The sequence below is a fragment of the Amblyomma maculatum genome, chromosome 2 (assembly GCF_055883805.1).
Source record: "Amblyomma maculatum isolate TAMU_Amacu chromosome 2, ASM5588380v1, whole genome shotgun sequence".
Classification (NCBI taxonomy): domain Eukaryota; kingdom Metazoa; phylum Arthropoda; class Arachnida; order Ixodida; family Ixodidae; genus Amblyomma; species Amblyomma maculatum.
In genome coordinates, this window is record NC_139345.1 from 41,626,664 (window position 1) to 41,687,611 (window position 60,948).

General features: G+C 45.6%; 2 protein-coding genes across 2 annotated transcripts in view; both read right to left on the reverse strand.

Moving 5' to 3' along the window:
* Positions 1-18,579, reverse strand: part of LOC146198501 (semaphorin-2A-like) — a 26,747-nt gene extending 8,168 nt beyond the window's left edge. Inside the window, exons 1-10 of the mRNA XM_084591918.1 lie at positions 18,198-18,579; positions 16,964-17,075; positions 15,659-15,710; positions 13,264-13,326; positions 10,398-10,514; positions 9,271-9,394; positions 5,625-5,783; positions 3,234-3,355; positions 2,028-2,166; positions 622-685 (exon numbers count right to left, since the gene is read on the reverse strand). Of these exons, the coding sequence (XP_084448044.1) occupies positions 622-685; positions 2,028-2,166; positions 3,234-3,355; positions 5,625-5,783; positions 9,271-9,394; positions 10,398-10,514; positions 13,264-13,326; positions 15,659-15,710; positions 16,964-17,075; positions 18,198-18,579 (1,334 nt within the window). The remainder of the gene's footprint in view (positions 1-621; positions 686-2,027; positions 2,167-3,233; positions 3,356-5,624; positions 5,784-9,270; positions 9,395-10,397; positions 10,515-13,263; positions 13,327-15,658; positions 15,711-16,963; positions 17,076-18,197) is intronic.
* Positions 18,580-32,949: 14,370 nt separating this feature from the next.
* Positions 32,950-60,195, reverse strand: LOC146198502 (semaphorin-2A-like). The gene is made up of 13 exons (XM_084591919.1): positions 59,817-60,195; positions 58,615-58,726; positions 57,631-57,682; positions 55,733-55,795; positions 52,564-52,680; positions 51,410-51,533; positions 48,500-48,658; positions 43,479-43,600; positions 42,434-42,572; positions 40,553-40,616; positions 38,451-38,800; positions 33,076-33,205; positions 32,950-32,986 (listed from the first exon to the last, which is right to left on the reverse strand). The coding sequence occupies exons 1-13, from the start codon at positions 60,193-60,195 to the stop codon at positions 32,950-32,952; spliced, it is 1,848 nt and encodes a 615-aa protein (XP_084448045.1).
* Between the last annotated feature and the right edge of the window lie 753 nt (positions 60,196-60,948).

Below are 60,948 nucleotides of genomic sequence, written 5' to 3' on the forward strand. Positions count from 1 at the left end.
GAAAACGGGAATTTTTAGTACTGTCTCTGGATTTTTCCTAATATACAGAGCTTTATTTATTTTCCAAAAACAGAAATAATTATGTGACAACCTACTCTTCATTACACTTTGTTCTCCTAGGCGCATCTTAGGGTGCTGAAGTAGCCCTGCTTTAACGAGTAAGCACTTTATTGAGCGTGTGTATTTTAAGACTGGCGAAACGTATTTCACATAGCTAATAGCTTACCTATTAGCGCTACCAATTCCCTAAGCTGTTTTTCAAGATACTCTACAGATCCTTAACTGATACTTCGTTCCTGATGCCAATAATTAAAAAGTTGGCTGTACAGACCTTTAATTTTGGATAACAAAAATATCTTATACGCAGCCACGCGACTTAACAGCCCTCAGGGGGTTTGGGGTCAGAGTCATATGACGGTCCTAAAAGCTTGGTTACATTTAGCTTTGATACCAGAAAAAACACTAGTTCCAGCACACAAGCTGTCACAAATCGCCGTACCAGACTACAATATGCAGAATCAACCGATCATTTGCATTTCCTCGAAAGTCGCATTTATCGTATGTAAAAGTGCCGCGGCGTTAGGATACTATGTAAGATATCATTGTCTTAATTCTACTTACGTGACGGTGGTGAAAGCCCCAAAGAGCACGCCGGTCTCCAAGTTGGGTACCCAAGAGGACGCATCTGTTGACGACACGTCAGCAAAGAATAAATCTTAGCAAGGAAGATTATTCTGGCTTGGAAATTTATCTCCACTCAAGATGCAGTACAATCCTAGCAGCAATATGAATAAGAAACTGCTAGAAATAAACAAACCAAGCAGGTTATGGTTTGAGGGGTTTAACGTCGCAAAGCGACTCAGGCGATAAAAGACGCCGTAGTGGAGGACTGCGGAGATTTCGACCACCTGGGGTTCTTTAACGTGCACTGGCATCGCACAGCACACGGGCGCCTTGCTTTTCGCCTCCACCGAAAAGCGGCCGCCAAGGCCACGATTCGATCCCGCATCTTTGGGCATAGTAGTCGAGCGCCGTAACCACTGCGCCATCCCGGCGGAGCAAACAAATCAACTAGGCGGTTATCACCGTCCTCGCCTAACACTAGTTTATAAAATACTACCTAATTGCTTCCAGCAAAAAGGACAATACATTTAGGACTGAACGTTCTCCGCACTCAGCATTTCTTGAACACAAAGCTCAGTGCCAAGCTCCCATCCCTGATAGTACACATTGTTAGTACGCGGTTTGGTTATAACCCTATAATAACGTAGAGATTTGTTCCAGTTGGTGCATAGCTTTACAAAATAAGCCATCAGTAAATAGAGCCACAGTAGAAAGAAGCGATGATAAACTTTCCTACAAACGTTCCCATGTACCCTTTCCTCATTTTCCTTAATCTGTTTCCTGCTGGGTAATTTGTGAAGGTTACGCTCCTACAATGTTACATAGTGTTGCAATGTTAAGCTCTTACTCTCATAATGCAATCTCTGGGCAATGGAACAAAATCTGCAAGAGCAGTGATCATGCATTTGATAAGGATGAGCTTTCGCATAAATGTTGCAAACGCCCCTAAGGGAGGCCACATGCGATTCCTTATAGTTTTAATCAGTTAACGAAATTGACAGACCCACGTCACTGTCGAAGTCCCAGTTGACGCTTCCGTGAAGCTCATGACACTGGTGTGAAGAAAAGCTCCCGGACATGGACAGCACTTGATGCTTTTAAGGCTAAATCAGCCGACGAATAAAAACGCCTCGAAACCATTGACATCCTCCAAAGTAACACCTGGTTGGACCTTACAAGCTGTTAACCATCACTTGAACAAGATAATTTACATCCCTGCCACTCTCAGTCACCAAATTGGTTGGCATATAGGCACGCTGTTGACGTATACTGCCACTACACCACAATGCAGGCGGTCCGTAACTTAAAGCTGTGGGCAAGATCGAACGTTTGCGTTCCTAATTAAGAACGTTTTAATCAATCGTCCCTGTTAATTCTGCCCACACATTCTGTTCTGTACTCACGGATTGCATCGAAGGTAAAGTGCTCCTTCCGTGTGTCGTCAGGATATTGCACGAAATCGGTGCAGCGTAGACGGACTTTCATGTATGAAGTCCACAACTGCTCCCTTCGTCCGGTCCCGGGTGCACCACCGAAGTCGTTCTGCCCGCGCGGAGACCGAAAATTAAAATAAATGTTTATGTGCCAAGGCTGTCCCCGCCTTCTTAAAACTCAAAGTTGATTTTAAGCGCCGACGTTTTACGTCAGCCTGAACCTTAAGTTAACCTCACTTCCTTTCCATTCTTTAGTGTCTCTCTCTTTCTCTCGGTTTCTCTCTCAAACATCAGGAGTGCAGAAAATTATTTCTGCTGGTTCTGCATACTGAAATCAAGTCCTATTGCGAAGAGGCGTAGGACTGACGTCCAGACGCACTTCCAAAAATACACATATCCAGAAATTTAGCACATATTCTGGAAAACGTTCTTGAACATATTGTTTCGTATATTGTTTAAATCGCAACAGCAATCAATATGTCCGCACAACTTCTCTCAGAAGACTATTGCTTTTTGCCATAGATTTTAATAACGTGCCCCATCTCTCTTTTGCGGTAGCCTGACTAATTGTTGTGAGCGCAGGATAAACTTCAAAAACAAAATTTATTTTTGCGTCGCAAGCATTGATCCTTCATATCAACGTATTCATAAAAAGTATCTTATAATGGCCTACTGTTGTTGTACTACAAACGCACTAGCTCCCGAAGCTAGTGCGTTTCATAAAAAGGGCTCTGAGAGAGTGGTACCAAACTTTCAAACCACATTTCTTTAACCAATTAATCTTCAGGCGCCATGCAGGTATTGAACCTCCGTTTCAACGCAATTTTGAGTGGATATAATTGGTTGCACACTAAATTCGATATAAGTCATCGGCATTATCAGCTATGCTCTAACTTCATCTTTATCTTTAATTTAACCTCTCCACCCCCCCCCCCCCACACACACACACACACACCTATTTCAGCCCATCTTTCATCCCTAACTGCTTCAACAGGTTGCTATAAATAGGTACTGCATGGAACGTTTATACCGGTCACCAATTGACACACGAATTACTAGGGAATGCCAAAGTCAATTATTCCCTGAAAAATTTCTCTCAACAAGCGCAATTTTATTATTTCTGGTGGCTTCACCATGTTATATGTACCTTAACAATGGCGATGAAGTTGAACGTACCTTGCACACACGAGCAATGGCAGAAACGATCCTGACACCGCACGCCAGTTGCTCCGAGGCTTGTTCGCGAAAGACGAAGTAGGCGTGTGCGCCAAAAGACAGGGTGCCCGCCGAGTGCGGATCTGTGAAGATAACGCAATGGCTTGCACTGACTCCTGTGTGGTGCACTTGCAATGAATAGGCATTTCATGACTAAAGGAAAGAGTGCTCATATTTAATGATGTCATTTATTTTGGTTATCATAGACCAGAAAAAAAAGAGTACCGGAATCAAATTGAACGCTCGTTGTTTCGGGGTACCAGACAGTGACCACAGCAGGGTGCCGCACATCAACATACCCCAGTTCGTTGGACAAGGTAAATAATTGCTTCTTGAGATAAATTTTCGTGCCGATAACTGTTGCCTGGCAAAGTGCGGATTGCATGCACGCAGTCGAATAGACCAAACAATTATTCAATCAATCAATCAATTTTATTTGCGAGAAATATCTGGATGGTCAGCCTTGGCTAAAAGCTGTGCACACAGCTTGACAAAGACCCAGGGCACCAATACATGGCAGTAGCGAATGTAAGAAAAACGAGTAATTTTACACAAAGTAGCATAACATACACATTACAATCGCTTGCAATGAAGAAAAGATAATGTAATATAGGCCCTCAAAGACGCATGGTATGAACAGCCTCTCCCCATTTATGCTACGCCCCCCCCCCCCCCCCCCCCGCGCCTCTCTCCCCACCCGGCTAAAATATAGTAGTGGACACTTACTGGGCCTTTAAGTGTATATGATGATGATGATGGACTGATTTTTTATGGCGCAAGGGCATCTTTGGCCAAAGAGCGCCAAAACACAAGGTGAAGTCACAACTGAATTTGATAAAATGTCCGAGGTGAGGTGTTTAATGAACTTTAAGTGTATATGACACGGCAGCGTTAATGATTCCGCCTGCGGCTGACCTTGCGGATTTCGGTACCCGTACATGCATTCTGAAACTTGTTTCATCATTGATTCCTCACTTTAGGCATTTATTACCGCGCACATCTCACAACCTAGGCCGACGCCGGATTGCCTGCAGGACGAAGCATATAACGCAGGCGTATTAAAAGCATTTCGCTGCACCTTATTGAATAATGAATCATGGTAACGCGATAGCGAGGCCCCGTCCTCCATAAGACCAGCGTCGTCAGTGTTATATGAGAGAGACATCAAGGGAATTGGTCTGGAAAGTTGGTACCGTAGCAGGTGCATGGCCGGACACTGACTGATGAGCGATTCGTGTGGTGTCCCGAGATCGAGAAGCTGCCAAATCTGGCTACTTTTTTTTTTTAGATGGGAATAAAACCCCCGAAAACCTTGTATCCAAGACCAGGCATGCTATCCTTGTAAGCCACGCAGGAACATTCGCATATTGTGGTTAAAACGAGTCTTTATATCTATGCTGGGTGGTCTGTCACAAAGTATGACTGTTCACAAGTGCACGAGGAAGAGTATAGTATAATAGGGGCATAAATTACTGAACTAGGGATTAAACGAATAACAAAATGCACGGACGCCAACTAAGACCTATAAAGAGAGCCGCATGCAGACGGGGGCCATTAACGCTGCCAAGTGGTGCTGTTGAAGGTGGAACTTAAGTGTAGCCCTACATATGAGTACGACATCTAGACATTTTGGATCGGTACTCGCGCCACTCTTGCTGTAGTTGTGGCAGGCCTTCTCTCACTCTCCATTCTCAACACCTAGTGCTGACGCTCTGAGCACATACGAGCGCCGCTGCCTGTCTGAATGAGCATATTAGCTGGCAAATTTCTCGAACATTACACCTTGCATGTCACACATTTGTACGTATACATACGCTTGTCTGAACCACATCCAGAGTCCAAATTATACAGTTTTCCGAGTCAACAAAATTACAAGTAATGAGAGTTTGCAATAAACTGGACTTTACTGGCCTAGAGTCGACTAAACTGAACAAGATTCCACTGGACTGCATTGCACAGAACTGCAGAGTACAGACCAGTACTTGACTGCACTGAATTTGACTATACTAGATCAGACTAAGCTGGGCTGAAATGTTTGGTGTAGATTAAGCGCTACTAGCCTGGACTACAATGAGCTGCCTTTCGCAGGACTTGAACCGATTATATTAGACCAGAATCGGACTAGGGACTGGACTGGACTGAGCTATACTCAGTCCGGACTAGACTGAGCTAGACTGTAATGATTACCGGTCCGTCTTTCACAGCATTTTGCCTAAGTATCAGTGCGAGCAAATTAATTTCTATTTTTACAAATCGCAATTACTTCCTTTTCTAATATGTTTTCCAGCACCGCTCCGGGAATAATAAAAACGAAGGAGCAGAAAGGGGCTGGTGATGTCGTGTACCACTCACCGCTGAGTGTTGCGCCGTCGAAGTCATCGGTCTTGATGAAAGGGTAGCGTATTTTCCTCGTGCCCGGGATCGGTATGGCCGAGCGGTAGATGGAGTGTCTCCCTTGCGCCAGTTGATACAAGCTCACCACAGAAGAAACGCCCGGTACAGGTGCGTCATCTACGTTCGAGAGACGTGGCTGGTACAATAATAGTGTATAGAATATGGCTACGAAAGTGAAATTCGGTAGAGGCACTTAAGACTGCTTGGTTATGATAACGCGAAAGCATGTACCCGGTCCCAACGATCACAGGAGCATTTTCAGATTGCACCCCTACAGCGCCGGTACATAAGTCAATTCTTTGCTTACGCAAGCAATCACACACTGGAACCTCTAAAAACACACAAATTCTTCAAAGCGTCACACATGTCGACCGGGCGTTGTGGCTAAGGGACACACCACTGCGCGCGGAACTAGCGCCATGGCCTCTCATTTGACACCTCCGAGCTACGTGCCGCTCGCTCATCGGACACCCGAGGCTACTCATATCCTCGCATGCCTAGGGCCGCATCTCTCCCTTTTCACTTGAACCCGCTCTCTTGATATTGCTGTCGACGGCCGATGAAAGTGGGAGTCCGCCGACGTGTCTTTCGATCAATGCGGCTGGTGAAGCTTTTGATGTATAATCTTATCAATGCAACACTGCATGCCTCATACTCACCCGGTCTTGTCTCGCGATTCAACTTAGGAATGACGATAAAATTTACGAGAAACATGTGAATACAGCTTTTCCGTCGTGTAGCTAAGCTTGATGCCACTTGCAGGTCGAGTCGATGTGACCTTTTTCAAGAGCTTCACACAGCCCGTCTGCTTTCACCTTCAAAACGCATCGTGTGCGTCATGCTTCGCAGTGGTGTCATGAGTTGCGCTGCCGCTTGCTACATAAGATAAAGAATTGCGCAGCTTTCTCTTCTTCGGAATAGCGATCCCTTTATTCGCCAATACGCAGAGTTGGTCCTTATTTTACCACAAAGCTCCAATCATATGCGGAATTAACAGCTCAACAACAAAACAGGCATTAAAGGCCGACATTGTGATTGGTTTCGAAAGAAACAGGATACGATCAAATGTTTACTTGCATTACACAAATATTCTGCCAGTGGATGGCTGCTAGAAACTCCCTGCTCTCCTGAATAGCGATTTGATTTTTTATCCCGTAAGGCACAGACCTGGGTAACATTATCGTATAGCCAAACACGAATACATCGAACTTGAAAGGGCTGTCGAAATATCTCGATTTATCAATGCTTTGATGCATAAAACGTGACCACATATGGATTCTCTGTAACACGTATGTACGGGTTCTACGCAACCCGAAAGCATACTGCCAGCACATCACTCGTCGTAGGTACATTTACCCGCGAGGCGCAAGTGCACACGTGCGCGCCTAGCAGCCACTCGCACCATACGCCAGAAAAGCGGGCGCACTGAATGCATTGTGCTTTCGTGCTTCTCGCGCCTATCGTCACGCAGCACACCTAGAGTTGGCGCTCACATCAAAGCTGCAGCGGGCGGTGCATAAAAAGAAAGTCCCAGCGGTTCATAAACAGTCAAATTGTGTTACCAGTACACTACAAACTTAATAAATCAATTAGAGTCGGGCACAATTGATTTCTGCTTCGCCTTAAGCGGCGAAGAAGGCCACGTGATAGCCACCGCAAGTCATTTGTCAGCTAGGTTAGATTAACCGCACAAGAATCAGCGCACCGCACGCCGGCTTCTTCGCATTACAGAAGTGTTCATTGAAAACAACATGCAAGACCGAAGGCCACCAGCACGTCGACCTCGTCGCGCGCATTAACCGCTTTACCGCAGCCGGCAAATCCGGAGGATGCTCAAATGAACCGGCTCCACGGGGGCAGTTATCGTGGGAGCGCCATTAAAAAAAAACCGCCCCCTGCGAGGGCGTAGCGCTCAGTTCGATATATCGGAATCTTCCATTAGAACGAGTTTGATAAACGCGAACTTCACTGCGATACTTTTCCATGAGATTTTCAAGGGTATATTCGGCACTTCGACGTAAGCGATGATTTAATGTATCTGGGGTAGACTATTTCTTTAAGAATGGAAGACACTGCAACACAAAAAAGAGAGAGAACATGACGGCATAATGCACTAATTAGCAACTTGATTCTATTCCGATAAATACTAAACAGCCAAATAAAAAACACTACACATTATGAAATATTAGCCGGAAAAAGTGGAATCATTTCTTGTAGGTTTGGGTTATACGAGTTATATAGGTTATAGTGTTTAACATCTTAGAGCGACTCAGGCTATGAGGGACGCCGTAGTGCAGCTCTTCACGACGAATCTTATCACCGGGGATTCTTCGCGGGCACTGACATTGCACAGCAAAGGGGCGCTTTGCTTTTCGCTCCATCGAAAAGCGTTCACTGCGGCCGTGATCAAACCCGCGTCCTCGGGATCAGCAGTCGAGCCACCGCGGCGGGGCATTGTAGCTGCTTTGAAAATGTCTAGGTTTCTTATCGACGTATTGCGCCATCCTGTTATTTATCGTCCAGTGTGATGCGATGTTTTCCCCTCGTTATTTAGTTTACATGTTACATAAATTTGTTTGTACGAACGGATAATTGTAGTTTTGAATCTTGAAAGGAGTCGAAGTGCTACCTATAGAAGTACTTAAAGCGTGAAATCGTCACTCAATTTCGTTTTTTTTTTGTTTTTTTTTTTTTTTGTAAAGGCTTAACTCCATGAGCCCTCAAGCGCGCGTCCTCCTCTCTTGCATGCGCGCCGGCCAGAGGAAGTTGCGCATGCGCGACGTGCCGCCCACAGCCGAGCGCTTTCACGACGCTCGGATCCCACAGTGCCAGATATTAGGCGCGCGCGCTGCTCAGCGCGCCTCTTAATTTCGGCGTGCATTGACCAATCAGCGAGCGCTCTGCGTCTGTGTATTCCGGGGAAGGTCTGGCGTGCCTTCCAAGCATGTTTTGAGCAAAATGGACGATCTCCACCTCAGTGGCAGCGCATCGTCCTGCACTGGCAGCCAAATGAATGAATTCAACAACGAGCTGCTCATCGCCGCCATAGAACGATGGCAGCCGCTATGGCTTGCGAGCCACGCGCTTCATAAGAACGAGCAGGTGACGGCGGCTCTATGAATAGCGGTGGCCACTGAACTTGTGCCGGGGTTCTCGCGCGAAGGTAAGATGCTGAACCTGTTTGTTCGTTATTCATGCGTTTATGTTCGTTATTCATGTCGTTTATATAAAACACTTCTTATGTATGTTCTTGAGTTTTCATCACAGACGCTGTAAAAACGCTCCAGAAGCGGCGGAAAAGCCTCCACGACAAGTTCCGCCGATTATACAGCGCGCGACAGGGTGCGTACCGCGCCATGCGCTTGGAGTTGTGAACCGCTTATCTTGCGCGCCGGGGCGCGGTGCTCACCGCGCAGGCGCGCACGGCGCCCTGCGCGTAGGACGCAGAGGTGTCTATGGAGTCGGGCTTTAAGGCTTTCCTCCGAGTTTTCCGTATGATAACACACAGTGGACTTGCCTCTTGGCCACGAATTTTCATGCAGGTATTTTTTTAGAGCGCCGGCAGAAACGTCACAATTCAAGGAGCGTACAACAGGACACTCACCGAGCCACAGGGAGGACGTGTCCCGAGAAATGAAGTCGGAGCAGCGCCCCTCCGCTTTGCCGGTCCGGTTGTCCTCCAAGACGAACGCCCTCAACCTCGCGGGCACGAACGAAAGGTTTGAAGCCTGCAGGTAATGGAGGACGTCACTTAAGCTACGTGGTGAGTATTCACCCTTCTCCCGCTTGGGAGTCCAAATCTTCATGATTACGGCCAGAAGAGCTTGGAGTGGAATTGGTAGTCGTAAGCGCAGAGGAGGTGGTTTAAAATTCAGAGAGCCTATGAGTGCACAAAGTTAACGTTGATATGACATAGGCGTGATAGAGTTAAGCCATGTCGTATCTGGGCGCAATATCTTCAGCGATGGAGCATAAAGTGGTGCTTCAACGCCGATTGACGGGCTCAGCATGTGTACCAGCTTTCAAATACAGACGCTGCATTTACCTCTTTCCCAAGGTACTCACATCAGGTGGGATAACGAATTATTCTCATAGGGCACAGGTATGGATATTACGCGAAATTTATATGTGACTGTAATAACACGGACATTTCCCTTTTTTGTGCCGTTTGTGATGTTTTGACGCATAGGTAGAGGGAGATGTTGATGCCGACTCAGCAATGCTTCGCTTCAGTGTAACACAGTGGGTTACCATTTGTGTAGAAGCGGTCATACTCGTTGCTATAAATATTGCTATAATGTAATACTTCTCTCCCGTCTCCATACATGCCATGTCGCCAACTTACTTGCGTTAAAGAAACGAATGTTAGTTGGTTTCGCCACTTGCAGGTTGAACTTCAGGTAAACTAAATTAATTTATTTGCTGCTTGACACAAAAAAAAGTGAAATGCGACACAAGAGACGCTTAATTCCATTCTAACATCATTGCTGAATTAGTGTCTTCTTAGCTTTGCCACTACCAGAGCATCATGGCAAGCGATTCTTATTATAAGCTCTTGAAATGACAATAAAGGTCAAATATAAGAGTTCGGAATAAAAACACGAGAAAACGTTCACTCGGAGGTTTATGTCCTCTTCTCAGTTGGGTTTTCGCGATCTTAGCCAATGAGAAGGAGAAGATGAAACATGAATTCTTCCATCTCGCATGGAATCTTTCCTCGGGGATACGCACCTGCACTTGCCAGTCGGTCGGATTCCTGGAGTTGGTGCCGCATATGTAGAGCGTGCTGCCGTCACGGATAGGATGGACTTCGCGGATGTGATTCCGGCAGTCCACGTCCGGACCCAGCTGCGTACAGCAGATTCGAGAAGAGAATGCCGAGCTCATTACTCTCAGTTCGACGTTGTTTGACCAAAATGCCGAGTTTCGCTTGACTTGTTCAGAGTTTGGTTTGAGCCTTCATTTAAAAGATTACGAGGGTCTTTAGCGACTAAAGTAGTGAAAGGCGAAAGCCTGAGAAGTCGCATCATGTCTAGCGTTCCTGCCATCTGCAATCCCACACTTGAACGCGCGCCAAGGAACGTCACGCGACAGCCTCCGCAAAACCGGGACACAGTTTGTCCACGACAGTATGAGCCATTAAATGCTTTCACCTTAATACATGGCGCCAGCCAATTTCTCGTGCATGATTAATGGTAAGCGTCTGTGTTTGCACTACAAGAGGGTATTCCCGGTGATTTGAGAGACGCAGCTCAACGCATAAGCGTTACTACCCGCATGCGAAGAGATCACCTTCCGTTGCCACTGCATTAGATGCCATCTTGATAGCCAGTTTCTTCACGTGCTAAGTTGCCAGTTTTACTCTGCGCTTCAGATATTGCGTTCACCTTCTTCGTATCAAGTGAAAACGTTAAGCTAAGTACCTGAATTTGGCCTCCTTCATCGTAATAAATTCCTGAAGCATCCGTTAAATATTTAGCTGAACACGATAAAACATAGCAAAGGAATGCTACACGAAACTAAACTCAGCTAAACGAATGCTAAATACTGCTTATGCATGTACGTGCATGCTTAGCCAAGCTCTACCCCGCCTTTTATTTTTTGTACTTAAATACGTAGAGCGTTAACCAAACTGACTGAGCACGACGGCACTCGGTCATACTGGATCACGGCAGATCCGAGTCGAGGATATAGCACGCTTCTTGTTACGGTGTTCCCATATGGATGTGCTTCCATTTACCTCTCACCGCACATTGGTAAGATTACCACCGTGCCACTGCTACGCTTCTGTTATCGCCATTCGTACTCATGTAGAACGAGCACTCTCTACCCGACCCGCCTGCATGAGTTGCAAGCGTAAGCTCTTGATAGTGTACCTCTCAGGATTTATGCCCCAACCGCGTATTCAGCGTCTAGGATGCAACAATTAGCAGCCAAAAATTCAATCAGAGCTAAAAACAGGTGAAAAGATGACGTCACCTGTTTTTAGCTCTCATTGAGTTTTTGGCTGGTAGTTGTTGCCTCTTTCATGAACTTTTATCTGTTTTTATCTTTCGCCTCATTGAAGTTTTTGGCACGTTTTTTGTTGGCTTTTTTCGTGCACCTTCACCTTTTCATGATTTTGCCTTGTTTATTGTTGGCTCTTCATTGCCATTTTTCATTTATCATGTTGCATTTTGTTTTTACTTGCTTCTATGCCTTGTTTTTATAGCCTCTTCAGTGTTTGTTGAAACCGCGTTCGTTTTTGTGGGGTGGCCTTCTCGAACTGAGATTGCGATACGGCTACTGAGATTGCGATATGGCTACTGGGACTGCTATACTGCTGCTGGGGTTGCGATTCGGCTTCTGACATTGCGAGAGATTGCGATGCTGCTACTGAGATTGCTATATCTTTCTTGTGAGTGCGCTTGCGTGTCCAGTTCCTTCTGTCAATTATCAATGCACGGATCAAAAGCGTCCAAAAATAAAGTTGAATGTTCAGCGCAGTTGTGTGTGTGTCCCTAGTCCTTTTGTCCTTGTCTGCCAGCGCTGCGACATCATAATGCTTGACAGTGTGCTTCGTCGGCCTCAAGGCCGCAGCTGCTGCCTACTGGCAGATCCTAGCTGCACGAAGGCTGAAATTCGGAACGCTACCCACACTCCACCGCAAGGTGGCGCAGAGCAATCACATCAATTGCTTCATCAGTAGCAGGATGGTGCAAGGCCGCAGTGTTCCTTTTTCAACACTTTAGGCCCGCCCGCCGGAGAAAGCTGCGCAAATGTAAATATTGAGAAGCTCCCCGAAGAAAGCGGGGCAGATTGCGCTCTCTCGATTGCTATGCCCCGCAGCGGTATCGGGCAGACACCAGTTTTAGCGACGTGATATCGGAACTGTGAGCTCAAGTGTTATGTAGCGCGCCAGCTCGTGGAGCTGGGTTAAGTGGTGAGTCTTTTTCAAGCAAGTGTAGCCGTCTATTTTTTTTTAAATACGTCTCTGTATCGTTTTCTTGTTATTGTTTTATAAACACATTTTGTCCGTTGCTTCGAGTTCATCATGCTTCCTCTCCGTGTCAACTACACTGTCGCCCGCCAAGTCGACGGACATCTCGAAGAGTAGAGGTGAAGAAAACAAAGAAGATAATATACTTAACCTGACTTTATTGATTGGACGAACAATAGCGTTCGACATTGTTCTGCTGTAGAGATGCCAGCTGTAAATGGCAAGTAATCGCTTTGTGTTCCCTCTACGGAAACCCCACCTCGCAATGCACACTTTCTTGGGTGCAATTAGAAGCCAGGAAGGCAACAGGGAAGTGCTGGTACGCTTGTGAAGTCGACAGAACGACACGACTTTCCAGTTATTAAGGCAATATCGACACAACGTTTAAGTCGTCAAGCTAACAACGGCGCCACTGATAAACCGATATTAAGCATAAGTATAGCGCAGAAGGTGCTTTCGTAAGCGTGTCATAAAACTCTAAACCGTGAGCAAATCTGCACGATGGGTAGCGATAGCTGTGTCGCGAATGTCAAGGGCAACACACTACACCGCTTATCGGAGATTTCTTTCGGGTGGAATAAAACTTGTCCCGTAGAACTTGCGTCGCTCGGTGTTTACCTGATCTCCTCCTCGTAGTCTGCAGCCGGACATACTTTCCTTTGGAGCCGGGAGGTGCAGCTCCTGCAACATCAAATTTCACGGAAAAGGCGAAAAATTGACCGTTATATCTTGGCATTAGTTATCAACAGCCAGAACTTTGGAGTGAGAGCGATGATAAAAGTTGAAAATCGGGCATCTGAGATGAGACACTAGCGAAAGCGTCTAGGTATAAACTTCTCCAAATGAGATAAAGAATGACCGACGCCGAAAATGCGACCGTTCTACACAATCATTGCTAAAAAAAAATTGCCGTTATGAATATGGCAAGTTTTATAGCCACATTTGAACACTAGCTTCGTAAGCTTTACACGCATAAGCTCTATTAAACCCTAGACTAGTAAAACATTTTGAGACATGCCACTGCTTAACGCATATTTAGATTCCGGAGATGTAGTGGCATCAGTAAGTCCCCTGAAGCAGAGCATGGAGCGATCAGGTAAGCACAGGCTGAATGAATCGAAGCATTCCTACGTTCAGACTCCGGAGTCCAGATGCCGGCGTACAGATGGCGCGACACTGCTTGCCACAAACTGTCCTAAACAGAGTCCTTGAATATTTCAAATTCGTACCTAATCAAACATTCGCTAGTAGAATTCAGAGCTGGAATTGAAGGGCATATTTTTACATACGAGAGGTTGACGGGACCAAAGAGACAGCTTGAAAAAAAAAATGTAACTTCGAAATAAGCGGCTTCTAAATAATGAGAACCTATTCTATAACATTTACCATCGCCACTGCGTAAGACCTTTGCTGAAACTGAATAAAAGAAACAAGTTAAGCGTACACAAGAGAAACTCTGAGAAGCCGAGTAGTTTTATGAGAAGCGAACTACACGGGGCATCGTAAAGAAGTGGGCTGAACGGGATGGGTTGCGATGAAATATTACCGTTGCCACACCGACTAACTCCTAAACGACCACATCTCATCGCCAGTGCATACGACACCAATAAGTATTTTTAGTCATTTTCAGGTCACTGCTATCCACAGCGCAATGAATTCAACAATATGACCATAAAAAGCCAACAATAAACTACCGTCAACTTGACAAAGATACTAAGAAAAATACACGAATAAACGCCGGCTGAAATCCAACCAGCCCCAATATTTATTTTCACACTAGATACTTCTTGATAAATATTCTTAGATTATTCGCTAATAGCGCACATACTCCATTCATGCGACACAATGTCAAGTCAAAAGTTCACTTTTTGTACTTCATTTGTGTAATGAAAGCAAATACATCGTTATTTTTTATTCGAAAAACACACCACAAAATGCAGTGGTAGGGTACTTTCTTAACAGTATTCAGAAAGTCTTAATTGATAGAATTTTAATTGGCACAGTGCTTTATGGCGAACGTCTGACAGGCAGGTTGAGGTAAACTAACAAAGCTATAGGCTGCACTTTAAGCTAACCACGAGGGGCAGCAGATAAGGTGAGAGCGAATAAATCGGCAACTTTAATCGGGGACGTTGTTTTTTTCATTGGTTACTGGAATCTCCCGTGGTACTGTAGGTTTGTAACGAGGGAGTAATTACTCGTCTCTTTGAGACGGATGTCTGTAAGTTGTTACGGAATCTATAGCGATTGCTCTAAATTTGAGGGCGACCGGCATACAACGGCTATCTGAATTAGAATCTAATTAGTATGAAACTGCAACTGAAGCACCGTCAACAATCAGTGTACAACCTCGAGAATTCTTCAACCCTTCTCCGGAAACCGATAATATGACGTTTGAATTGCGGGCATTTTCTTATTTTCACTTTTGAAATAGAACGGGACATGCCTGTCGCGACCGGCACAACAGTAAGTCATGGGAGGAATCTGAGGGACAAGTTTCCTTAACTGCATTGAACTTGACTATTGATACACGGTGTGCCCATATAACAGCCTAAAACACTATGCCTGTATCTTCGATAGGGAAGGTTGCTATTGGCCAGTTGATTCATGAAAAAGGAACAAAACGATTTGGTACACGCACACAAAAGAAGCATTAGAAGCGCCTACTGGCAATGTGGGCTTTTTTTTTCTTTATTTCTTCTCCAGCATTTCGAACCTATAACTTGTTCAGGTCGATCATTACATTTCACTTATGCCAAGCGGAACTGGGATCAGATAGACTTAAGCTACTTAGAGTCCATTTAGAAATAGTTGAACTAATCTGGAAGTGCTATTCTCGCGTGCGTGTACATCCACGAGAAAAAAAGTCCGTCGAGCAGCATTCGGCTCCAAAGTCGGAATGGCTCAGGGAGTGCACTATAATATCGTTAGCCGTAAAGCCGAAGGAAAATCAAAACTTCGGCAGGTCGGCGCGTGGCGCAGGAATCAGCGCGATGTTAAATTGTACACCTACCGTGACAGGCCCCAGGCTGATGTCGTCAAGCTGTAACTTGAACAGGTTCTCCCTGCGAGCAAAATTTCCCTTTGTATGAATCTTCATCACAGAGCAACCACTAAACATCATAGAGGCTTCGTCTGGAGAGACCGCATCCTCTATGTAAAACGGCAAAAGAGGTTTTGAGCTGTGTAATTGGCAAATCAAATAAGAATCCCGAAAAAAATAAAGCTGGTTCTGAACTGTGTATTCAGCTTCACTCGTGGAACAATAGTTTTTTATACCATGGTTAATATGAACCACAGGAACGTTCTGGTCTCCGATGTTGTGAGTAAATTTGAAAAAGTGTGGAGTCTCAAAATTGCTCATTAAGACGGAGTTGTAAGTTTCGCCTCCAAAAATTCCAGCACGCACCGATGACCTTTGTCTGATGCCAGCAGGCAGCAAGGAAAAAAAAATGAGCAGCACGGTTACTTATCACTGAACTCATAACGCGGGCCCAACATAGTCACCTTATGAATCTGCTGGGCCTCGTAGTAGTAACACAATCCCGTAGAGTTACGCATTTCCCTGTGAACGAAAACAATCTCGCAACCTTTTTTTTTTTTTTTTTTAATGTATACCGATGTGACTGCCACGGCTTTCTGAACAGTTTTTCTCGGCTTGTTTCGAAATTTATTTACCTTTCCCTATTTCTTCTTACTGTTAGCATGAATTGTAGTGCGTTTGAACTGCGTTTATACGTGGTTTTTAGCTAGTCATTATCTTTTCATTCTACCATAATTCTGGTAAACTTATTCATATTTGTTTTATTTTTGACCTCAAACGTTTTTTATGCATAATATCTCTCTTTGCTATACTTACTTTTAAAAAGTTAAATTGGTTCACAGGAAGGGAAAGGCGCAGTAACTGTCACACTTGCTCTGTGGACACCCGAACCGCGCCGAAGGGAAGGGAGGAAGGTGGGAATGAAAGTGGAAAGAGAGAAAGAGGAGCCGTAGTGGAGGGCTACGGAGTAATTTCGACCACCTGGGGATCTTTAACGTGCGCTGACATCGCACAGCACACGTTAAAGATCACCAGGTGGTCGAAATTACTCCGTAGCTCTTCCTGCATTTTCCATTTCTTGGCACCTTAATATAAAAAAAAATAAATAAACTGAATGCATGGCAAATACAAAAACCAAAATCAGTAAGAAAGAGTGAATCTAACCACTAAGAAAATGCTGATCTACTGAACCAAACAAAGTTAAAGTGAAATTCAGGGTCGTTGGCCGCCACACCCGCCCTATAGACAACCGCGACACATACAGTCGTCACATACATGGCTCCAACGAACAGGTAGCCTCGAGTTTCGTCCAGGTAAGCCGAACGGTAGTACAGCTTTCCACGGGTGAACCTCTTGACCTGATGATTGACTGATACAGGCGCTGTACCTGCAAAGAGGCATATCCGATACACTGATACATCTTCCAAGGAACACGAATGAAACGCGCAGCGTACACGTGTGCATGCAGACCGAGCATCAGAAGCAAGAGAGTATCAAAGCTTCTCGTAAGCCAGCCGGACGCAACCTTCTCGGCGAGATCATTGGTAGAAGGTTGCGCGAAGGTTGGAGCTCCTTGTTTGCCAGCTTTGCTTATACTAGCAGGCCTACAGTGCGCATGGCTGTACGTTTCAATACCGGGGATCCGAGCCACCACGTTCGCAGTAAGCTGCAAGTGTACAGGCTTCGACCTCGGCTCCGCAAGAGATTCTTATGCGCCAAAAGCTTGCGATCTAATCGAAAATAATGGGCATAGTTATGAGGCTTCGCTTGAGTATAAATTACTTGTGCGAAGCGGACACTTTCAGCGTTAAACACCACGGGCCTTTCTTGGCGTGTAGCATATCACAGATAGACAGCGCCCGCTCACTACACAAACACGTATATCTCTAGTGAAACTAAGGTTGCAGTGAAAGAAATAAAACATGTTTAGCAGAATCCATCAGAGTAGATTAAATTTGTAGCAAGGATCACGTTACTCTTCAGCATGCAGTTTAGAGAAAATTCGTCTTGGTCCAAAGATCGACCCGGGGCCTCTGCTTGTCCGAGTCGGTCGTCATACCAACTGAGCTATCAAGAGCGTTAAGAAGATAGTATAGTAGGACCAGAGCGTTTTTATCCCAGCTCGAAACGAGGATGATAAATTGATAGATTCCTGGCTGTCGGTTAAACCACCTCGCATTGCATACGATTATACTAGCCGTCCTAGCAAAGGTCCTTGAACAACATGCGCCTAGTCATTATAAGTTAAAGGCGCCAAAACAACACGCACACACACAGCTTTAACTTATAATAAATAGACACCAACTAGCCCAACAATAAGTTCTCTTATGCACCTAGTGCCTACTACATGCCGTATAAACTGAGTAAATCCCTTCCCCAGGCAAAATTTTAAATACTCCACACAATCATCTCTGCCGATGATACGCATACTGAGACGTAGGAACAGGCTTGTAAACATTTCGTGAGCTTAAAATGCTGTCTACAGGAAAACGTCAATATCCGCTCATACCAGCTGATGGCGTAGCGACGGATGCGAAAATGCGACGGGCTGGAGGGGTTGCGTCTCTCGGCATTGCGATTATGATGGGCGAGAATTTCGTTTCGTCTTGGTTGCGCACCACAAAGGGAGGGTAGGTGGCAATGGCGGGCTCAGCCGGGATCTCAGGTGAAGGCAAGAGAGCCAGTGTCAGCAAAATAACCAGGATGCTGGCGGCGAACAAGGCTGCCAATCCGAAGACTATATACACCAGAAAATTACTCTCAAATTTGCCATGTTCCGTGTCCAGCAAAGAATGACGCTGAAGAAGCAGCTGTTTCTTTGCGAAGTGGTCTTCTGAAGGCGCCCAGGCGTGAGCCGGAAGCACCACTTGTCCTTGCTCGGTGGGTATCATGGCGTGGATCGGAGAGCGTGTACGAGGAGGAGACAGCAAGCGCGGGCCTTGTGGTCGCCGGAGCTGGACTTCGTTGCGAGGAAGCCGTGGTTTTTTGACGTTACCTTTTTCGCCTGACTCGCATCACGTGCCACGCTCTGGCTTTGCGGTTCGTGCAGAAGGAGCCCTTCCTTTTCTTTCATTCCCACCAAAGGCAACGCGACGCTGCTGCCCGTGCATAACGTTTTGAGCACCTCGGCTCTAACAATCACCAAGCGGCCTAAAACGTACTTCCAACAAAATTGGCTGCCCCTTGCAAGAGAGACGGGGACGAATATAATAGCTGATTGGAAAGTGGCAGAATTAGAATACAGAACTTCGTTTTAGTTGCGCATTTAAGAATGTCTTGTGTTACCCTCGTTGCTAAATTTGGAGTAGAAACATACGGGAAAACCCCATACATTTAGGCACACCTCTATTTTGCTTATCTTCCCTTCTCTGGGAGACCCTGCTAAGCAGAGCGTAAGTATACCTTCTTGACTTATCCTGAGAAAAACGAGAGAAAGAAGATGGATACACCAGAAGGGTAAAGCGTGGCTAGGAGGTCGTGCCACCGTCGTGCAACGCCACGGAGGTACTTTGCTAAATCATTTTTACTTCACTCACACAAAATACTCTTATAACAATTAAACCTATAGAACAATGATCAGAAAAAATGTAATTTTAACATTTCATTTTCTTTAGAGTTGTAAAAACTGAGTGATATAATGGCTGATAAAGATGTACCTGCGATAGTTTCGTATCGTTTTATCTGCTGTACGCGTACCGTGTTTTCTACTACACGCAGCATCTACAGCGAGATTTGTTTTCTGTTCGGACTAGGGTTGATAGTATTTTTTTGTACGTTCGTCAATCGATTGCGCGCCAACAACTTGATTCTCGGAGCTGTCGGCAGTTTAGCGGCCTGTTCCCGGGGCCCAAGTGCAGGCCCCAAACCACCAGAGAAGCCAACGCTCGCTCTAGATAGTCATGGGCCGTGCAAGAGAGGACTTACCTTCGCTGAAAAGCTAAAGAACAAAACCATCTGCTTTCGTATGACATCGCATCAGTTGATTTGTCTAGTAGGTGCAGTACGTACGCAGCAACGTTATTTCTATTAACGTTGGTACGCAGCGCGCTGCAGCTCAATCCGCGCCATGCGATCTACCGCTTTCTGATGCACCTATTTTCAGCGCAATGCCACCATCGTGAGCAAAACATGATTCTGAAAGGGATCAGGCATTTCGTTTCATCTGTGAATACTGTTTGTTGTTGTTGTTTTTTTTTTCACTTCTAATGGGCATATATCTCCCCACCTGTGTTTTTTACCGCCTATATTTTTACAAATTTTCACGTCACCACCTTGACGGACCTTCTAACTCACACACTGGTCTAAATTTGTCAAGTGAACTAGGAAATTATAAAAGAACGTCTCAGTATCATTTCACGCACCACTCCGCACTGCTATCTGCGACGAAAGCAGCTTCTGTGGTCCCCGTTTTGCCATCTTTGCCAGGTTGGTACGCCGTTTTTGCGCTAGATCTGGCCCTAAGCTTTGGTGGAAATAGTGGCTACCATGCGCGAAGTATCATCATGGTTGCGAACACGATTAGCAAAAGAGTGGCGAGGGTTTAGATGAAAATGCCGCCGTCGCTTTCGCTCTAGTTTTGATTGCATTAACTCTTTGGGATCATCATTACCATCATCATCATCAGCCTGATTATACCCACTGCAGGGCGAAGGCCTCTCCCATATTTCTCCACTTAACCCGGTTCTGTGCTAGCTGCATCCACTTGACCCCTGCGAACTTCTTAATCTCATCCGCCAACCTAACTTTCTGCCGCCCCCTGCTGCGTTTTCCTTCCCTTGGAATCCAATTTGTTATCCCCAAACTCTTTGGGATACACAGTATCAAAGGACACGGAACAATAGTTGAGGGGAGCTTCAATTAGCAAGCCGATTCAACGTTTCGATAAAGAGACGTCTTCATCTGGGCAGTCCGATCATCACTGGCGGGGATTAAATGCGAGTTTGCTTCCAAAGAAGAAAGTCCAGGGAGTGGGAAAAAGGAGCAGGGAAAGTAGTGAAAGAATGTTTTCTTCGGTATGTATTTCTGGCTCTGGAACCGGTGATCCCGTGGCCTGATAACGAAAATAAAACTCGACAGCTGCAGGAAATTGCACCGCATCACGAGTGTTATGTGCTGGCAGCCCTTCATCTGATCTCTCGGTTCTCTCAAGGTTTTCGCTGCTACCTAACCCACTGCGGCTTGGTCCACTGCCTGTCTTGGCGTCTTGCTAGTTGCGAACTGGTGAGGCCGTTTCGCGAGTGAGGGATTTGGCCAGGTTTCCCCTTTTTGTTTAGGATTCATGTCTAGCTATGGTTACGACCATGCCAATGTATGTCTTCCCCGGGCTCAGATCCGGTAAATTGGTTCGCCAGTTTGCCGGCTCATAGCATACCGCTAAATTTTTTTTTTCTGGCAATGGTGTCAAGCATATCCCTGTGGCACTAATTCCTGTAGAAGATGGCGTAATTAAAATCAAAAATCCTTGTCTGATGTAAGATCAACCGAACGCTGCAACTAGCCGATACCTGCAGATTTCGAAGGTGCGAGCATTTGGTAGAAGAGGAGTATTATGCAAATCTGATGACTTGGTTTGCGTTTCAGACTTGTTGCATTGCACTTCATTTGCCTCATTGCCTGTGAAGGTATTTATTCCGGAGCAGCTTGCATACGTGAAAGGAATAAACTGCGAGGTTGATTCCTCCGCTACGCCAGCAGAGATTTTTGAAGATCGTTATGAGATGTTCAAACATCGTTGCGCTTAAGAAAAACCTGCGTAGAAAACTATACGAGACACAGGAGCGCAACCGATGTTGGTATTCTTTCAGTTTCGCTGTAGCAGAGAGGCTGGGGGCTCACGCGTACCAACAGAGTCATTTATTGCCACATTTGCAGGGTCCTCTTGCCCATGTGAAATTAAAGTTTGGCCGATTAAAACCGTGTTCACCGTTTGCATCCTCGTCCATTACAATTTTTTTTTAAATTGCTGACGTTTTGGGCATAGTGCCAAAGCTTGCAAGTTTGAAACGCGCTGCCGCGTTTGCAGCGGTGATCATGCATCGGATCACTGCACTTCCTAGACTAATAACAGCTGCCTTTGCCAATGCAGTCACACAGCTGATGATCCCACTTGTCCAAAGAGGGCTGATGACAAGAGTGTCTTAGGCATCATTCAACACGACAGGTGCTCGCGCGCAGATGCTTATGCCCTGGTAGCGAAAAGACAGAGTGTATACGCAAATGTTGTCCGCACCTCAATGTTGAAGGAAATATAACAAAGTCGGTTGTTGCTGCTGTCGAGAAGTCTGTTGCTGGGGTACTTGATCACTTGATTAATACATTCAGCGATGCTTTGCAACAAATAATTTCCACGCAGGCTGCATCATCGACTACAGCTACTCTAACCCCGTCTACCTATTCCTATTTCCTATTCAACAATAGATCAAATTGAACCTACCACCTTTTCTGCGTTGACGCCTGTGGATGTAAATGATACTGACCCAATCTCGATTTCTGATGCATGAGAGTCAGACGTTGAGATGGCCTGCCCATCTCACAGGCATCGTGCTTCCACCTCTTATAATAAATCAGATCATCCGCATGTCAAATCTGAGAAAAATTCACAAGGAAGCACAAAGAAATCAGATGTGTTGAAAGATGCTCTTGCTGCCTCATTTTTGAAGCAATAATCATGGCGGGAATCACCGTAGTCTAGTGGAATTCTCTCTATCTTATCATCTTTCCACGGCCTACAGCACCTTATTCTTAAACTTACCCCTGATATTATCTTACTGCAAGAAATTTGGCTCTCTTCTAATAGTTCTTTCACAGTAAACGTTACCGTGTTGTTCGAGCTGATCGTCTACATGGCAGGGGCGGAGGTTTGTTAACATTGATTTCAATGAATCTAGTTTATCGCGCTAAAGTGATTCATAATTTTTTGGGGCTTGATTGTGAAATACTAGCCGTTGATTTGATTGTTGCGCAGTGTGTCCCTGTCATAATTCGAAATATCTACTTTCCCACAGGTGTCCGCAGGACAGACAGTTTAGAAGCTTTGCTACGTACTAATTCAACGTAGTTTTGGCTGGGGACTTCAATTCCTATCATGTCATATGGGGTTTCAGAATTGACTACAGTGGGCAGTAAGTTTGGTCTTGGATGTCAAGAAATGATGTACATTGTTATAATACTTGCGCCTTTACTTATATGAGAGCAAATTCCCATTCAGTTATTGATGTAACATTAGCTACAAATAGACACCGCCGGGGTGGCGCAGTGGTTACAGTGATCGACTACTCTGCCCAAGGACGTGGGATCGAATCCCGGCCCACAGTACCTATCACGATAAAGTCACAGATACATTCCTTAGACGGAATACAGCGGAGGTATTACCATTCCTACACACAAAAATCGGCGATTAAATCGCCGATTTTTCGAAGGTTTTGAGCATGTGCCTCATTGCAAACGGATGGGTCAGCTCAAAGGTCTTAGTATATAATCATACTCTATCAACTATGGTAATATTGTAATTAGTTGTAGCCAATATGCTGGCATAAATAAAGTGTTATAGCGACACATTAAGGGTATTATTAGGGTATTATAAGCTTTTTCGCAAGGACGCCAACGATATTTTTGACGTGCTTTTTCGCTTTGCTCACCGTAATTCAGTTATTTGTTTCGCTTTCTTTTTTTTTATGTTTATTATATGTTTGTGCTGTCATTAATATCTGCTGACGTAGCTCTCGGAGTAAATATAACGTCCTTCTTGGATGACGTTGTCGTATACGCTACAGTAGGGACTCTCGTGATGATCTACTATGGCTTGAAACATGGAAGAGCGCGCAATCATCGGTGATTAGTAATTTTGACGCTACCAGCCGCAAAATCAGATGGAGCGTCCACTGAGCGAGCAAATGCACAAAAGATATAAGTGAAGTAGCGCAGTGAAGTAGGAGGTATATCCATCCACTTACGAGAGGTCTTTGAGCGGGACCGGTGAGAATAATTAGGAGCTAGCGTGTCCAGCTTAAATTACAGCAGGTTGTGAAAAGAACAAATGTTTGATTCTTTGAGACAAATAATATGCTAATGTTTGCTTGTTTAAGAGGCGAAGTTCATTTATTTCTTTATTTATTTATTTATTTATTTATTTATTTATTTATTTATTTATTTATTTATTTATTTATTTATTTATTTATTTATTTATTTATTTATTTATTTATTTATTTATTTATTTATTTATTTATTTATTAAATACTGCGGACAAGTCCCATGTCCAAGCAGGAGAGGGAGGGTACATAAGTGAAAGTATATCAGACATCAGCAAGAGCAACTAGTTATACAATCTATGCAATAATGTCGAATAATGCAGCAAGTACATGACGCAATGAGGCAAAATAACAAAATACACAGCACCAAACAGCTACAGTACATCAATCAAAGAGGGTGAAAGAATTGGGAACTGGGGGGTATGGCATTCCATTCAAATACTGTTCGTGGAAAAAAAAAGAGTTTTTATATGTGTCGGTGCGCACAAAAATGGGTGCTAGACAGAAGCTGTGCCTATGGCGTGAGGGTCGCGTGGAATCTTTGGCGATGTAGTTTTAGTCGGATACCTCGTCGAGAGAAATATAGTGACTGCAAGAATCTGAGACGTGCTTTCTTTCTTCTTTCTACCAGTGGTTCCAATTCTGCAAACTGCAACATAGCGTACGGAGAGTCTAGGCACCTATACCGATTCAAGATGAAGCGAGCCGTAAGGCGTTGTATTTTTTCGAGTTTTTGGACGTCATCTGTTGTATAGGGGTCCCATGCGATGCAAACATATTCGAGGCTCGGCCTTACTATGGATTTATATGCTTTCAACCTCAATGCACTAGTACAACTGGCCATACGAGACTTGAGAAAACAAAGCTTCCTACGGGCGGAGGAACATATATTGTCTATGTGATTTGTCCATTTCATGCGGGGGGATATTGTGACACCTAGATACTTATACTCATTTACCTCTGATTGCATTATTATTAGTATGGTATTCAAACTTTAATTTGTAATTTTTTTTTACTTTTATGGATAGCAACAGTTTTATCGAAATTGATAACCATTTCCTATTTGTCGCACCAATTAGCTAGTAGCTGTAGGTTAGAGTTCAAAACGAACTGATCATCAATTGTTTTGATTTATTTAAAAAGGATATAGTCATCAGCAAACAACTTAACGCACACAGACGGTTCTAAAGCTTTAACGAGATCATTTATGTAAATATTGAATAGTACTGGACCCAAGACTGATCCCTGAGGCACACCTGAGTAGACCTCTAAGAAGCGAGAATTGACTGCATCGATGTCAACAAATTGCTTCCGGTTTGATAAGTATGATGTATTCCAGTTAATTACTTGGGGCGGGACGCCTATCGTTTTCATTTTTGTTATCAGCCTATTATGGGGAACTCTATCGAAGGCCTTAGAATACTCAAAAAAGATCATGTCCACCTGACCCCCCTCCCCCCAAGTACTTTAGCAAGTACATTTATAGGGAGCACCAGTTGGGTTGTAGTTGAAAATCCTCGTCGGAAGCCATGTTGAGCATTAGTTAGAATCCATGATTGCTCTAAGAAGTTGTTCAGGTATGTCGTAAGTACGTGTTCGAGTAATTTGCAGCAAGAAGAAATTAATGAAATTGGGCGGTAATTACTAAGTTCCATTCGGCTGCCACTTTTAAAAATCGGAACCACGCGGGATATTTTTCATTCATCTGGCGCACCACCAGATTCAAGAGACTTGTTAAATATGATTACCAAGAACTGCGCTATTATTTGCGCGTACGTTTTGAGAAAAGACGTGGGAATGTTATCTAAACCGGCTGATTTCTTCGGGTCTAAGCGCAATACCAGTTCTAGGATCCTTCCCTGCTAAGTTATAGTCGTGTGAGAGTCAGTGGGGGATCGGTTGCCGAACGCCTCATTAGGTTTAGTAAATACGCTTTGGAAATACGTACTGAAAGGATCTGCGGTCTGATTTTTGTCTTTAACAGGAGAGTCATTTACTACTATTTTGTCAAATTTTCGATCTGCTTTGTTCGAGAGAAACTGCCAAAATTTACTGGGATTTTCAGTAACAAAACGGGTAACCGTCTGGTTAAAGTAGCGCTCTCTAAATGTACGGTTGAAAGTGTAGCTTTTAGGCTGCTAATGATGGAAGTGGTGAGGGCTGCTTTTTCTTTTCTGCAGCGTTTTAGTTCACGTTTGATGTGGATTATTTCTCTTGTTTCCACGGGTTCATCCTGTCTACCCTCTTTTTCTTGTCTGGAACGAAGTTATGAAGACAATAGTGGCATAGGGACCTAAACTTCGCACAAAGTGTGTTAACATCCCCAGTGTCAAACGACTGTAGCAGGTCTTCTGAATAGGAAGCAATACTTGGATGATACGCTAAGGTATAGTTTTTTTACTGTTACAAACTTGAAAGCAATCTTCTCAACGCTGCGCGGGAGGGAACAACTGAAAACTACTAGTTTATGGTCAGATATTCCATGATGCACTTCAGTGGCATAATTTGTTATGTCACTTGAACAAAGGATTAAGCCTAACACTGACGCCGTTGATTCGGTTACACAAGTGGGGAGTAAAACAACCTGTTTTAGATTACACGTTAGTAAGATGTCGAGCAGGATTTCTGCACTCTGTACTTCACGTCAGCCTGGAGTCAGCGATTTCCAATCGACATCTGGTAGAATAAAATAGCCAAGAATTATCATTTTATGCCTTCTGTATCTTTCTAGCTCATCGTACAGTGTTAACATAAAGCCGTGGGGAACACCAGGAGGCCTGTTGGCCCCAACTTTAACGATAGCATTCCATAAAAGTCGATTCGGCACAACACGCTTTCATGATCACTGTGTGTTGATAGGAGTACGCGAGATGGCAGTTCCGCCTTTAACTAAAATTGTAACACCGCCTCCCTTCGACAAGCGGTCCTTGCGGTAGCCAGTGTATGAAGGCGGGAAAATACAACAGTCAGATATGTCAGGCTACAACCATGATTCAGAGTACCACCACGTGAGCATCGTAGGTAAGTAAAACATGTTCAATCTGTTCCTGTTTATTGCACACGCTTCGCGCATTTAGACAGATAAATGGAAAATCTTTTTCGTCGACGACCCCTTGATCGTAACGGTGTCATGGTTCCCTCTGCTGTTTCGTTCTGCGCAAAAGCACCCTGCAGTTCTTAGCATCGTCCGAGGTATACAGTTTGTCGCTTATCAGTAGTTTGTCATGAACTTTCTTTTATCGCCAGGTTGGCCATCGGCTTCAACGAATTGCCATAGTTTTTTTCCTTTTTTTCAGAGTGGCGTATGAGTAATCATGAGACACGGACACCCCAGAATCCTGCAGTTTGGAAAATTGCAAGTTTTTTGTTGTAATTAAACAAGCGAATAATGACTGGCCGAGGTCGATCCTTCTGAAGCTTGCCAATTCGATGGATACAATCGACCGAGCTAACTGACACGCCGAGTTTTTCATGGCATATTTTTTTTATTATATGTTCTTCTAAATCAGCTCTCGATTTGTTGGGACTTTCTTTTACACCGAACACTACGACGTTGTTCCGGCATGCGCGATCGTCGTGCTCTGTCATTTTTTTATCTTGCGCAGCCAGGGCTTTTTCCAAGCATTTCAGATTCTTCAAGTTGCCGTATCCTTTCATCGTTACCTTTGCACAATTCCAGAATCTTATTCAATTTTGATAGTTTTGAGTTTATCGCGGAGAGTGCTGAATCACAGACTTATTAATTTCTGTCATCTCTTTGAGCTCAGCCAGAATAGTCTCCAGTTGCTTCTTTTGCGATGGACCCGGGTTGGCCTCAACATCCCCATGAGAAGTAAGAGAACAGACCAACAGTCAACAAGTATAAATAGACACTCCTGAGGGCACGGCAGGACCATAAGTGCATAATCGCTGGAACGGAGGGTAAAATATGGACTGTAGAAACTAACCTGCACAATAAGCCAGGCAAGATTAGCCACGCTGCCCTGAAGAAAGCCGCCGTGCCCTATGAAGTTTGGAGGAGAATCCGCGGGTTTTAAAGTGTTGTCTGGTGATGTCGCAGCCGCTGGAAGCCGGTAATGTCATCTGATTACAGGGACTTGAATCCCGATTCGTTCGTCCCGGGCAATTGCCGATGACTTGACGCCCACGTGCACATTGTGAAGCTGCCCTTGTGCTATCAGACCAGGTCCTACCGTATCAAGTGGTGGCTAGGCGACGGTAACAGCCTGCACAACAAGCCAGGCAAGATTAGCCATGCTGCCCTGAAGAAAGCCGCCGTGCCCTCTAAAGTTTGTAGAAGAATCCGCAGGTTTTAAAGCGTTGTCTGGTGACGTCGCAGCCGTTGGAAGCCGGTAATGCCATCTGATGACAGGGACTTGAGGTGGCCGGGCGAGGGTCGCCCAACAAGCCAGGCAAGATTAGCCATGCTGCCCTGAAGAAAGCCGCCGTGCCCTCTCATAGTTCATAAGTTCATAACTGGTACATAATGAGGGGATACACACGAATCCCCTATTCCATTATCACGGCCCCGCGTGATTATCACGAGAGTTTACGCGCTCTATTAGGGAGGATGGTAAGGGGAGGACACATTCAATGCCTCCCAGTTTCCCGCAACGACGCTGCTGCTGGTTGCCTTCTTTCTTCCCGGCGTAACCAGGAGACCTCTTCTCCACAGTCCCAGACGAGCGCGCCTTTCGCGACTGTCTAGTCTTTTGGCGGTTGACCACGCACGCGAGCGGTTCTATTTTACACTGGGGAGACCACCGCCGTCACCTTCGTCGCCCGGTCATCATACGCACTTACCGCTGCGGGCCGTAAGCGCGAAACCATGCCAGGGGAGCAGAACATTCATCTCTGCTTTTCGCGTGTGCTTCCCCCTTTTGGTGAGTTTTTATTTCACCCCCGTACGTGAGCGAGATATTCGCTCGCTACGGCGGTTGTATTTAAGTGCTTATTTTTCCGTGTGCTCGGGCAGAATAAAGCATGTTCCGAGTACGTAACCCGGTGTTTATCCCCTATGACCCGAACCCGCCTTAGTAGCTACTTCTCGCATCGCGGGTTGGGAGTTACAACTCTGTCTGTTAGGGCTGGCACGCTGGGGCTAGAAGGCGACTTCCGCGTCCAGACTTCACCCTTGATGTTCTGTTCAAAAGTAACCCCATAATAAATAATGAACAGACATATTCCGAAATGTTGTCATTTATTGTTTTTGCGTAGTTATATGTCAACGTTATGAATATTAACAGATTTATTCATTACAACGATGAAAAAGGGTAAATGAACAGAATAAGTCTATTTTGCAACACTCCTTTACGCGATTGTGTATGTGCGTGTGAGTTGGGACATTAATTTGTCGCTTTGTAATAATTGACACACACTGAAGGGTACAGATCTTCCCCTTCAGCACGTCCTTCGAGTGGCCCTGCGAGCAAAAACAAACAACCATGCGGGTATTAAAAAGCAGCTTGCAGTTAATAAAAATGACGCAATAGAGTCAGCAACCACCCGACATACAAAATCCCGCTTTAACCAATTCGTAAGAGCGTGGCTAAGGGGCAACGTGAATGCTAGGATCCTGGCAGGCAGATTCTGACATCACCCTCCCATATGAAATGAGAGACCTGAGTTGGCAGCTCCTGCCAAATGTAACATCAGGCAACCTTACGTCCAGTTAGTGCTCGGCCATGTCAGCTGCCAGCTACTGGCTGCCAACGCTATGCTCGTGATTTTTAGCTCACAGGGCCGATCCGTATTTTCGGTGAACGGGACCTTTAGCACTATCGCGTTAAAACCACAAAGAATGCGAGGGGGCACTTTGCACCACTAAAGTGTGACGAGGCGGAAGCCTTTAAAGCCTATATATATTAAGCACACAAAGGCAGAGAAATTAGGGATTTGTCATGACATACACATTTGAGAAAACAGCTCAGTAAACCATAGCACTATAAACAAAAAATAGAAGCATTCTTTTATAATTTTCTTGTTTACTTTAAAAGGACACTAAACAGATAAACGAAGTTCACTTGTATCGTTAGAATACAGGCTCATGGCCACAAAAGAATGCTCCTACTGAAAGCAAAGCTCCTCTCATGTGAGAAACGACAGAACAGGAATACAGATATCGCCGACACAGCCGATTCTCGAATGTAGAAGTCAAATGGCATGCACGTAATCCGGAAACTGAAAAATGTGTTTACGATTACATGTCTGAATTGTTAAGTACGTTTTCTTTCGAAACTGTATGCGCACTCATATAAAGCATAGAAGACTAAAAAATAAACATCCTAATTGTTGGAAAGCAAATAAGTCCTGCACCTGGGGCGCCCCCGGCGTACCGTTTCGTTTCGGTCGGTTTCGGCATTTCGCGGTCTCCTCTTTTATTTTTCTGCCATAGTAAATGGCTGCCCCCCCCCCCCCCCCCTCTGCTAGTATTTAAAAACGCCCATATTTAGCAGTCATTGCCCATCGATCTCTACAGAAGGTTGGCGATGTTCGGAGATTCTTGATATCCTGCTGTTCGAGCCGCCTGATGCTCTAAAAAGCATTTCATGTTCTGTTTTGGCCGAGGTCGCTCAAGTGCTGCCCGGCGTTTGCCGCGGGAACTTCGTTGTCGAGCTCGGGAACAGGATATATGACCGGTGAACACGAAGCAACGGCTGCAGTCTTCGGGCAGCGATTGCGTAATTAATTTCTCGCGCCAGTCGCCGAGGAGAATCAATCACGAGTTTGCGTTTTTGTTCTTTTTTACATCATTTTCCCCATCTACTTAAAAGGGGAAAACTGAGTTTGATTCACAGCGGAGGTAAGTAAGTACTCTCTTCTAATTCGAATCGGAATATCTCGGCAATAAATGCATCTTTTGCTGTATGGCAAGAAACAGCGATGTCATAGACACTCTCTTCTAATTCGAATCGGAATATCTCAGCAATAAATGCATCGTTTGCTGTATGAGAGGAAACAACAATGTCATAGACACTCTCTTCTAATTCGAATCAGAATATATCAGCAATAAATGCATCTTTTGCTGCATGACAAGAAACAACGATGTCACAAAACGCCGTAGTGTAACTTTTCTCACAATAAAAATTGTGACAGACCTGTCAGTGTCCCTTTAATATTGCCTTTCTAAATGCTTGGCTTCTCGCTTAAGGTTATATGCAATCAATAAATATAGGCTTTTTGAATTACACTGTTTTAGGTACAGCGGTGGGGTGCATCAGAACACAGCTGATTCTATTAGCTATCAGCTGATCTCCCGCCTTCTGGCGCGGCGGCCTCCAGACGGGGCCACTTGTACAGCTAAAACAGCCGCTCTCAACGCCTGCCCATAGCCACAGAAAATTTGTGCAGCCCCTTTTTCGCATTATATCAGAATTCTAGGTAAAGTTACCTGCATTTTCGCACTACTCGTACCTGATGAGGATATCCAAGAACGCCGGCAATATGTGAAACCGGTAAACAACCAACCACTCCACTATATGATGGTCAAGGAAATGAGAGAAAGCCGGTCGGAAAACTAAATCGCTTAGGAATTTGCAAAACCACTTGTGCTGCAACTCTCCCCCTTCCTCAGCTGCAGGAGTTTTACGAATTTTCAGCTCTTCAGGTTGGCAGATAATATGCCACCGCTGACAGTTTTTGCACACAGCCGATTAAGACTTCTATGCGCGGTAAAAGAAAAAATTATTTTCTAAAGCTGCTAAATATCCTAGGTGCAATAACCCTTATATTGTTACGAGACTTTCGTTTAGCTACTTTATCTGGTCACAAAGAAACCTAACTTACAGTAATCGTTCATTACGCATGGAAAACCTCACAGCATCATGCGCCGCACAAGGAAGGTTGCCAGTCGATACTGGTCCATATTGAACTCTATGACCGGTGGCAGTGGTTTGAGTCTAAATTTTGCCGCCCATTTGTTTAAATATTGGCGCAAAACAGGATCAGATTGTATTACCAGTGCCGTGACAGGTGATATTGAAAGAGTTACCACATGTTTCTAAACGAATCTACAAATTTTCTCATGCGCACTCCTTTTTTAGATAGACTTAGTAAGCGATAAAGGCAAAAACTGACACTCTACTTAAAGCTGTTTTTGCTTCCGGCGCTTTCATCTATATTCAGCAGATTCAGTGTGGATTGACTGTACAGCTGCCATCTGTTGAATTTTATGTCGCATTCTTACGCTCTTATATGAAAGGCGTCTAAGAAAAGATTTCTTTTAAGAAAGCAGTGAGCAATACTGGAGATTCTCCCAATTTTCTTTCCAAAAAATTTCAAGCCGCATCCATGCCGCCCTCTGCGCATCTGGGTTATAAGGCACAAGACGTTCTGGCGATTCATGTAAAGCTTGATAGAGCACAAGCCACAGCTCATTAGAAGACTTAAGTACTGCGGGAATATGCATGCATCTCAGGCGAAGCAAATGAATTAGCCCTTCGAAACTGAATAAAGGTCGAGCGCTCTGTAAACAAGGGGTCATGAAGTAAACCTGCAGTTCTCTTCCTGCAGAACTCACCCGTCGACGTGAGGGAGGCAGCGTGTGCCGTCCCATCCGCAGAAAGGATCAACCACGCAGGAGGAACAGTGAGGAGGCCTCCCTTCGCAGTTGTCCAGGCGGTACTGAAGGACATCGTCGTCCGAGAAAACGTACAGGCTCCGGTACTACGAGTAACATTGTCGTCATAGATTCGTGTATCGATAGTGTCACCCACATACCAGAACAGCTTCACTCGCATGATGTGATATGTGTAGGTTTAAACGAAAGTTGTACGTGTTTCTGCATTAAAAAACCGCAATATTTAGACGAAAAAATAGAGTTCTTTCGGTTCAGTTGTTGAGAAGTATTATTCCACAAAAAATATCGTGATGTTGCTGGATGTTGAGTCAGCAGGGTGGTGACCAAGAGAGAATTATTTTAGTAATCACAGCAGTAACAACTACTGCTTCTTGCCCCGGGCGCATATATCGAACCTAATGCTAGTTGTACTGGCCAGTAAATTCTACTGTACTTCTCCGCCTCTATTTTACTCGTTAAACGTGCAACTCATACTCTCTCTCTCTCTCTCTCTCTCTCTCTCTCTCTAGAAGGCAATTTTTCAGGCCCACAGACATGAAGGTCACTCTCAAGTAATAAGATAGCAGAAACATTCTCAAACTCAAACACATAATTATGCCGACGCTTTAATGTGACGTCAAAAATGATCGCATGAGTCTCAGACAGTGACCTAAACGTTATCGTTGAAGCAGGTATCTTGCTGGGATGATGACCCTTAAATTCCGAGAAAAAGAGAGATATCACAGCGAAAAAAAAAAAATGCGCTGCAAAAAAAAAAAAAAAAAAAAAATCGGCGTTCATACTTTACCTCCATGGATACCACCAGCTTGTGAATTCCCCTGGACACGTTGAAAGCGTCCACCTGCTGGGCAGGGGAGGGGATCATGTCACCGGAGACGATTTCCTCAGCCAATTTCAGCACCAGGCCATTTGCTGCAAAACAAAAAGTATGCTTCAGAGTCGTCCACATTTTTACTTTGTATTCTAACACTGGTGCACTTTTGTGCAAGTACACGCTCTAATAGTGATTACATATCTTAAACGTTTAAAAGCGAAGGGCTCTCCGAAACAAAATTTTGGAGTGCAGCTCTTCAGCGCCCGTTCCTACGTTTCAGTGTCGCCGTAATCCCTCGTAACCAGCTCCATAAATAAATAAATAAATAAATAAATAAATAAATAAATAAATAAATAAATAAATAAATAAATAAATAAATAAATAAATAAATAAATAAATAAACAAATAAATAAATAAATAAATAAATAAATAAATAAATAAATAAATAAATAAATAAATAAATAAATAAATAAATCATGTCTCCTCCGCGAATCGAGCCTCCATTCCTTAGATCCCTAGCCGAGCGCATTAACCAACTGTGCCACGCCTGGGATTTTTTTTCCTTATTGCATGGAAGTACTTGAAGCCTGATTTAACCAGGTCACATCCCGCAACCTGTCATGCACAGTAATACCAGCATCGAGGTCTCACTTTATCCACACATTAAAACTCTGGGAGACATATAATGCATCGAGTAAAGGTAGCCAGGCAGGAGGTCGCCCCTGCCCAGCATATACTCCCGGCACCATAACACACTGCTCTCTGGACAGAGACTTCAATGAACGTGGCGGCTCGGCACGGCGATCTGTCATACGGCTTTTCCACAAGCTAAATAGACCCATGAGCACAAAAAGATCCCATGGAACCTCAGAAGCTGGTAGGCAAGAATCTTATAGTATAGGGCTTAATATCAATGTCAAGAAAGAGCATACACCCTCCGTATAAGCCTTTGAAATAGCAGACGATAATATCATATCGCGATACAAACATCTCAAGAGCAGTTTCCGTATCCTCATTCGTAGCCAGTTTAATTTCCTGAATTTCAGCTGCATTCACACGACATCTTTCAAACAGTTGTTTTAACTGGCATTGACGTCGTTATTATATCTCTAGGTCAGCTTGCCCATATCCACCCCGGCCTTTTCTCCCCTGTATGCACCCTCTGCGGGGCACCCAAAACAGACTTTCACCATATCCAGTACATTTGCTATGAGGTCCAGCCACCCGGCAACTAAGAGACGTAGAGCGATACGAGATCGCGGTGTCCCAGCTCGGGCCCGACTGCACCAAAGGAGCTGGTGGGCTGGGCGCTAAGAATCGTTGAGAACCACAAGCTCCCGGCCAACCTACACAATATCGAGCCCACCCATCAGTATAGGAGGCAATAATAATAAGGCTCAAGAACCGGTAAACGTTTTCACCACCACCACCAGACTCTGGCGACGCACCATCGATGGAGCAGCTTGTACGCGAATCCGCTGGCTCCTCGGCAGTCCTCAATTTTAGATCTCGAGATGCTTCTGCGCCAGAACATTGCTTTTTAGCAACCTCAAGATCAGATGCACCATACTCAAGCTGGCCTGAAGCCTGGGGCCGGGAGGTTCATTAGCAGGCGGCTAGACGTCCTGTGAATTATTAATGGCCACTGTTGCACGCGGAACAGCGGTGTTGAGCTCTCCAGAAGCATCCACAGCATCCGAAATATCCATGATGTGCTCTAACGCTACATCATCTTCTTTAGACCAGGAGACGTAACCTATCGGCATAATGACACATGCATCCACTGTGGTACCAAAGCGACGACACTGAGTGAATCGAGGCGTGCGGCACAGCTGCCGGGCGTGTCCAACTCTGCTGCACCAAAGACACAGCGGAGACCTGCCCGGAATGACGACCATGCAAAGCCGGAATTCCAAGCACACTCAAGGTGTAAAGAATGCTGGAAGATGAAACACCATCTTTCTGCGCGATAGACACTTCCTGGTTTGCTGCCTTCATTTGCTCCATCCCCGGACAACGCCGCTTTTCACGCTCCACGAACTGAACAGTGCCGTACGGCTAAAGATCTTCCGAAATCCGACGATGTTTCATGTTGCGCAGGAGCCACAGCAGCTTCAACTTATTATTTCTTGTTTCCGGATCAAATGTCATGCATTTCAACCCTTTTAAGGTTAGCTCCGCCAAGTCTATGAGTTTCTGTTTTCAAACGCTGTTCTCACAAGTAACCATCCACACATGGCTCATTTGATATTGTCCAATGCAGACAATATCCCGAAGGTCTAAGACACGGGCAAGGGCATCCCTGAAGTCAGGCGCTCGGTACGGACGGCCATTTAAGGCCCCATGCAAAAATACAGTGTTGAGCACTACATTATACCGGACGGCAGCGAGATAGCACAGTCTTGTAGGTGTTCACGACGTCTACAGAAGGTGCAAAACCTCGGCCTACGGCCGATGCACTGTTTCCAGCAGAGGACATACAGAAACCTGGCAGTTCGTGAAACGCACCGTATAATTCTCCTTGTCTACCGTGAGGATTATAGTAGTGGGACAATTACGCTGCAATTAGTGATAATGACAATGGTGGCATTAGCAATGATAATGACGCTCCATTTAGTTGATAACAATAATGAGAAAAAACGTGATGCACCGTGTGCACTAGCAACGCTTAGGCTTTCGCATTTCTGCAGTGTAGATTGAACAGTGCTCTTGTTATTTTATAGCGCAGCCCTTTGACGCTTGTTCCTACGTTTCGCGGTGTCACCATTGTCCCTCGTAACCAGCTCGTAGCGAAAAAACAATAGTATCATAAGATAGAGTGTCAGTAAAAAGTTTGCATGACTGCATGACTTTGTCGGCGCTGTAAAAGACGAACTAGTAACTAACTTGTAACTAGGAACTAGTAACGTAATCGTCAGCGTCGCCGTTGTCCCTCATAGCCAGCTCCGCAGCCAAAAAAGAATGATAGGTACCTTAGTACACAACGTCAAATAAGGGTGTTCAAGTGACAACAGGGTTGATGTTGTTTATTTAGATATTTAATTAGAGCCAATAACAATAATAATTGTTTGACAGAAAAGAAAAGGCACAATGTCTGAAACACCTGTTTTGTAGACGTCTTAACCGCGCCGTAAAAAAAAAGGGGAAGATGGGAGTGAAAGCAAAAAGAGTGAAAGGGGTGCCGTAGTGGAGGGCTCCGTGTAATTTCGACCACCTAGGGAACTTTAACGTGCACTAACATCACGCAGCACACGGACGCCTCGACACCTCTCCATTTCGCATCCATCGAACCTAATTAGAGCTAGTTAAGGGGTTTACAGGAAAATAAAGACCCAGTATCTGTCACTCGCGGAGGAGGAACTAGTTTGTTCGGAATAGTGTGAAAAATAAAAAGTCTGTAATTGTACATACATATCTTGCTCGAATTATTTGCCTGAATCTATCGCAAAGCTGAGCGAGAAGATGAGCTGCGCTCAAATTTTGTATTAGGAAGTAACGTAATAGTCGGCAAATGTTTTCATATAAAGTTCGAACCAGCGAAGCCGAACAGCAAATGAAAGAGACATGCAACAGAGGACGGGCGCTCACCGTACTCCGCGAAGCTCTTTGTAGCCATAACACTTACCATGGAAATGGCGGAATTCTGTTTGGTTTGACGGTACAGTACACACGTGACCCAACCCATACTACACACGATTATGGCACAACTCCTCGCTGATTTAATGGCATGAAATACTAGTGAGATACTTTCGTTCTACAGCATAGAAACGATAATAGGTGCCCATCCTATGCTCTTCGTCATTTTCATGTTCTCATTCAACTGCACCGGTCTTTCTTTTTGTACATTTCAATGCACAACTGTCCAAGACACAACTTTTATTGTTTGGTTTAATTTGCAAGGTTTAACGTCCCAAAGCGAATCAGGCTAAGAGAGGCAGAGTAGATGGAGGACTGGAAATTTCGACCTCCTGGGGTTCTTAACGTGCACTGACATCGCACAGCACACGGGCGCCGCTCCGCTACGCCTCCATAGAAACGCAGATGCAGTTGGGTGGGATCGAACCCGGAAACTATGGCACAGTAGTCAGGCGTCTCAACCATTTGCACCACCGCCACAAGGTACAACTTCTTAAGCTAGGATCTTGCGTTTAATAAAACAAAGTGTTGCAATCCACCGCACATCAAAATGCTGTGATTCCAGCTTTTAAGCAGTTCTATAGCTCTACAACAAAACGAGTTAATAAAGCCTTATTAACCAAGCTTCTTGTAGTTTTTGAAGGGCTTGAACACTTTAAATATTTTCTGCGTACAGATTTTAGAGCAGGTGTTCAATTCAGCACTTGGAAAAGTATAACCAAAAAGGTTAGAATTATGCATCTTAAAAGGAAGCGGCGAAGTTAAACATTGTGGCCCTCAAACATAAAGCCGTAACTAAATTATTGGTAAAGAGCAGGTTACAATTTTGGGAGGCACTGAACCTCTCCTTTCAAGGCTACGACGTGACAACATTATAAGTTGCCATCTGCGGCTCCCATAGCCGATTATTATTCGAGCAAGCACTTTGCTAATTGCCTAGTCACTGTGATTCCTTAATTTGTGCCTCTATAATCTTGGAACTTTTCGCAATCAGAGCTGCGAGCTACAGCATTATTTGCGAGACCACACACGACATAGCTATAAAGCCACGCTTTAACTAAGCCGCATGCGAATGCAAGTGCGCGGCCAAGGCGTATATAGGTGAGATCCAAGGGTCCGAATTCGATTTTCATCATAAGAAGCTGCCAGGCCAGGAAATTCTCCCCAACATGGTCGTGCCGTGTAGTCTCGCGGCGTCATGCAACCGGACAACCAGTCAGTGCGCGGTCACGTGACTTGCCAACTGCCACCTGTCAAAAGCATGCCGCCAAGCGGTATTTTCCTGTTGTTACTGAGCACATCCGCACAGCGCTGTCTTTGTCCCCTTCCGACCACCCCTGTAATTGCGACCAGCTGATTACCAACTGCACTTTGATGCGGTTTCGCGGACGCCATAAGCTGTAATGATAAACTGACAAACAGTAATAATAAGTAAGCTGTAATGATAAACTGGAGAACGATTGTTGACCGGCATCACCACCCTGGTGTCATGACCAGCCGTTACTAGAGGAAGAAATTTGGAGTCGTTGCAGGGGTCTTTAATGAAACCGAAGCAAGGGTTCCGGAGTGGGACACATTTTTGGAAGTCGTTTACATGGACAAAATGTTTCGCTGGTCTTCCATCTGGAGCCCGTGGTCTAGAACAGTTTCAGCCATGCGTGAAAAGAGGTCTCCGGCAACCGGAAGAATCTCGTGTGCAACTCTTACCCGTGGCCACGTAGCAGATGACCCAGGAACCCCAGGCCTCGCTGAACATGGATGCGGCCATAGCACGGAATGCGACGCCCGGAAGCGTGTAGAAGGCTCGATTATGACGCTGCTTGGGCGACTCAGCGAGCAGCGGATGAGAGAGCAAAAAGTTTGTCTCGGCGGGGTCCAGTGTACGGGAGTCCGTTGTGCAGGCAGCACCCGTGCCCGTATAGCTGGCAGCGTTGGCGCTCACGGCCTTGCTCAAAGCGTCCCTTTTCAAGGACAACTCGATGAATCTGGTGCTGTTAAACGCCCTCTCGATGTCCTCCAGCCGGAAGGCACACACCGCTGAGTCGGGATAACCATGGCTGAAACGAAAGTGTTGTGCAACGCTTATGTGCCGTGCACGACTGCGTATAATATACGTTTTGAATTGTGCCCCATTCGTATATAGGTTGTGTGCTCAAAAACTTTTACATACATCTCAGAGGAAGTAACGGCGGTGATTTGGAGGGATGGAGCTAGGAAGAATAGGACAAAAGGGAAGAATTGTGGGCCGTTGTTCCTTAAACGTCCCTCAAGTAAGCGATATCGTACGAAGGAAGCTTACTTATGTCTCCAAACTGCATAGAGCAATGAATAAGAATTTGACCTAAAGCACGGAAGAGCCAGTTGTCACCGCGTCTCCGCTCATAATAACGCGATAACGATAAAACCCCGTTCTCTTGAAAATCCGTCGGCGGCGTAGTCGGCACTGCTTGCGTCGCGATGTTGCAAGCGAAATATCACGACCGTGCCGGTGGAATATGCCATTTGGCAGGTGACATCGCAAGGCCCTGATTGGTTGGAGGATATTGTGACGTCATGAGGTCACATGACATAGTCGAGTAAGCAGGAGATTCCCGCTAGGGCTATACTGCTTTGAGATTGAAGGATGGGATGAGGATCTAAGCTTCCGTGAACTTTAGATCCCGGATCAGGCATGCTACTGTAACATCACGCAGGGACGTTTTTTTTTTTTTTTGGTTTGGTTAAATCCGGGTTTCCCATCCTGGTGGACTTTCCCGTAATGTGGTAGCTTAAGACGACGTGCCGGTGAGATAAGATAATGTGTGAGATAAAGGGCACATATTAAAGGACTAGCGATTAAGCGAGTTCAAAGTGAGTGTACGTGAACGTAGATCTGCGAGGCAACAGTAAACATCCTTAGAACTGTCCTTGATTTTTTTCTGTAAATTTACGCAGCTTAATTTGCCAAAAACTATCACGTAACACTCTACTGCCGCATTTCATGCGGCAGTAGAGTGTACCCAGCACACACAAAAGGCCCCATTACACTTTGTTCTCAGAGACGCATCTTACGGTGAAACGAGTAAGCACTCAATGGCGCGAGGGGCTTTTATGACCGGCAAAAATTATTAACATAACTGATAGATTATCTGGTAACGCTACCATTTTCTTAAGCTATTTTTCAAGAAGCTCTACAGACTGTTAACTGGCACTTTATTCCTGATGTCAATAATGAAGCAGTTGGCTGTATATCGTTCTGCTTGGAGAACAAAAATATTTTATGCTAGGCCACGTGACTCAGCAGCCCTCAGGACGTAGCTACTCTCCCCACTTTAGAAACCTACAGGAGAAAGTACGGTTTGTACACCCAGAGCCACCGAAAAGCGGCAATTTGGAACAGGCAGCGCTCAACCGTTCGAACCACAAGGGGCAGCGGGAACGCCGACGTCTGTATACGGTAGACAGCATCATATTTGTGTCTGCTGGGTATAGACATGTGGCAGTAGTGTGTCACGTGATAGTTTTTTGCAAATAAAGCTGCGTAAATTTACGGAAAAAAAATTCAAGGACACTTCTAAGGACGTTTTCTGTTGCCTCACCAAAATTATTCTATAAAACACAGACGGTTCTTAAAAGCTTGGTTACATTTAGCTTTGATACCCGAAAAAAGTTTAGTGCGTGTAGACACGCTGACGCCGATCGCCCTTCTCGACTAGAAAATGTGCAATAAAGCGATCATTTACATTTCCTTAGAAATCAGACTGATAGTATAGAACAGTGCCGCTGCGTTAGGATACTATGTAGGATCCGATTGTCTTGATTCTGCTTACGTGACGGTGGTGAAGGCACCAAAGAGCACGCCGGCCTCCAAATTGGGTACCCAAGAGGACGCATCTGTTAACGTGACATCAGCAACGAAGAACTCTTAGCAAGGAAGAGAATTCTAGCTTTGGAATTTATCTCCTGTCAAGATGCAGTATAATCCTATAAATAATATCAATAATTATCTGCTAGAAATACACAAATCCAATAGGCAATCATCACAGTCATCGCCTGGCCCTAGTTTATAGAATACTACCATATTACTTCCAGCAAAAAAGGACAAGAAAAATCTTGCAGAATGTTCTCTGCATTCAGCATTCCGCAGACACAAAGCCCAATGCCAAGCTTTTATGCCCTATAGTACCCAAACCTGGTACGTGGTTTAGTTATAATGCTATAATAACGCGGATATTTGTTTCAGTTGGTGCATAGTTTTACAAGACAAGCCAACTGGAAATAGAGCCACAGTAAAAAGGGGCGGTTATAAACTTTCCTACTGAAGTCCCCCTGCGCCCTTTCCTCATTTTCCTTAGTCTGTTTCCTGTTGGGTTATTTGTGAAGACTACTACACAATGTTACGCTCTTACACTCGTAGCACAATCTGCCGGGAATGGGGCAAAATCTGTAAGAGCAGTGATCATGCATTTGACAAGGATGAGTTCAGTTCAGTTCAGGCGTTCAGTCGTGTCCGACTCTTCGTGACCCTATGGACCATGTCACGCCACGCTTTCCGGTCTCTCACTATCTTCTTAACATCACGTAGCTTCATCTGCAATGCCTCAAGAATGCCATCTAACCATCGCGTTCGCTGCCTACCCCTTCTCCGGCGACCCTCAACCTTTCCCAACATCAAATCTTTCTCCAGCGACTCCTCTCTTCTCATCAGATGACCAAAGTAGCTGAGCTTTAACTTTAGAATTTGACCCTCCAATGAGCAGTCAGGGTTTATGGTCGACAATATCGACTGATTTGATCTTCTGGCAGTCCAAGGAACTCTTAAGAGTCTTCGCCAGCACCACAATTCAAACGCGTCAATTCTTCGGCGGTCAGCCTTTTTCACAGTCCAACTCTCGCATCCATACATCACAACTGGAAAGACCATAGCACGGGTTATACGGATCTTGGTCGGCAGACTAATGTCTCTGCTCTTTACTAGGCGGTCAAGGCTAACCATTGCTCTCTTTCCCAGAAGCAGGCGTCTCCTAATTTCATGGCTGCAGTCTCCTTCCGAGGTAATCTTGGCGCCCAAGAACAGAAAATCTGTCACAGCTTCCACTTCTTGTCCATTGATGCTCCAGGACTTGATAGGGCAAGACGCCATGATCTTCGTCTTTTTAATGTTCAGTTTAAGCCTAAACTTCTCACTCTCTTCAACATTATGGGCGTTGTCAACAATTGAGCATTCGCACAATTGTTGACAACGCCCATAATGGACGCCACACGCGATTGCTGGTGGTTTCAATCAATTAGCGAAACTGAGAAACCCTCCCCACCAATCAAATTTCGCCGTTGACGTTGCTGTAAAGCTCGCGACACTAGTGTGAAGATAAGCGCCCGAACATGAGCTGCACTTGAGGCTTGTATTGCCAAAACTGCCGACAAATGTAAATCGCCTCGACACCATCGACACCCTGCAAGCCCACGCCTGGTTGCACCTTAAAAGCAGTGAACTATCACGTGAACAAGAAAATTTACGTCACTGCCACTTTCAGTCATCAATTCGACTCGCACATAAGCAAGCTGTTTACGTATACTGCCACTACAGCACATTGCAGGCAATCCGTAACTTACACCTGCGGGCAAGATCTAACGTATATGCTTTTGTAATTGGGAACGTTTCAAACGATCGTGCTTGCTAATTCTGTCCACGCGGTATGTTCTGTACTCACGTATTGCATCGAAGATAAAATTCGCTCTTTGTGTGTCATCAGGAAATTGCATGAAATCGGTGCAGTCTAGACGGACTTTCATGTACGAAGTCCACATCTGCACCCTTCTTCCGGTCCCCGGTGCACCACCGAAGTCGTTCTGTCCGCGAGGAGACCGAAAGGATAAACTTCAAAAACAAAATTTATTTATGCGACGCAAGCCTTGATCCTTCATGTCAACGTGTTCATAAAAAGTATTTTACAATATTCAGGATTTATCCCACAATTTCAAAAATTCTCCTTTTTTATAGCAGTTTTAACTTCTCGCCACCAGCGCATGGAAACTTTAAATCAAACTTTTTTCCATTAATCAAAAGCTTATACCTTTCCCATCAACGTGTTCATAACAGTATCTTCACTTACGTAACGTGTCAACATTATCCCGCAGTTGCCTGACAATTAAAAGACGTCCAAGAATCCCGCACTTGTCTGGAACTAGATATCTTAGACGCGCTGCATTGGAAGCGGTTAACGGGAACTCCCGCCGAAATATGCCATTGTCTGGTAAGAAGGGCTCTGAGAGAGTGGTAACAAACTGTGAAACCACAATCCTTTCCACCACTTAATCTTCAGGTGCCATTCAGTTACTGTACCTTCGTTTCAACGTCGTTTTGCATGGAAATAACTGGTTGCGCGCTAATGTCAATATAAGTTGTCCTTATCAACTATAAGTTCAGTGCATTTCATCTTTATCTTTAATTAAACCTCTCCCGTTAAAGCCACGCCCCCCCCTCTCATACACACACACACACACACACACACACACACACACAATATTTCATCCTTAACTGCCTCAATAGGTTGCTATAAATAATTACAGCAAGGAAAGTTTATAGCAGTCACAAATTGACACACGGGTTATTAAGGGACGCCATAGTCAAGTATTCACTGAAAAATTTATCTCGGCGAGCCCAAAACGACTCGCAGAGGTACGTTATTATTTATTATTTTTGGTAGCCTCACGATACAATATGTACCTTAACAATGGCGATGAAGTAGAACGTACCTTGCACACCCGAGCCATGGCGGAAAGGATCCTGACACCGCACGCCCTTCGCTCCGCGGCTTGTTCGCGAAAGATGAAGTAGGCGTGTGCGCCAAAAGACAGGGCGCCCACCGAGTGAGGCTCTGTGGAGATGGAACGCGGTGGTTCGCACTAAGTCCTGTATGGTGAACTTGCAATGAATAGGAAATTTTGAGTAAAAAGAGTGCCCATATATAGCGGAAGCCATTTAATTTGGGTTTCACAGACCGGGGGAAAAAACGTAGAAGGCACTTTGGACCAATGCGATGAAGCAAAATATTATAGCGCGGTGGATCGTAGCCCACCACTGCCGCCCCTCTATCTCCCTCTCTTCTTTCCCTTCCATCTTCATCCCTACATTTACGGCGCGGTTCAGGTGTCCGCGGAGAAATGTGACAGCCTACTGCGTTTTTTTCTTTTCTGTCGACCAATTTTAAACGCCGCTGACGCCTTCTGTACTGGGTGTGCTTCTGTTTATTGTGTTGTTATTGTGGCTGTAGGAAGAAGGAAAAGAAAATGCACGGGCCTGCTACTGGCTCTGTAACTGAGCCACCTCCACTAACTCGTGCTGACAGAAGAGAAAATAGAGCAGAAAGAAAAAGAAGAAGGGGAGAAAGATGAGTGCCACAACAGCCGTCGTCCACCATCGAAGCGGTGGCGGGTGCAATGACGGCCCACAACAGATAAACATTCGATGGCAGGCTAGACTCCGCCACAAACGGCGGGGGTCTACCTGTCCCAACCCCATCAGGGCCAGAATCAGCCACGCTCCTCCACCTCATCTCTGTTTATTGTGGGATTTGGTGGTGGTAACAACTTTTATTGCCACGAAATGAAAGGAATTATTTCGGGCTGGGGCGAGTCTAGGGTGGCCTCCAGTCGGGAGCGACCTCTTGAGCTCGCGTGACGAGGGTTGCGTAGTTTTTCTTGGGCTGCCCAACAGCTTGTCCCATTCCTCCGCTGAGGGAGCTGGCAAGAGTGTCTTTGGAGGGGGATTGCTGGCGCATGCCCACAGTATATGGTCTTGAGTGGCCTACGTCCCGTCACCGCAGTGCCGGCATGCAGGGTTGAATTCTCCGTTTGTAATTAACGATAGTCGGTAGGGGCTAAGAATGGCCTTTGTTTGTAGGCGTCTGAGTGTCGTGGCTTGCGCCCGGTCGAGGTCGGTGTGAGGGGCGGGGTACGTGCATCTTAGCTCGCGATAAAAGTTTGTTACCTCCGCGTATGTGCGCGGTGCCTCCACAGGCGCGTCCGTTCCCGATAGATCTCCCGTCTCCCGGTTGGTTAAGCCTCGGGCTAGACGGTCGACCCCTTCGTTTCCAGAGTTACCCGCGTGAGCCGGAACCCATACGAGATTGATGTTGTGATTGAGAGATCGGTTGCGCAGAATTCACGCCGCGAGTGCGCTTACAGAATTTTTGGCGAAATTTTGAATGGCGCTTTTTGAGTCGCTTAGAATAGTTTTGTTGTGGGGATCCGCGATGGCCAGTGCGATAGCTACTTCCTCTGCCTCGCATATGGAGCTAGCACGAAATGTTATAGCGTTAATGAAGGTTGACTTTGGAGTGGCCATACATGCCACGTATGCTCCGTTTTTGATGTGCTGAGCTGCATCCACGTACACTGCTTGTGGATCGTCCTCGTACTGTTTCTCAAGGGTCTGAGCCCTTGTCTTCCTGCGGGCATCATGTCTACCTGGTAGCATGTTTTTGGCTATTGGTTTAACAACTAGTCTACTAGTTATGTCAGCCGATAAATGGGATGTTGCGCACACCTCCTCAGTGGGGTGTATGTGGAGCTTTATTGAGAATTGGATTTGGTGTGAGAAGAAATGCCAAATGAAAGGCGCCACACGGACTCCTGAATGGGGCGCCCGTTGGGATCAGCTTCGCATATGGGAGAGTGGTAGCATACCCCAATCCTGGAAGCACGCCAAGATGAGTTTTATTCCAAAATCTAACAAGATGGTAAACCTTAATAACCTAAGGCCAATCTCGCTTACCTCATGTTTAGGTAAGCTAATGGAGCATGCTGTGCTCATTAGACTGCAGGTCTATGCCGAAGAATACTCGCTTCTACCACTCACCATGATGGGCTTCAAAAGGGGACTTTCTACACAGGATGTCATGCTTCAACTGTCGCACGACATCATTAACAGATCAAAAAAAGATAAATACGCAGGCCATCCTGGCTATAGACCTAAAGAAAGCATTTGACAATGTCTCCCATTATACTATACTAGAACACATAAACGAAATTAACCCTAGGCGAAAGGCTCACAACTACGTCAAGGTCTTTCGCAGTGAGCGCTCGGTGGAACTGCACGTGGGCAATTTGAAATCCGACTGATAATGCTGGGAAACGGAGGCACCCCTCAGGAAGCTGTTCTCCCTCCGTTCCTCTTTAATCTTGCATTAATAAAGATCCCAGATAGACTCGTCAAAATACCAGGAGTACAGCACAGCCTCTACGCGGACGATAATACGGTGTGGGCAACTAAGGGCTCTCAAGGTGAAATCGAGGTCGCCCTTCAAGCAGCTGCAGACATCATCAATGAAGAGGCCAGGAGAGCGGGCCTAGAATGCTCCCTGAAAAATCGGAGCTTATAGTGTTTCATAAAGGCCAATTAAATGCGCCCTTGACAACGGTCATTATACAGGGCGTGGAAGTAACAGAGGTTCAAGAGATCAAGATCCTGGGGCTCAGGCTACAAACAAACTCTGGAAACGCGCCAGAAATCAACAAACTCAAATGGGCGGTTCACCAAACAGCCAGACTGATACAATGAATTACTAATAAAAAACGAGGCATGAAAGAGCACGACCTCTTAAAACTCATAGACGCCTTCATCATAAGCAGGATTACATACTCCCTCCCGTATTTAAAACTCCAAAGAAACGAAGTTGAAAGAATTGACGCCATCATTAAAATGGCTTACAAAACAGCAATGGGCCTGGTTCGCTCGACTCCCAACGAAGAGCTTCTCAAACTCGGGGTCAACAATACCTACGAGGAACTAAAAGAAGCACGACGAACTGCCCAAATAAGGCGCCTGTCTAGCATGCCCGCCGGCAGGACAATACTTGAGAGATTAGGTATTGAGAGCGAACCTCCACAAGACCTTCCTCAAACTATTCCATGCGATATCCGAAAGAGGATTACCATCAAACCTCTTCCTCGGAACATGAACCCCCACGCTCATCAAGGCCGAAGAAAAGCACGAGCTAAGAGCCTGCACAAAACAATGAGCCTCCTACAGGATGTCATATACGTCGACGCCGCAGAAGACGCGGAATACCCTAACAAATAATCGATATGTGGAGTCACACAGCCAAACACTAATCCAGCGAGACTCTTTATGGCGAAGACTGTTTCCACATCCAAACCCCTAGTGGCGGAGGAGGCCGCCATGGCCACGGCCATCGCTTTTACTAATGCAACAACCATAGTAAGCGACTCCAAACTGGCAATCAGTAACTTTGCTAGAGGTACAGTCTCCAAACCCGCCGCACAAATACTCAGTGAAATGAGAGAATCTCCTCTCGAGAGAGATATCGAATTGACATGGACCCCAGCTCATGCGGGGAATCCGGGAAATGAGGCTGCCCACCAATACGCTCGAGAATTAGCCGGCCGAGCGGTGGCGCAAAATCAGGAACCGGAACCCTGCGGTGAGCCAGCCGTACCATACCACGAACGCACTGCACATTACAAAGCAATAAGAAGAACACTCCCACCACCCCATAAAACACTGAACAGACAAGTAATATGGAGACAGCTACAGACGGGGACCCTCCCCAATCCAAACTACATATCAAAATTCGTGAATAAAGAAATGAATCCCTTCTGCCGGTTTTGCGGGGAGAAAGACAACTTCGAGCTTATGATTTGGGCGTGCAAAGTTCAAAATCCTTCCTCAGAACTCTTACCTGATCCCTCTAAAGAAGCTTGGGACAAGCTAAGGTCCAGCGATGACCCTGGCATTCAGTTCAAGGCCGTCGAATGGGCAGGCGTTGCCAGGTCTCCCAGGCCTGCGGCACTCTAGCTGACTTCCCCTATTCCTCCCACTTATTGTGAATAAAGTTTTATCAGCCTCAGCATATGCGTTAATCACCTGGTGCCGTCATGACCAGTCGTGACGGTACATCACGCGCCCCTTGTCGAACACAACCGGCGTTCCGTTGAACGCATCAAAGCTCACCGGGGTTCTGTAATTGTTTTACAGAAAAGGAATGGCGCAATATCTGTCACTCAGTGAATTCCACTACTACACTCCTAACGGTAGACGAGGAGAATTGTGATGCATGTTTCACAATCTCTGGCGTAGCGCAGTTGGTTAAAGCGCTCAGCTGGGGACCCAAGGGAGGGAGTTCGATTCCTGGTTGAGAGAGGATTTATTAATTTATTTTATCTATCTCCTTCAAGGTAGACAAGGAGAATTGTGATGTTCGTTTCACACTCCCGGACGTCATAGCCGATGACGTCACCAGGTGATGGCGTCACAATCTCGCGGTATCCCGTGGAATCTCGCACAGTGTGACACTCCTCTTGGCCGGACGGACAAGGTCATGGCCGCGAGTTTAAGCCATTAAAGGATTTCGCCTTAAAGTGCCTGGATCAGATTGAACTCTATGCTGAGGGGTACCAAGCAGTGGCTACAGCAGGGTGTCATATGTCAACATAACTTCTATTCAAAACCTAATAAATTATTTGTAATATAACTTTCCGCGCCAATAGCTATTACCCGGCAAAGTGTGCATTGCACGGACGTTGTCGTACAGGCCAATATAATGTACGCCCTCAAGGACACACGCTTAGGGAACACTCAAGCTCAGTCTTTAAGGGTATGAAACGGTAGCGTTAATGATTCCGCCTAATTCTATTTGTACAAATCGCAATCGCTTCCCTTTCTAATATGTTTACTAGCGGTGATTTGCCGCATCGCTCTAGGAAAAATTAAAAGAAGGAGCTGAAAGGGGCGAGCGATGACGTGCACCACTGACCACTAAGCACCGAGGCGTCAGCGTCGTCGGTCTTGAGGAAAGAGTAGGGTGGTTTGTCCGTGCCCGGGGCCGGTATGGCCGAGCGGTAGACGGAGTGTCTCCCTTGCGCCACTTGCCACAGGCTCACCACAGAAGAAACGCCAGGTACAGGTGCGTCATCTGCATGCGAGAGGCGTGGCCGGTGCAATAATATTGTGCAGGACCTGACTACGAAAGTAAAATTCGGTAGAAACACTTCCGACTGCTTAGGTATGATAACGAGAAAACATGAACAGGACGGCAAAGGCACAGGAGCCCCCTCGCATTGCTCCGCTACAGCGCCGGTACATTAGCCAGTCCTGTCCTTGCGCAAGCTGGAATCTTTAAAAACGCCTACACAATTCTTCAAAGCATCACAAACATCGGCCCGGCGTTACGGCTGTAAGGGACGCGCCACCGCGCGTGGAATTAGCGCCACGACTTGTCACTTGACACCTCCGATTACGCGTCTCTTGCCGCTCGCTCGTCGGACACCCGAGGATACACGTTCTCGCATGCCTAGGGACGAATCTCTCCCTTTCCACACGCTCCCGCACACTTCACATTTGCTGTCGGCGGACCATGAAATCGGGAGGCCGCCGACGTCTCTTTCGACCAATGAGGCTGGTGAAGCTTTCAATTTATAACCTTATCAGTGCAACACAGCCTCCGCACTCGCTGTATTGACTTATCTTAAGATCCTGCTCACTCCTCCAAGTACTCATGCGGTCTCGTCTCGCGATCCTACTTAAGGATGACGATACAAAATTTAGGGGAAACTCATGTCAGTATAATTTTTCGGTCGTGTAGCTGAGCTTGATGCTACTTGCAGGCCGAGTCGCTCTAACCATCATCAGGAGCTCCACACAGCCCGTCCGCTTGCAGGATCAAAAATCATCGTGTGCGTCATGCGTCGCTGTGTTGCCATGAGTTGCGCTGCCGCTTGCTACATAAGATAAAGAATTGAGCAGCTTTCTCTTCTTGGGAATAGCGATCCCTTTATTCGCCAATACACATAGCTGGTCCTTATTTTACCACAAAGCTCTAATCATATGCGGAATTACCAGCTCAACGCCGAAGCAGGCATTTCCAGGCCGACATTATGATTGGTTTCCAGAGAGACAGCTGATACATCAGCAGACAATAAGATGTTCACTACCATTACACAAATATTCTGCCTGTGGATGGCTGCTGCAAACTCCTCGCTTTTCTGAATAGCCGTTTTAGCTTATATTCCTTAAGGCAGAGACCTGAGCAACTTTATCATAGTCAAACACGAATGCATCGAACTTGAAAGGGTTGTCAAAATATCTCGATATATCAATGCTCACACGCATAAAACATGAAAACATATGGGTTCTCTGTAACCCATATGTATGGGTTCTCTGCAACCCAACAGCATACTGTCAGCACATGAACTCAGCATGGGTGCGCTCACAAAGACGGGCGCACTGGATGCACCCTCACATGACACTCCGTTGTCCAGATCAAAGCATCTGAGATCGTGCTTCTCGCGTCCTGCGCCGTGCACCACAACTGTAGTTGACGCTCACATAAAAGTTGCAGGAGGCGGTGCATCGGGAAAAGTCCTATGCGGTCATAAGAGATAAGAGATGTTACCGGTACACTACAAACTCGCTATTAAGCCTATTACAATCGGCTATATTTGATTCCTGCTTCTGCTTTAGCAGAGAATACGACCACGCGATGCCATCGCAAGTCTTCTGTCAGCTAAGCTAGAATACATGCAAAAAAATAAGCGCATTGAATGCCGGCTTCTTCGCATTACAAAAGTGTGCATTGAAAACAACATGACAGACCGGAGGCCACCAACAAACAGACTAGACGTTCACCTCGTGGCGCGCGTTAACTGCTTTAGCGCAGCCGGCAGGTACCGAAGGGTGCTCAACCGACCCGGCTCCACGCGCGCTGTTATCGTGGGAGCGCCATTAAAAGAACCCCCCCCCCCCCCTACAAGAGCGTGGCGCTCAGTTCGATATATCGCATCTTCCTTTAAAATAAGTTCGATAAACGCGAACAGCACTGCTATACTTTTTCATGGGACTTTTCAAGTGTATATTCAGGGATCTCGACGTAAGCAATGATTAAATGTAGCCGGGGTCGACTTTTTATTTAAGGATGGAAAACGGTGTAACACATGAGAAGAGAAAGAACATGACGGCATAATGCACTGAGTAGCAACTCGATTTTATTCTGCCTGAAAGAAAATATATACAGCGGAGAAATAATACACAGCGGAAAAAAAAACGTTAACATTATGAAACATCAGCCACATCATTTGTTTTGGGTTTGGGTTATATGGTTTATGGTGTTTAACATCTCAGGGCGACTCGCGCTATGAAAGTCGCCGCAGTGGAGGTCTTCACAAATCTCGATCCCCGGGGGTTCTTTAACGGGCACTGACATTGCACAGTACAGGGGAGCCTTGCTTTTCGCCTACATTCATATGGGGCCGCCGCGGCCATGATCGAACCCAGCAGTCGAGCAACCACAGCGGGGCATTCTAGGTGCTTCGAAATTGTCAAAGTTTCTTGTCGACGCATTGCGCCGTCTGTTATTTATTGTCCCGTGTGATGCAATGTTTTCCACTCGTTGTTTAGTTTACATGTGACATAAACTTATTGGTACGAACGGATAATTGTAGTCTTGGATCTTGAAAGGAGTCGAAAGGCTACCTATAGAAGTACATAAAGCGCGAAATCGTGACTCGTAAGGCTTTCCTCGTAAGGCTTTCCTCGTAAGGCTTTCCTCCAGACTTTCCGTATGTTAACACACAGTGGACTCGCCTGTCGGCCACGGATTTTCATTCAGGTATTTTATTGAGCGCCTGCCAAACGCCGCAGTTCAAAGAGCGCACAACAGGACACTCACCAAGCCATAAGGAGGAAGTGTCCCGAGAAATGAAGTCGGAGCAGCGCCCCTGCGCTTTGCCGGTCTGGTTACTCTCCAAGACAGGCACCCTCTCCGCCTCGGACACCAACGACAAGTCAGCGGCCTGCAGGTGACGAAGGGCGCCACTTAAAATACATGGTTTGTCAACAGCCTTCTGCCCTTTGGGAGACCAAATCTTCATGATCGTGGCTAGATGAGCTTGGGGTGGAATTGGTAGTCGTAAGCGCAGAAGAAGTGGAGGAGATAGTTTAAAATTCAGAGCGCATATGAATACGCAAAGTTAAGTTGGATTTGGCATAGGCGTAATAGACTTATTCCATGCCTTCGCTGTGCGTAATATCTTAAGTGATGGTGCATAGTCATGCTTCGACGCCGATCAGTGAGCTCCGACTGTGTGCCCACTTGCAAACACGGACATTACCTTTACCTTTTTTCCGCCGTGCTCAATTCAAGTGGGACAAGGAGTCATTCTCATAGGTGGAATATATGGATATTATGCAAAATCTGTATGCGACCTTAATAAAGCGGCCCTCTTTCTTCTATTTGCCGGTTTGAAAAGCCTAGGCTAGCTTGATGTTTCGACGCATAGCTAGAGGCAGACATCGATGCCGAGTCGGTAATACTTCGGTTCAATGTAACCCAGAGTGCTACCAGTTATTTAGAACCGGCCTTAATCATGGCTATGAATACTTACTACAATAGAATATTTCTATCTTGTCTTCGTTCCTGTCATTTCACAAACTCACTTGTGCGAAAGAGGAACGATTGCGTACTGCTTTCGCCACTCGCAGGTTCAGCTTCAGGTGAACCAAATTGATTTGTGTGCTACACACACTCGAAAAATATTTTTTTTTAAAGTGCATGAAAAGCGATAAACAAAGTGACACAACAGACACTCAGTCCCATTCTAACATCATTGTTGAATTAGTGCCTTCCTAGCTGTGCCACTACAAGAGCATCATGGCATGCCTTTTTTTAAGGTGCTTTCTAAATTACCACAAAGGTTCAATTTAGGAACTGTTTCACTCGGTTTATGTCCTGTTCTCGGTTAGGGTTTCGCAGTTTTAGCCGCTCAGGAAGAACAAACATGAATTCTTTCATCTCGCATGGAAGCTTTCCTCGGGGATACGCACCTTCACTTGCCAGTCGGTTGGATTCCTGGAGTTTGTGCCGCAGATATAGAGCGTGCTGCCGTCACGGATAGGATGGATCTCGCGGATGTGATTCCGGCAGTCCACTTCCGGACCCAGCTGCACACAGGAGATTCGAGAAGAAAATGAAGACCTCATTACTCTCAGTTCGACGTTGTTTGAAAGAAATGCCGAGCTTCGCTTGACTTGTTCAGAGGTGAAGTCGGGTTCGAGCCTCCACAGAAGACATGGCGCCAGCCGAATTTCTCGTGCATAATTAATAGTAGGCGTCTGTGTTTGCACTGGAGCATTCCCGGCGATCGATAGACACAGTTCAAGACAGAAGCATTGCCACCCGCATGCGAAGAGATCACCCTCCGTTGCTACTGCATTAGATGTCATCTCGATGACCGGTTTCTTCACGTGCAAATTTGTCAGTTCCACTCTGTGCTTCGTATATTGTTCTCGTCGCCTTCATGTGTACTGATAATGTTGAGCTAGGGACCTGAATTAGGCCTCCTTCATCCTAATAAAAGCCTATAACATACGTTAAATATTTATCAAAACATGGTAAAGCGTAGCAAAGCAAAATTAAACAAATCTAAACTCAGCAAAACGAGTGCTAAATACAGCTTCTGCATGTATATGGTACCTTGCCATGCACAACCGCCGCTGTTTAGTGCATGGCGTGTGTGCGTGCGTGTGCATGTGTGCAAGTGTGTGTGTGTGTGTGTGCGTGCGTGTGCATGTGTGCAAGTGTGTGTGTGTGTGTGTGTGTGTGTGTGTGTGTGTGTGTGTGTGTGTGTGTGTGTGTGTGTGTGTGTGTGTGTGTGTGTGTGTGTGTGTGTGTGTGTGTGTGTGTGTGTGTGTGTGTGTGTGTGTGTGTGTGTGTGTGTGTGTGTGTGTGTGTGTGTGTGTGTGTGTGTGTGTGTGTGTGTGTGTGTGTGTGTGTGTGTGTGTGTGTGTGTGTGTGTGTGTGTGTGTGTGTGTGTGTGTGTGTGTGTGTGTGTGTGTGTGTGTGTGTGTGTGTGTGTGTGTGTGTGTGTGTGTGTGTGTGTGTGTGTGTGTGTGTGTGTGTGTGTGTGTGTGTGTGTGTGTGTGTGTGTGTGTGTGTGTGTGTGTGTGTGTGTGTGTGTGTGTGTGTGTGTGTGTGTGTGTGTGTGTGTGTGTGTGTTTAGAGGGGGGGCGGATGCGTGCGTGCGTTCATATGTACAGCAACCAAAATGAAAGTTTGAGCAAGGTGGCACTAGGTCGTACTATATCACGGCAGATCTCTAGGATATAGCGCGCTTGTTACTATCTTCACAGTGGGATGACGGAATTCTAATCTCTCACTGGCAGGGTCTCAGAATTTCTTCTTCCTCTTCACTGGTTGTGTGTCAGCGAGTTGAACAGTGATCCCAGCACAGAAGTGTCTCTCAACGCAACCCTAAGGTATACCACGCACCTTCTGACTGAGGCGGGAAATATTTACCAAAATAACTACGTAATTAAATAGTGGGAGCGTGGAGAATTTGATGTTGCCTCCCGGCTAGTACACAACTGCTTTTATGGCAACTTATAATTAAAAGCATCGCATAATCAACCTAAAACGGAGCACACCCTTGGAAATGTTAGTAATTTACTTTATTCTTGTCAGTTGTAAAAAAAAAGAGTGCCGGAAAAAAATATTGTTAGAAGAGGATTCGAACCTCTGCATCAGCGTTCAAAAATGCACCTTAAATTGCGCCGCAGAAGAGATGGAAAAAGCAGTCCTTAATTCCGCTCTTCTTTCTTATTACAGTATTTCTGCTATTTGTCACCAGGTGACGCTGCTCAGAGGCCCTACCGTTGAGATAACGCAATGGCGCATTGGGGTGTGCTTCCACCTCCCGCTGCGCCCCGCCGGGGTGGCGCAGCGGTTACGGCGCTCGACTACTGTGCCCAAGGAACAGAGATCGAATCCCGGCATCGGCGGCAGCGTTTTGATGAAGGCGAAACGGAGTGGCGTCCGTGTGCTGTACGATGTCAGTGCACATTAAAGAACTCCAGGTGGTCGAAATTGCCGGAGTCCTCCACTACGGCGTCTCTCATAGCCTGAGTCGCTTTGGAACGTTAAACCACACAAACCAACCACATCCCGCTGCACATCGGTAGGGTCACCATTGCGCCACTGCTCCGTCTCTGCTAGTGTCATTTGCACGCAAGCAGAACAAGCACTCTCTACCCCCCCCCCCCTGCATCTATTGTAAGCGTCAGCTCTTGATAGTGTACCCCTTAGAGTTTGTGCAGAGAACTCGTATTTGGCGTCTAATATGTAATATCTAACAGGTAAATAACAGCAGGCTACATTCCACCAGTGGTCGCCTCCAATGCAACTTCTAGGCCGCATGCGCCTACAGGTACGCTGATCTCAACACTTCTCTCAGGCTGCATCTTTGCGGGTGTACCGCGATATCGTTAACGGCTTCCTATCTGCGGCTCCCATTGTGGTTCCTCCTGCGCGTAGTTCGCTAGCCTTACTACCAACCCCTTGAGCAGTGCCTCCAATATTCTCCAATACAGTCTTAACCTACCACGTTATTCAGCTACCAGTCGACCAGCCGACATGCGTATTATCCCGGCTTTAATCTGCACTTATGTGCCATGTGGGCTAGCAGTAGTGAGTCACCTCGAAGAGTAGAGGTGAAGAAGAGAAGGAAAAGAATATACTTAACTTGATTTTATTGGTGGGACAAACAATAGTGTTTTATATTGCTCTGCTGTAGAGATGTCAGCTGTACATGACACGTGATCGCTTTCCGTTCCCTCTACGGACACCCTCTCAAAAAGCACACTTCCTTGGGTGCAATTCGAAGCACGGAAGGTGACAAGGAACTTCTGGCACAAATGTATAGTAGACAGACCGACACGTCAACTTCCCAGTTATTAAGGCAATATCGGTGGAACATTTTAGTCGTCAAGCTAACAAAGACGTCACTGAGCGAAGTATTTGAAACCATTATGAAGCATAAGCATAACGCAGAAGGTACTTGCGTGAGCCTGCCATAAAACTCTAAACCGGGAGCAAAGTTGCGGGATGTGTTGCGATTGCTGTGTCGCGAACAAGGGCACACACTAATCCGCTTATCGCACATCTCTTTCGGCCAAAATAAAACTTGTCCTGTATAACTTGCGTCGCGGCGGTGTTTACCTGATCTCCTCCTCGTAGTCTGCAGCCAGACATACTTTCCTCTGGAGCAGGAAGATGCAGTTCCTGCAATAACACATATCAAGTAAAAGGCGGAACAATATATTAGCGTTAGATTTTGATGCCAGTTATCACAGCCATAACTGTGGAATGAGGGCGAAGGTAAAGGTTAAAAATCAGGCATCTGAGATTAGACACCAACGAAAGCGTTTAGGTATAAACTCATTTAGCTGCGATAAATTACGGCCGGCGCCAAAAATACGACTATTGTATGCAATTATCGATCAAAGAAATTGCCGGTATGAATATGATAACATTTATAGCCACATTTGAACACTAGCTACGAACGCGTTACACGCAGAAGCTTTAATAGAGAGATTTAGCTTACCGTGATCCGCGATCCGCTACCGTGATCCGCCACCGCTCGTTCCACTGCGCATGCCCAGATCCCCTTGACGCCGATAGATGGCGCCACATACTTGATGTCGGCACATAGACCTGCCGCGTCGGAACCAATCAGCTTGTGCGCCCCGCCCACGCGCGGTAAATGGTCACGGTGGCGGATCGCGGATCACGGTAAGCTAAATCTCTCTAATAAAGCATATACTTGCCCAAACATAGTGAGGCATGTCTGCTTAACGCATATTTCAATTCTGGAGATGTAATGGCATCAGTAAATCCCCTGAAGCGGAGCAGGGGGCGAGCAGGTTAAAAACACGCTGCGTGAATCAAAGCACTCCTACGTCCAGACTCCTGCTTTGTTTAGTTCGCTATTTAAATTAAGCGTCCATTTACGCTAGCGCCACTGCGCTCATGCCATTCAGCTGGGCCTGAGAAGGAGCCAAACTACACCACACAAACTACACAAAAAATTTATAAAGTCTTCTAAGAAACTTTGTTGTTGAAAAAACACTCATCTCGGTCCGAGGTTGCAACTGCAAACTACCAACTGTCCTGGGAAACCACTCTACCAGTTAATCTATAAGGACGGCCAGCAGGTGGTAAGGCGAGAGCTAATAAATCACCAACTCGAAGCGTGAAAGTTGTTTTTTTTTTTATATATTGTTTACGGAAACCCCCCGTGGTAGAGTAATGTGTAATGAAGGAGTAATTACTCGTCACTATGAGACGGACGCCTGTAGGTTGAATTGCTTAAAACTTAAGGGCGACCGGCACACAGCGGCTACCAGAAGTAGAGCCTAATTATTATGAAATCACAACCGAAACATTGTGAACAATCAGAACTTTTCAATCCTTCTTCAAAAACCGACAATTTGGCGTTTGAATTGCGTGTACTGTTTTATTTTCACCATTGAAATAGAATGGAACAAGCAAGTCTGTCGCCCTGCACAACAGTAAGTGATGGGAGGTATCCGGTTGACAAGCTTCCTTAACTTGGCTATTGATGCAGGATGTGCACATAAAACTGCCTACTACCGTATGCCTGTAACTTCAAAAGGGAAGACTGTTATAGGTCAATCGTTCACGAAAAAGAAAGAAAATGGTTTGATACACGCACAAGAAGCAATGAACACAGCCCCGACTAGTGCTGTGGCTTTTGTGTTCTTTTTTTCTTTCTTCTCGAGTATTTCGAATTAATAAGTTGTTCAGGCTAAGCATTACTTTTTATTTATGCAAAGCGGAACTGGGATCGGATAGAGTTTAGCTACTTAAAGCCTATGTCGAAATACTAGAACTGATCTCTGGGTACTGCTTTTCTCGAGTGCACGTAAATCTATGAGAAAAAAGTCCATCCAGCCGCAATCAGCTGCACAGTCGGATTGGCTCAGGGAGCGCACTATAATGTCGTTAGCCGTAACCTCGAAGGAGAGTTGCAACTTCGGGCAGGTTTATATAGGTTGGTGCGTAGCGGTGCCGGAATCATTAAAACGTACACCCACCGTGACAGGCTCCAGGCTGATATCGTCCAGCTGTAGCTTGAAAACTTTCTCCCTGCGAGAGAAATGCACCTTTGTTTGGATCCTCATCAGAGAAATACTGCTACACACCGTAAGTAGTCGTCTGGGGCAACTGCATCCTCTAAAAAAAACAAGGGAGGTTTTTGAGCTGTGTAAATGGCAGAACGAACAAAATCCCCCCCCCCCTCCCCCCTCCACTAAGGAAATATAGAAATCGTTCCTAAGCGTCTAAACATTACTCACGAACATAGGGTTTATTTTATACCATGGTGAATCTGAAGCACAGGCACTTTCTGTACTCCGATGTTATGAGTAAATTTGCACAAGTGTGGAGTCTAAATATTTCTCATTAAGACGGAGTTCTCAATTACACGCTTCGAACAAATTTGAACACGCACCGTTTACAGTCAGATGGCTGTGTGATGAAAGAAGGCAGCAAAGAATAAAAATAAACGGTACGGTTACATGCCCTTTGACTTATAACGAGGGAACAACATAGCCACCTTATTAATCAGCTGTCCATCGTAGTAACAACGCACTCCCGCGGTACCACACATTTCCCTGTGATCGGAAACAATATCGCAACCTTTTTTTTTAATACATACCGAAGTGACTTCCACGGCTTTCTGAACCGTTTTTCTCGACTTGTTTAGAAATTTCTTCATTTTTTTCGTATTTCATTTACTATTCTTTCTGCCCTTAATCTGGTAAGTTTATTTCCTCTTATATTTATTTGCGACCTCGAACTTTTTTTTTATGCTTAATATATCTCTTGCCTATACTTGCTCTGCAAGTATAAGCTGCAAAAACAAACTGTATGTGTGATGAATTGAGAAGATCACTAAGAAAAAGTGAGTCTGGTCACTATGCAAATGTTGATCTACTGAGCAAACTAAATGCAATTGAGGGCCGCTTGCGGCCGCACCTGGCCTATAGAAAACCACAACACATACAATTGTCACATACATGGCTCCAACGAACAGGCAGCCTTGAGTTTCGTCCAGGTAAGCCGAGCGGTAGTACAGCTTTCCACGGGTGAACTTTTTAAACTGACGCTTGACTGGTCCAGGCGCTGTAGCTGCAAAGAGGCATATCCAACACTCCTTTCAAGGAACACGAATAAAATGTGCAGAGTATACGTAGGCAGACCGAGATCTAGAAGCAAATGGGTTATCAAAGCTTCTCGTTTGCCATTCGGACGCATCCTTACACGCGGAGTCACCAGTAGGAAGACTGCGCGAAGGTCGAAGCTCTTTGTCTGACCTCTTTACGTATACTACCAGACCTACAATGCACACGGCTGTGCGTTTCAGTACCAGTAATGAGTGCCATACTGCTTTCTGTAAGCTGTGAATGTGCAGGCTTCGACCTTGGCTCCAGAAAAGATTCTTTTGCATCGAAAGCTTGCGGTCTAGCCCAAAGCAAAGGCATAGTAATTGGTTTGGTTTGGTTTGTGGAGTTTAACATCCCAAAGCGACTCAGGCTTCGCTTGAGTATAAATGACTTTTGCAAGATGCTCACACTTTCAGCGTTAAATACCACGGCAGGTTTCTCCTGTCGTATAACCTACCATAGATAGATATAGCTCTCTGGCGGAGCTCAGATTTCTGTGAAAAAAAAATAAATTGTCGGATATCAGTCCAATGCGTTTAGGAGAATCCCGCAGAGTAGAGTAGACTTGTTACAAGGGCAGCAGTTACTCTCCAGCATCCACGCAAGCGCAACGATAAGGCTGTAGAATAAAGTAATGTAGATTTCTCAGAAATATCACAGTTAAATAAAAATTCGTCTTGGTCCAAGGGTCGAACCCGGCGCCTCTTCTTGTCCGAGTCAGTCGCTGTACGAGCTGTGCTAACCAGAGCACCTAGACGATAGCAGGGCAAGGCCGTTTTTATCCCAGCTCGAAGCAGGAATGATAAATTGATTGATTCCGGGTTGTTGGTCGAAGCGCCTCGCCCTGCATAGGATCCGCTAGCCACCCTGGCTAGCTCAATTGGCAGAGCGACTCTCCTGGACATGCGATGGCTTCTGAAGTCGATGCAAGAATTTTTCTTTTTCTTTTTCAACTGCAAACTTTCTGAGAAACCTGAAGCTTTTCTTTGTAGTATTATGCATGTGCTGAGGTGGCTTCTAACCGGTAATTACTCCCTTATTAGACTTTACCGCACCAGTAGCTGCATTGGAAGCGGAAACAGTGGTGTGAGTGCCATGATCTTCTCCCTCCGGTATTTCGATGTCGGGTAACCGACCGGGTAGATGAGTGGTCGTGGTGACATCGGTCGGGTCGTTGGCCATCGACAAGGCTAGCAACGTCAAAACAGAGCCCAGCACGGCAGCAATCACGATAGCCATCCCGACGAGGACCACCTGATGGACAAAACTCTCCTTGAGTTGGCCGCTCAGCGTGGACTGCGGTAAGGACGGTGCGCCTTCAGAATCCGGCACGAGAAGTTGTTCTGTACTCGTGGCCCTCGCCTCGGGGTGTGGCTCTACGAGCGACTCCGTGAGCCTCCTTTGGGCATCCGTAGGCGCTGCTTGTCCTGGCATCATCGGAAGGTTCGGCAAGGTCAGTTATGTTTGTCAGTTCAAGAGACAACAGCAGCAGGCATGCACCTTCTTTTCTTCTTCTTGGCCTCTTAAAAAATAACACGAATCCACATCAGAGAATTGGCCAAGGTATAGTAGCAATACAATAAAAATTCTACACGGGATTACAACAAAATTATTAGCGTCAAGCGGTAATTTTTAAAAATGTTGTGATGGCAAACGGCAGAAGAGTTTTAATGTGAAATAGCAAACAAAACATTTTGGTGAAAGAAGAAGATCCCGATTAATATTAAAGCAGTTGGCAGTTCAAACTGATAGTTTCAATTAAGTAATCATGAAACATCCCACAAATTAAACGCAATCAAAATCCTTTGGCACTCGCATCGAACGATAGTAATACTGGTTGAGACAAGAGAAGCCCTAACATGGAAAGAGGGACCTCCATGTAGATCTTTATCCGGAGTGCGAACTTCCGACAGGAAAGGAGAAAATTCTCTATATACTCAACTTCCCGCATGAATCACATAGGTTCATTGGTGTCCACGCGCATCTACTTAGATATAAATTCAAACTGGGAATCCTGCATCGCAGCAGCGTCATTGATACCTCACACAGCTTGGTCTTACACGAGCGGACGTTCCAATTGTATGATAAGTACTGATAATCGGTTATATTTAGTAAGGGATCATGTAGCCTGGCTGATATGTGCTGGAACCGCTGAAACCTGTAAATCACCAGCAGATTGAGGTTAGG

What these genes read in the sequence shown, in the direction of transcription:
- LOC146198502 (XM_084591919.1), bottom strand. Translation starts at nt 60,195, where the DNA reads ATGCCAGGACAAGCAGCGCCTACGGATGCCCAAAGGAGGCTCACGGAG. An exon ending in CGCTTCCAATGCAGCTACTG is followed by an intron (nt 58,727 to 59,816) that starts GTGCGGTAAAGT and finishes GCCTCTTTGCAG; the next exon opens with CTACAGCGCCTGGACCAGTC. An exon ending in TCAGCCTGGAGCCTGTCACG is followed by an intron (nt 55,796 to 57,630) that starts GTGGGTGTACGT and finishes GTGTTATTGCAG; the next exon opens with GAACTGCATCTTCCTGCTCC.